This window comes from Nannobrachium achirus, assembly GCF_963921795.1.
Source record: "Nannobrachium achirus genome assembly, chromosome: 24".
Taxonomy (NCBI): domain Eukaryota; kingdom Metazoa; phylum Chordata; class Actinopteri; order Myctophiformes; family Myctophidae; genus Nannobrachium; species Nannobrachium achirus.
The window spans coordinates 7340885-7412973 of NC_137831.1; the positions used below are offsets into that span (position 1 = coordinate 7340885).

The 72089-nt window shown below is 41.1% G+C and overlaps 1 protein-coding gene and 1 long non-coding RNA gene across 2 annotated transcripts; both read right to left on the reverse strand.

Annotated features, from left to right (window-relative positions):
• Window positions 1–40922: 40922 nt before the first annotated feature.
• On the reverse strand, window positions 40923–52010 carry LOC308279932 (protein NLRC3-like; the record flags this gene model as incomplete). Its single annotated transcript, XM_080720153.1, has 5 exons — window positions 40923–41482; window positions 48484–48530; window positions 48697–48846; window positions 49699–51442; window positions 51977–52010. The coding sequence occupies 5 exons, from the start codon at window positions 52008–52010 to the stop codon at window positions 40923–40925; spliced, it is 2535 nt and encodes an 844-aa protein (XP_080576279.1).
• A 21-nt stretch (window positions 52011–52031) lies between these two features.
• Window positions 52032–55004, reverse strand: LOC308280494. Its single transcript, XR_013961746.1, has 3 exons — window positions 54926–55004; window positions 52469–52736; window positions 52032–52237 (listed from the first exon to the last, which is right to left on the reverse strand). It is a non-coding gene; the product is annotated as an uncharacterized lncRNA (long non-coding RNA).
• Between the last annotated feature and the right edge of the window lie 17085 nt (window positions 55005–72089).

Genomic DNA, 72089 nt, shown 5'->3' on the forward strand with positions numbered 1-72089 from the left:
AACAAAGCTAAACAACTTGACTTCGTGCAACCCACTCTCCTCCTTGAACATCGTTGTGAACAACCCTGAGTACTCTGATGCATCTTTGATATTCATGCCACAATCTTCCAGGTCTGATTCATAGAAGCAGAGGTGGCCTTTCTTCAGCTGTTCAAAAGCCAGTTTTCCCAGAGACAGAATAGCCTGAATATTCACTTTGTTCAAGGTAGCATTTCTCTGATCTCCATCCTTCTTGACATTCTGATGTTTGAACTGAACCACTATGAAGTGGAGGTACATCGCAGTCAGGGTCTTCGGCAGCTCACAAGTCTTTCTCAAGACCTCCCCTAGAACTGTAGCAGCGATCCAACAGAAGACTGGAAGGTAACACATGATGTGGAGGCTTTGGGATTTGTTGATATGTGACCAGATTGTTTTGGCCTGGTCCTCATCATCAATAAATCTATTTTTGAAGTATTCTTCTTTTTGTGGGTCTGTGAACCCTCGGAGCTCTGTCACCCTGTCAACAGAAGGGATCAGATTGGCGGCTGCAGGTCGTGTGGTTATCCAGATGCAGGCAGAGGGAAGCAGGGTTCCCTCGATGAGGCTTGTCAAAAGGATGTCTATTGAAGTGGTTTTTGTGACATGACTCCAGTCGGGATTCTTCTGGAAGCGTAGAGGAAACCGACATTCATCCAGCCCATCAAGTATGACCACAGTCTTGGTTTCTTTGTTGCAGATTCTTGCTGTGTTGACTTCACCAAAAAAGTATTGAAGGAGTTCCATCAAACTGAATTCCTTGTCCTTCACCAAATTCAACTTTCTGAAAGTGAATGGAAACACGTAGTCGATATCTTGGTTGGTTTTACCTTCAGCCCAGTCTTGAGTGAACTTCTGAGTTGAGACTGTTTTACCAGTGCCAGCCACTCCCTTCGTCATCACTGTTCTGATTCTCTTCTTCTGATCTTCTCCAGATAAAGGCTTAAAGATGTCTTTGTATTTGATTGGTTCTTCTGGTCTGAATGGTTTCCTAAATGCAGTTTCAATCTGACTGACCTCACTGACCTCTCCACTCTCTTCCTTTGTGATGTAGACCTCTGTGAAGATCTGATTAAGAGGTATGTTTGGAGTATGACCGATTTTTGTCCACTCTTCCAAACACAACTTCTCTTTAAGTTTAGACTTGAGTTGTTGAGTTTCTAAATGACGAAAAAAGAAAAGAAAGGGGAAGAAAGAAGCATCAGTAAGTAAGTGGTAAAGGTGGTCCTCAAATCAGAGTAGCCTGGCATGGCCAGACTAATATCACTGCGGGCAATTAGTCTGCGTATGAGATTAATTATTGACCATATTTAAACAACAGTTCTAAAACTGATAGTCCCAATCAATGATACTGATTGGCTTATTCTTGTATTAACATGCTTTTACTGTATGTGTACTGTGCATGGTGTGTCTCTCTATAGGCTCACACACCATTTTCTCTGAAGTATATTGGGCCAACAAAATGTTGTATTTAACAAAAACACTGACAAAATGGCAAATCATTTTTTACATGAAATCATCAAACATCGCAGGTGGTGGGACGTTTTGGCATGTGTGGGTTATTTGGTACACAGCAGAACAAGGTACGGGGGGCGCTTGTTTTACTTACAAGCCCTGGCCGCGGGGTGCTTCTCTAAGCACCACCGTGCATGACTGTGAGTGTAACAAAAACAAGCGTTCCCATTCCCTTGTAAACCAGGGAGTCTCTTGGCATAACTGTGAGCCTGAAGGCTCTCACCCAATGCAATAGTCACAATGCTGAGTCTCTCAGCAATGTTATCTTCATCATGTAAGATGGTAAATGTTCTATCTATTGCTCTCTTTAAATAGCAGGTAAAAACTACACTGGTGTAGATGAGGTCAGAGCTGATCTAAGCTGTAACTGACTTTTCTTACTTTCTCTCATGGTGCACATATGAGCACAAACGAGGAAATGAGAACTGTGTCAAATGTAAACTATAGCAGTGCCACAGCAATGTATAAAAGTATAACAGTTATTTTCAATCCGTCCTATATGGAAACAGATATTCTCTCAAGTTGTCCTCGTGACATATTGTATCTTGGGGAAGATTTACATATTTGACATAAATGTAAGGTACTGTAAGGTAACAATGTAAATCAGGGGTGTCGTGGATTAAAACATTATTTACATGGATGTCCAGAGTAAAAACATTTTTGAGAAACACTGCTCTAAATTGCTGGCAGTTAAACTAATCAATCAATTCACATTTGATTTGTGTTAAATATAAATGATCGTTAGTAAAACAGTTCTGCCCATGTTCTTTCCTAGTTCTTTCATTTACCATCGGCTGCACAATGCGGTTCAGCAGGTGGGACCACAGCTTGGGTGTTAGCAGGTCCTGCATAAAGAGAAGAGCAGTAATGAAGTGAACTCTGTGAGGACACACATACATGTAATGGGACTCTGTCATTATTTGGCTTTTTTATTCTAATGAAGATTGTAGGTACCTCCGCCTGTGGCACTGCCACCGACAATGATGTTAATCGAACCACCAACGTTAACACTCCCAGAGAAGACAGGAGCCATTACTGTGCTCCCACTCTCTGCTTGATTTAAGTTGGTCACAGAAGAACCTGCACAATATAATCATCAGTGTTAATACAAGCTAAGTGAAAAGATATAAATCAGAAAATATAAATCATCATTAGTTTGGCCTAACTAATGCAAATGCAGTGGTTGAAAAGTACTAAATGTCTCTACTCAAGAAAGATATTCAATACGGCAATGTAAAAAAAGTCTGGAAAAAGTCTGGAATTACAAAAGTATTGGTATCATATATATATATATATATATATATATATATATAAATATATATATATAAAGCAGATCTACAAGCTCTTAATGGGCAGCATTGCGAGCTTGTTGATCGTTTTGATTGATTGATTGATTGATTATTTTATTAGACAAAAATGGATAACATGTACAGGTATGGTCAATACACTAGAAATGCAGTACAGTACGAGTACAGTTAAACACCCTAACTAAAAGGAACATCCCAAATAAGACCTTTTACATTGTTTTTTTTTACGTTGGAAATCCTCTGTATTTAATTCATGGACAAATCGTCCCTTTCAAATGGCCAAAATGCCATTTGAAAATAGCCGATCTACAACAAACCTACATTAACCCTGCAAGACCCGAATTAATTTCTACTGGCCCAAAAAATAAAATAAAAAATAAAATAAAATCAGATGGTGTTGTAGGAGTCCTAATCACAGGAAATTGTAATGTTAAAAAATTAATAATGTTTTTGTAAGGTTTTATAGCCATAAATCATAAATCATGCTCTAATTTGCATTTTGGGGATATTTTTCACAATAATAACATATGTACATGTTCTAGACATTCTAATGATCACGAAAAACAATATTACAGGAATTTTACTTATGTTTTAGTGAGGAATAGCTTCAGTTAAAAAGTGAGATGTTGTTCGTCCAGACGCTGGAATTTCAACTTCTCTGGGAGGTGTGAATGTCATTCTCTGTGGGGGGTATTTATATGCAAATATCGTGGCCAATGGCATTGTAATACTAAACAATAGGATTTAATGGTGATGTTAATGTGAAAAAAGAACAGGAAAACTAATCATAAACTTTTTTTAAAAATGATTTAAAAAATGTTGCCAAAAAGCAACGCTGGGCCTTGCAGGGTTAACCACTTCAAGTGGTCCCTCTAGGGCTGAAGTGTTAATTCAATGTTTTGTAATAATAATCCAAATCTACAAAGTAACTACTAACTAAAGTTTGCAGTACTAGATTTGCCTTTTAAATGTAGTGGAGTAGAAGTGCTTAGTAAATGTACTTAGTTAATTAATTCACACCACTGTGCAAATGTACACTTTTTAAAAGTATCTATAGCCAACTTTAGAACAACTCATTGACTGACTAAATTATATGACATGACAGACTTTGAACAAGGAATATTCAATGGACACATTGGACCCGATTCACTAAGCAATTTACGCCTATATTTTGAACGTACCAGCATTTATGACAATTCCTACGTTAGGTTTCTGATAATGTTTTTCTCTCTGTTAATTTAGCAGGATGTCCGCACTTTCTCAAGTCTGCTCCGAGGCTCAACTAGGATTCAAAGCTTGCGTATGTCAGTTTTGCCAATTGGACTTTCATATCAACTCCATACAGTATGTATTTTATTTACAATATTGATCACATTACATGAACACAGTCTTTCAAGAGGATACAGCATAGATGAAAGCTGTTTTCAATGGGTGTCGGACAGTGGAGGATATGTTCGTCCAAAGGACAGATTCCTCTAATAGGCTAATCAATAAAGCTCTGATCGGATATTGGCGGATTCCAGCATCATCTTATTTACCTCTTCAGTAAAGGGTAAATATAATATCCATTCCTAACGTTTGCTCGTGAGGTTGAACTTTATGAATTAACTTCTTATTCTCATTACTTATTCTTTCTTTTCTTTTCTCTTTAAAAACCCATTTTTTCACCCAGTGCCAATGGGCACTACCTTCCCTCTGCCAACCTGGGGAGAGCACCGAACTGAGCTCATGCTTCCTTCACCAATTGGACCCTATATCCGACCCTGGCCAGAGGGACAAGTCGATATTTTAGCCCCGAACCGGCTCGGTTCTTGGTTAGGCTCTCGGGTAATCTCTACCCTCACGTCAGATTGTGTTTATCGAAAATACACCCCCCTTTAGTAACATCATTTACAACCAGCCGAGTGAATCAGGTCCATTGATATTAGTTCAACCTTTTCAATCCTTTGACTATTCCTAAAATGAATATACTGTAAATATTTGTCATAGTGCCTCAGACGAAATAATTTCCAGTATCGTCTCAGAAACTAATGACAATTTAGAATTGGAGCTGCTTTAAATAATGGTAATATTCTCAAAATAACATGAATTCTTTCTAATTAGTGTCATGTTGATCAAAATGTCATTGTTACCTGGACGCTCAGATGACATTTCAGAGGGCTGGTCCTGCTCCATTTTATTCACCACCTTCTAGTAGACAAATGGAAAGAGAAATCTGCCTGGGTGGAGGGGGGGGTTCTGACCCACAGGGGACTTCAAGTCAAGCCTGAGGATGGATAATAGTAACAGGCCAGAGATCAGGTGTTGTAGTTTTACACTGAGTCCAATAGATGGCGCACTTTAAACAATGGTGTTTGTTCCAATGCCGTTTTGTTCTCTTAAAGCAGGGGTCTTCAACGTTTTCAGGCCAGGGACCCCCAAAATGATAAGGAGATAGAGCAGGGACCCCCTCACTCATAGGGTGGGGATGGGGCTACATCATCTATTGTATATTTATGCATAAAATTGTGTTTCATGTGTATAAACATACCATGTTATTGTGCATTCAATACTATGCTATTCAAATTGTATATACATGCTTTTATTTTAAACTTGTACAAGTGGTGTACCACTGTCATTGATAAACATACCTTATTATCTGAGAACCAATGTCAATACTATCAATATATCACTAACAACCTGTCAATTGCACAGTAATCATGTAATCATGTATAAAAGCTATTCAAAAGAGACAGACTCATGTTTTTATATTTATATATTAAAGACAAAGATATCTTTTTTCTTCTCTTTTTTAAAATCAAAATCAAAACAAAAAAATACAGGTATTGTTTTTTTCTTTTTTTTTCTCTCTCTACAACAATTTCATCACCATGATGCAGTATCCCCACGGGCCCCATGTTGAAGACCCCTGTCTTAAAGGGTTATACCACCAAAACGCCTCGTACCGTGAGGCGTTGAGTGCTTGTAGATCTGTTATTTTCACTAGTTTTGTGCGACAGTCTTGTTGTATGGTGACGCAAGGCTTTACTTTACAAAAAATAGATACAAATTTGAAACTTGGAGATAAGAGGTTTCTGCCCGACAATTACGATCTACTGTACAGTCATGTTACACGATGCAATACTACTAGCTGCTGAGGAAATGTGTGGTATTAGGTTAAAGGACAACTTAGTTTTTTTACAACAAGAGTTCATATTTTACATTGTAATTAAATAAAATAAAAGATGGGTGTTAAAATGTTTTCATTTACTCCTTTCTATCGTTTTAGAGATTTTAATGATTTTATTTCAGTGGCTGGGTAAGAGCCATTACATTCTGGCCTGCAGTCACAGTGTATTCAGCAATCATGTCAGGAATTAATCCAAACAAATGAACACAACCAAATGCACCCCTCCTCCCTGCAACAAGCACCTAGATGTGCTTTTGATATCCACATTAATACAGCCACAAATGAATGACACAATGATATCATATGTATACATTATTAATAATTAGCAAAATATCCCCAGTTGATGTGTTACTTGCTGTGAATCAGTGGTGAGACACCACAAAGGCCACCAGTGAACTTAATCGTAATCTGTCAGCGTGTGTGTGTGTGTGTGTGTGTGTGTGTGTGTGTGTGTGTGTGTGTGTGTGTGTGTGTGTGTGTGTGTGTGTGTGTGTGTGTGTGCTGTGATGCTGTGAGTGATAGAAAGTATATACTCAATTGCTCCCTTACTGTACTCAAGTACAAATTTGAGGTACTTTACTACTTCCAATTCTTTATACTACAGCACACTACATCTCAAAGACAAGTGTTGTACTTTTTACTAATTACTTGAAAACTTTACTTCATTTGCAATACAGATTTTTGGATTTGTTTCATTAAAAACATACATATATTAAGTAATGTTGTCTGTTTGAAAATAGACAATCTATAATGTGGTTGTCTGGACAGTGGGCAGCCTACAACTCAGTGTGGAGGATGGATAAAGTAGTGGGCCAGACTAGATCACAGTGTTGTAGTTATACAATGAATCCAACAGATGGTGCACTTTAACCACGTTAAATAAAGGAAGGTTTTCAAATGGTGTTTTGTTCACTTAATGGAGGATCTGTCAAACACAGCTCTGAGACGTCATGCATGCCCTCACCAGTGGGAGGAGGTTTAACTATTACCTTGTGTTTCTATCTGACCATCACTGAAAACAATAAATCACTAGATCATTATTGTATTTTACACAGTTGTTAGAAGTGATCTTACAATGAATTTAGGGTGTTTACACAAATTTCATATGTACAAATGTGCTGTGGCAGAATAGATACCCCAAATAAAAGGAACATATAGTTATTATTTATAGATGATGGCATAACCTTAGTTATCATCACATGGTAAATATACAACAAATCATCAAATATCATATCCATATTTTGTAGAAACAACAGACTTATAACTTATATTTCTATTAAACACAACTGCACAGTATAATTTATATTCATATTAAACACAACTCCACAGTATAACATAACTTACTGTACAGTATAATTTTATAACTTATAACTCATGTTTCGCAATAACTCATGTTTCGCAGTACTCTGTAATCTACTAGCCGTTATCTTGGTAGTTCAGTTCCTATACCTATCTACAGTCAATTGTGATTACCGGTATACAAACTAAACTAGTATGACAGTAGCATAGCACAGTGGTTCTCAACCTTTTCGGGCCACAACCCCCCTAATTAATCACACTGGTACCGTATTTGAACTGGGGACCCCACAACATAATCATATTTTAACTGGGGACCCCCCCACCCTGAAGAGCATTATTATAGGACCTGTGGCATAACAGTTTGACTCGGTTCCACAGGTAGAAATAGCTGAACTACAAGCTCACGAGGTGTTGTGAGCTTGTAGATCAGATATTTTCGAATTTTTAGATTATAGTTTGTCAATTACTTTTGTTGCAGTAGTGGTAATTTTCCATTTCATTTCATTTTTCGGGGGGTCATTATTTACTAGACTAAATACTAAAATCCTTTGGCCATTTTGTCGCTTAACTGTCATCATGTGCACGATGTAATTTGCTGCAAATTAGGTGACTTACTTTAACTGACCAGGTTTAAAACAATATTTGATTTTAAAATATGAATCCTCTCTCTAACACTTCTGCCAGTGTGCCAGTGATCACCCTCCCCTGTGCCAATGTTGGCACCGTGCCTAAGGTTGCATAGCCCTGCTTTAAGGTGTCAGCAGTTATAGAGCCATAAACAAGGACATGGACAAAATGGAGAAAAAGAGGGTACATAAAATAGCAAAATAAAAAGGAGATAAATTATGCTGGCACTGAAATGGCAATCTCAAATTAACAGACATTTGGTGTGCCCGCTGGCCTACCGGTCCAGGCACAAGCCACATAGGTTCCATGTAACGTGACGATCTCCGATTCGATTCCCGATCCCGTCTATCTTTGCTGCGTGTCACTGCCCATCTCTCTCCCTGTTTCTTGTCAGTCTACTGTCCTGTCAATAATGGCAGAAAAGCAAAAAAAAGAAAAAAAAAAAAGAACATATCTTTAAAAAAAAAAAGAAAGAAAATGCTCTGCTGCTGCCAAGGTTAGTCTAGATAGAGCTACTTTTTGATAGTTAATTTGTTTGTGATAAGTCCAACACTACCAGAAAATACAAAGTGTTGCTTTTACTTTTTTATTGCTTTTGTTTATATATATACAGCTTGTCTAAAATGCACAATCCATTTTATATTCAAATTGTTCTTTGTAAAGTAAGACTGCAAGGATCAGAGGGAAGAAGGGTGCTGGCGTATCTTTGCTTCTCTGTGTGCATGCTGCAGGCACGTGTGCGCACCGCACCGCAAAGTGTGTGGGGTACATTCCTTATCCTTGTCAGCCGTGGTCGGTATGATCGATGCAGTTGGATATATTAATGAATAGGGTTAGGGTCAGTTGAATATAACAGACGGACAGCTCCAATGAGAACGAGTGATATAGTTTGATGCACGTCATTGACACTTTCTTTATGACACAACATTTAGTTGATAAAATAGCAGGTAAAGTGAGCAGAATGCACACGGCAGGCAGGCAGGCGTCTGACACTGCAATAATGATTGTAAAACTACTGTGCAGCGCTCTGTGGATTAGTCTATAGCAGGGACACACTGACACAACCTTAGGCAAATTTAGACCAGGAGTATCTTTACTCTTACCCAAGTATACTGGGGTCAAGTAATCTCTGTGAGTAAGTAATTAAGTAAAATTAAGTAAGTAGCCTAAGTCAGTCAGTCAGTCAGTCAGTCAGTCAGTCAGTGAGTATGCAGGCATAATCAATAAAATGTACAGTACATAAAACAATTCAGTGAATTAAGACTAATCACACACATAGAGTTATAGAGTTAAAGCACACAGCTAACGTCAGTGTAACTAAAGGCTTCAGTGGTGTAAAAAGCAGGGTAGTGTAGTGATGTGGTCAGGGTGCAGAAGAGAAGCTGCTTCCTGTATACTTTATGCAGTGGCGTCAGTTCAGCAAAAGCTAGGGTATGGCAAAGATGAGAGTCCTCATGGAAAATAGGCATTACATTTTGGATAACACTGTTCTATTGTGAAAATAGCAGATCTACATGCGCATAACGCCTCGCGCTACGAGGTGTTGAGAGCATGTAGGTCGGCTATTTTCACAATGTCTGAAAAAAATTATAATAATAAAAAATGTCTTTTGTCTGTTTGGTTTCTACAGTTTCTTGGGCTGGATATGGCAGCCTGGAATGGTTTTTCAAGTGCAGCTAAACTTGTTAGTAGCATAGTTAGTAAACGTTCCACAATTAACAATAATGCATTGCACCTGTGCAGCTGACCTGCGGAACCTGGTAATATACCATTTTGTCAAGCTGGGGAGAATAAGCTACAAGTGTGGAGAATATAATTATAATACCTTGTTAAAGTGACCATTTTGTTACATTTTGCATTTGTAGTTATTTTACTGTAATTTAACAACATAATAACCAGCACCGATAGACAAAGAGACATCCATGGATTTATATTTAAAAGTAGCTTTTATTTCCCCCCCTGGACCCAGGGTATATGGCAGCTGCATACCCCTGCCATACCCAATTGACGCCCCTGACTTTATGTGCAGAGAAGATGAAGTGCAGTTTGCGAGCTAACAGGAAGTGACAGTTAGGTTAGTTTCAACACTCTGTAGGAGGAGAAGCACAGTGACTGTCTGGTCGGCAGCAGAGATGATCAGCTCAGTGTTTCTCAACCAGTGTGCAGCGGACCTTTGGTCGGCCCTTTGACATGCTTTGGTGTGCCTTTTGAAATGTTACAGTGAAATCACAATTTAAGGACTTTTAAAACCTTTTGAATGCCTCAAAAAAAAAAAAAAAAAAAAAGACCATCACTGCATCAAATGTAATCAACAAACTATATTAAAACTGGTAAAACATTGGACAAATTGTATGTATAATATATAAGGCTGGGACTTTAACTGATTAATTGCGATTAATTAATTACAGAAAATTAACGCGATTAAAAAAATTAACTCATTTTAATCGCACTTAGTTTTTGCACCACAGAACCTTCAGTTTCGGGCATACCAATCATAGCGATGCACCAACCAAGAAGAGACAACAAACGCAAAGGGAGAAATAGCCGATCAAAGCGCTTTGCTAGGCCCAGTGGATGCGAAATTTAGATTTAAAAAACTCACTTGTTGATTAACTCGTACAACAAAATGTGTTTTACTTGAAAAAAATGCTTCTCAGGTCAAATATCGATGTGCGATTAAAATGCGATTAATTGCGATTAATTAATCACAGAGCCTGTAATTAATTAGATTAAAAATTTTAATCGCATCCCAGCCCTAATAATATAACATTTTGAAAATAGCCACACACACCGTATATCTAGGTCCGCCCTGGGATCTTGTGGTTATGAAAAGTGGGCCCTGGCAGAAACAAAGGTTGAGACACACTGATCTAGCTGACTATAGGTCACGGTGGTTTCACTCTCACAGAAAGGACAACACAAAAGCTGAAAGTACAATGGAGAAACCAGCTGAACCCCAGAGTTCATTTATGTGACAGTCAATGGTATGTTGTTTATTCCATAAGTGTGAATAAACCATGCACGTGATGTGGCCACTGCCAGCTGATCTGTTCACTCCGTATCAGCCGCATATACTGTAGCTTCTCATGCAACTAACAGTAGACAGAGAGACATGTGAGAGAGAAAGCGTTGGTAACTCACAGTGGTATTTGGCCGCGGACCCCCACCGGAAAATGTTTCGTGCCAGGGAGACCCCCAGAAGAGAAGATCTGTTAAAAACAAACAAAAAATAGAAATCATTCAAAGTGTTTCAAACATTTTCAAGATTCTCCCAAAAGTTCAAAAATAGCAGATGTACAAGCTCACAGTGTGGCATGAATAAGTGCCATGCTGCAGTAGAACAGTAGTACAGTAGGGGAGAGTGGGGTAATGTGAGACACTGAGACACCCTCTGGCTGTATCTAGGCAATGGAACACATTTGTGGTCATGTGACCATTATATTTTCAGGCCCCTCCAATTCTTTATTTATTTTTTGCTTGTAAAAGTAAATTTACTTGCTGTCAACTTATTCAGCTGTTGTGTCAAAGCAAATTGATTCAGGTAGAACTTAATATCACACATGGTGATGAACTTTGTTGAGGGCTTCCTTCTGTCTCGCAAGACAATGGAATATGCACCAGGGATTAGTCCATGGGTATTCAACTGGCGGCCCGCCGCGGGGGACCTTCCTTGTGGCCCCTGGAGCAATTTAAAAAAATATAAATGAAAAAATCGTTTTTTTTGGTACAAAAGGTACAAAAGAACGAGCCAAAGAACGTACTATTGGCAACGCGCCACCGGGAAAAATGGGGCGAACGGGAACGTCCAAAGCGTTAAAAGAGTTAAGTGCTGTTCGGGTCATTTTGACCCGTTTTACATTTTCATTTGGAAAAAAAAGGTAGAAGTTAAACATTTTTCCACCTGAAACTCACTGGCCTTAAAGATTCTTCTGAGATGAACATGCAAAAAAATATTTTTGCACTACACCCATGCTACACCCCCCTCATATTTTTTGAACCTTTAGTGCTGTTCGGGTCATTTTGACCCGGAAGCATAGATGCACAGAAATACACAGTATTATGCCAGAACACAGACACACAGTCACCCCCACTTCTAACCCCCCCCTTCCGAAGCCCCATTCCATTCCATGTTCTTGAACCACAAGTATTCAATTAATGCTAAATGCCTAAACTGTAATGGGCATGTTAAAAAAAATAAAAAAAGTTCATAAAAATATTGTCTGATTTTCATTTTTTCCTATAAGCATGAGCAATATTGCCCAGTATTAAATAAAGTATTTTTTTCTGAAAAGTACAAAATGCCCCTAAAGTAACAAATGAAGTTGTCAGCACAAGTAAACAGACACATTCATAAGGGTGTGAAGTGAAGTGTGGTTTATCATTTACACCATCATGCAAGTCACGCTTTAAACTGTCAGTTTGCTACAGTAGGTTCTGCTGACAGGCCTCATCTATTCATTATTATTCATTATTTTATTACTAATTATGTACACTTTTTCTAAATATTGAATCAATATTCTGTTTTGTTTTGTAAAAATGCTTTGCTAATAATATGTTTAATTCATTATTAAGCATTATTAAGCTCATTTCACTGACCATGTCTTGGTCACTGAATTTGCATATCTGGCAGAAATTGTTTGTGATCTGAACAGAATTAGGAAGTTTCACTTCCTCAAATACAATTTGACACTTGCTTCGGCCTACACCCCCGTGTGGGTGGGTGTGTGTGTGTGTGTGTGTGTGTGTGTGTGTGTGTGTGTGTGTGTGTGTGTGTGTGTGTGTGTGTGTGTGTGTGTGTGTGTGTGTGTTTGTGTTTGTGTGGAATAGACAGTTTACCACAGAATGTACAGTAATATGTGAGAATTGAGGAAGTAACAAACATACTTTTCTTCTTAAGAAGTACATGTGGTCAGCTGACACAGTTAAAACCGTAACCAATGGCAACAGGCATTTAGCAAAATATGTATGCTCCGGTTTATAAGGTAGGGCCTGGGGAACTCTAGGGGTCCTTGAGGTGGTTCCAAGGGGTCCCCAGTTAATAAAGAAAATCAACAAAACATCATATTGTTGAGAGTGGCAGGAATGTTGAGACATACAACTTCTCTCTTTGACCTCACCAACTGGTGTTTTTTATTTTTTATTTCCACAAAAGACGAAAAATAAGGAGATTTTCTCTATAATTTTAGTTTATTTTAGTTAGTTTTGTAAACACACAATACCGTTTCAGTTAGTTTTCGTTTTTTTAAAAAGCTTAGTTTTTATTTTTATTTCAGTTAACTGAAATGTTTTTCCATTCTAGTTTTCGTTTTTTAGTTAGTTTTCGTTTACTATAATAACCTTGCGACCCACCTGATCGTCGTTGAGCATCGTTAAAGCATCAAAGAAGGCAATTGTGTGTGCACTGTCAATAAGGTCGACATCAATGCCAGGTTGGCCATCACTAGTGTGATGTAGTTAGCAACTTGTTGAACAGAAATTAAGCACATTAAAGGACAACTTTAGTTTTTTACAACAATGGTTCATATTTTAGATTGTAATTAAAGAATATAAAAGATGAGTGTTAAATTGATTTCATTTGCTTCTTTCTATTGTTTTAGAGATTCTTATTTCAGTGGATGGGGCATGCGTACAAGTGGCTAAATATGTCTTTTTGGACACAATAAGCCCATTCCCAAGATAAAACGCAACCTTTCATGGTTGGATGTGACTTATGGGGGCTAGAAGTGTTACTGTAAGTAGCAATAAAGAAACTGCTGGCTTATTGTGTCTAAAAATACATCTAGCCACTTGTACGCATGCCCCCATGCGTACGCACGCCCCACATTTTAGCACAGTAAATGTGATAAAACAATAGAACGAAGCAAATGAAAACATTTTAACACTCACTTTTTCTTTTCTTTAATTACAATCTAAAATATGAACTCTTGTTGTAAAAAAACAAAGTTGTCCTTTAACATGAAAAGTATTCTACTTGAAAAGTATTCTGCTTTGCAATGTAGTTAGATGAAAATGTGGTTGTTTGTGAAAATGTGGTCGTGCCGTTGTTTCAAGTGTACAATAGCTGGGGGGGGGGGGGGGGGGGTTCTGTCAATGTGGCCCCCTGGACAATTTAGTTGAATACCCCTGGATTAGTCTGTTGTTGGGTTACAGGCCCTGCTGTGGCTGAACAGTCCCATTCTCGAGTAAACAGTCTCTGTTGCAGTTTCTGCAGATGTACTGTGTGCCTGCCTCTGTGGCTGCTGATGCCGCCTTCTGTTGCCTGCGCTCTTTCCTCTCCTCCCAGCCTCCTCTCTCTCTCGCTCCTCTGGATGCCTGCCTTGATGGCGAGCCTCCACTTGCTGCGGTCCACAGCTACAGCAAATGTAAAAATTGTCTCACTTTACCCCCGATGAATCCTCATGTGCCACAAATGTACCTGGTTCACTTTAGCCCCTTGATTGCTCTTGTTTGTCTCAGTTAAAGTGAGACACAAGACCACTTTTTGTTTAAACAATTTCACTGCCCCTTGTCTTGAATACATTCTGATCACTTCCATTGTAAGGAAACATCCCGAATTAATGGGAAATGTGTACATTTTTACTGATATATCTTTTAGCTTGCCTAGAGGGGAGCAAATATAAAAAAGTCTCACTTTACCCCACTCTCCCTACTCAAGAATAATGTACTTGAGCTGTCGTGGACAGTACTCAAATGTCCACGACAGCACCACTGCTTAAAACAACCATTCAAATCCACCTTAAACAACCTTTTAAATCCTATCTTAAAACAACCATTCAAATCCACCTTAACCCTGCAAGGCCCGAATTAATTTCTACTGGCCCAAAAAAATTAAAAAAAATCAGATGGTGTTGTAGGAGTCCTAATCACAGGAAAATGTAATGTAAAGGTGTAAGGTTTTATAGCCATAAATCATAAATCATAAATCATGCTCTAATTTGCATTTTGGGGATATTTTTCACAATAATAACATGTACATGTTCTAGACATTCTAATGATCACGAAAAACAATATTACAGGCATTTTACTTATGTTTTTGTGAGGAATAGCTTCAGTTAAAAAGTGAGATGTTGTTCGTCCAGACGCTGGAATTTCAACTTCTCTGGGAGGTGTGAATGTCAGTCTCTGTGGGGGGTATTTATATGCAAATATCGTGGCCAATGGCATTGTAATACTAAACAATAGGATTTAATGGTGATGTTAATGTAAAAAAAAAGAACAGGAAAACTAATTATAACATTTTTTTAAAAATGATTTAAAAAACGTTGCCAAAAAGCAACGCTGGGCCTTGCAGGGTTAAACAACCTTTTAAATCCTATCTTAAAACAACCATTTAAATCCACCTTAAACAACCTTTTAAATCATATCTTAAAACAACCATTTAAATCCACCTTAAACAACCTTTTAAATCCTATCTTAAAACAACCATTTAAATCCACCTAAAAACAACCATTTATGTAAATCACTATATCCATTCCTCTTTGTGCTATACTTGTGGGGACATTTGACACACACTCACGCATGCACTCTGAACTGAAACCCGCGTGGCAGGAAAAGTTCCCAGCAGCAGCACGGCTGGGCTGACTTTATTCTGCACTAGGAGTAACTATATGTTATGTTTAACCAGGTGTCTGTCTGTGTGGAGCCACTAGGAGTAACTATATGTTATGTTTAACCAGGTGTCTGTCTGTGTGGTGCCACTAGGAGTATCTATATGTTATGTTTAACCAGGTGTCTGTCTGTGTGGAGCCACTAGGAGTATCTATATGTTATGTTTAACCAGGTGTCTGTCTGTGTGGAGCCACTAGGAGTATCTATATGTTATGTTTAACCAGGTGTCTGTCTGTGTGGAGCCACTAGGAGTATCTATATGTTATGTTTAACCAGGTGTCTGTCTGTGTGGAGCCACTAGGAGTATCTATATGTTATGTTTAACCAGGTGTCTGTCTGTGTGGAGCCACTAGGAGTATCTATATGTTATGTTTAACCAGGTGTCTGTCTGTGTGGAGCCACTAGGAGTATCTATATGTTATGTTTAACCAGGTGTCTGTCTGTGTGGAGCCACTAGGAGTATCTATATGTTATGTTTAACCAGGTGTCTGTCTGTGTGGAGCCAATCAATGAGCTGGCCTGCATCAGAGTCTGTCCTGTGGCCCAGAGGAACCCACAGCAGCAACAGACAGAGCACGGGAGTGGAGTGGTGCATTCTGGGAGATGTAGTGTGTGCAATGGTGGCCATACTAATAATCGGGGGATATCTTTAGAAATAGTGTCAAATCCTGGAATAAATTCCTTACCAAAAAAATCTTCACCAATGTGTTTGTAAAGGTGTCTAGTAACACATCTCACAAAGACTGAAATTCAGTTTCCCTAGGAAAATCTTTGACAGCTAGGGTAATTCTGGGTCTCATTATACACTATACTATAAGGGAAAAAATCACTCCCGAAAAATATGCTTTAAGTGGGATGTGAGGGGTCTAACTAGGTGTTTTGAATTATTCTGAATCCATTGCAAGCATTTGTTTTGCACCAAAAACATTCCTTGGGCTAGAAATGGACCCCCATACTACTGTGAAAAGTGATGACTCATCACTAAACTATCATTTTATGGTCTGTTTTTAGCCCAATGAATGTTTTTGTTTGTGCAAAACAAATGCTTGTAATGGATTCAGAATAATTAAAAACACCTAGTTAGACGCCTCACATCCCACTTAAAGCATATTTTTGGGGAGTGATTTGTTCCCCTATAGTATAGTGTATAGTGAGTGAATGAGACCCAGAATTACCATAGCTGTCAAAGATTTTCCTAGGGAAACTGAATTTCAGTCTTTGTGAGATGTGTTACTAGACACCTTTACAAACACATTGGTGAAGAAATGTTTTGGTAAGGAATTTATTCCAGGACTTTTTAAGATATCCCCCGATTATAAAGGCTTCAGTGGAGTAGAAAGCGGGGTAGTGTAGTGATGTGGTCAGGGTACAGAAGAGAAGCTGCTTCCTGTATACTTTATGTGCAGAGAAGAGGAAGTGCAGTTTGCACGCCAACAGGAAGTGACAGTTAGGTTAGTTTCAACACTCTGTAGGAGGAGAAGCACAGTGCCTGTCTGGTCAGCAGCAGAGATGATCAGCTGACTTTAAGGTCACTTAAGGTTACAGTGTTTTCACTCTCACAGAAAGGACGACACAAAAGCTGAAAGTACGATGGAGAAACCAGCTGAACCCCAGAGTTCATTTATGTGACAGTCAATGGTATGTTGTTTATTTCATAAGCAGAGGCGTAATTTGACCAATATCTAGGGTGTTGCAAGGAATGGAGTGAGCAAAGTTTTTTCAGGTTTTAGGTTTTATCAGGTTTTGGGTGATTTTTATTTCAGTTTCGGGTGTTTATTCCCCACACGACAGATAGCTGTATAGTTACTATTTAGCATGCAGCAACAAAAACACACACACACACACACACACACACACACACACACACACACACACACACACACACACACACACACACACACACACACACACCAAAAGAGATAACGTGTGTGTGAGTGTGTGAGTGAGTGAGTGTGTGTGTGTGTGTGTGTGTGTGTGTGTGTGTGTGTGTGTGTGTGTGTGTGTGTGTGTGTGTGTGTGTGTGTGTGTGAGTGAGTGAGTGAGTGAGTGAGAGAGAGAGAGAGTCTGTGTGATTAGGCTCGTTGAATGGACATGTGCGCGCACAGACGTTGCGCACCAAAAATAGACAATCTACTGTACAAGCTTGCGTTCGATTTAGGATAATCAAGGTTGAGATGCAGTCCTACATGGATTTCTACACGGAGGGTAGGCCTAATTCATCTTGGTACTGTCCTGCAAACGTTTGTGGTGGAAAAAAAATGCATAATTGACAAGATAATATTTTTTATGAAAAAGCTAGGGAGGCCCAAATGACGCCCCTGTCCATAAGTGTGAATAAACCATGCACGTGATGTGGCCACTGTCAGCTGATCTGTTCACTCCGTATCAGCTGCATATAGCTTCTCATTCAACTAAAAGTAGACAGAGAGACGTGTGAGAGAGAAAGTGTTCATAACTCACAGTGGTATTTGGCCGTGGACCCCCGCTGGAAAATGTTTTGTGGCAGGGAGACCCCCAGAAGAGAAGATCTGTTAAAAAACAAACAAAAAATAAATCTAAATTATTCAACGTGTTTCAAACTTTTTCAAGATTCTCCCAAAAGTTCAAAAATAGCAGATGTACAAGCTCACAGTACAGTAGTACAGTATAGGGAGAGTGGGGTAATGTGAGACAGCCCCCGTATAGGCAATGGAACACATTTTGTGGTCATGCGACCATTATATGTTCAAACCCCTCCAATTTCCCCCTTGCCATGAAGGAGAGGACCTCGTGGTGCTGTGGTAAACATGCTTTATTCACAGAAATATGTTTTTTGCATGTAAAAGTAAATTTTCTTGCTGTCAACTTATTCAGCTTTTGTGTCAAAGCAAATTGATTCAGGTAGAACTAATATCACACATGGTGATGAACTGCCAACATATAAATCCATGTGATAGATGCTACTGTAGCTGAAGATACCCTGTCCATTGTTAGGAAACATCCAGAATTAAGTATGTACATTTTTATATAATTATATTTTAGCTCTCCTAGAGGGGAGCAAATGTAAAAATTGTCTCACTTTACCCCAATTGTCTCACTTTACCCCCTATGAATCCTCATGTGCCACAAATGTACCTGGTTCACTTTACCCCCTTGATTTCTCTCGTTTGTCTCAGTTTACCTGAGTGAGACCCAAGACTATTATTTTTTGTAATAATCATATTTTCACTGCCCCTTCTCTTGAATACATTCTGATCATTTCCATTGTTAGAAAACATCCCGAATTAATGGGAAATTTGTCCATTTTTACAGATATATCTTTTAGCTTGCCTAGAGGGGATCAAATATAACGTAATGTCTTACTTTACCCACCTGAAAACAACCTTTTAAATTCACCTTAAACAACCTTTTAAATCCTATCTTAAAACAACCATTTAAATCCACCTTAAAACAACCTTGTCTCTGCTGTAGTGTTGCTCCTTGGCCACAGACTGAAGACACACAGAGAGCTGAGAGAGCAACAAAAACCATCTGAAGTGAAACCCGCGTGTCAGTAAATGTTCCCAGCAGCAGCACGGCTGGGCTGACTTTATTCTGCACTAGGAGTATCTATATGTTATGTTTAACCAGGTGTCTGTCTGTGTGGAGCCACTAGGAGTATCTATATGTTATGTTTAACCAGGTGTCTGTCTGTGTGGAGCCACTAGGAGTATCTATATGTTATGTTTAACCAGGTGTCTGTCTGTGTGGAGCCACTAGGAGTATCTATATGTTATGTTTAACCAGGTGTCTGTCTGTGTGGAGCCACTAGGAGTATCTATATGTTATGTTTAACCAGGTGTCTGTCTGTGTGGAGCCACTAGGAGTATCTATATGTTATGTTTAACCAGGTGTCTGTCTGTGTGGAGCCACTAGGAGTATCTATATGTTATGTTTAACCAGGTGTCTGTCTGTGTGGAGCCACTAGGAGTATCTATATGTTATGTTTAACCAGGTGTCTGTCTGTGTGGAGCCACTAGGAGTATCTATATGTTATGTTTAACCAGGTGTCTGTCTGTGTGGAGCCACTAGGAGTATCTATATGTTATGTTTAACCAGGTGTCTGTCTGTGTGGAGCCACTAGGAGTATCTATATGTTATGTTTAACCAGGTGTCTGTCTGTGTGGAGCCACTAGGAGTATCTATATGTTATGTTTAACCAGGTGTCTGTCTGTGTGGAGCCACTAGGAGTATCTATATGTTATGTTTAACCAGGTGTCTGTCAGTGTGGAGCCACTAGGAGTATCTATATGTTATGTTTAACCAGGTGTCTGTCTGTGTGGAGCCACTAGGAGTATCTATATGTTATGTTTAACCAGGTGTCTGTCTGTGTGGAGCCACTAGGAGTATCTATATGTTATGTTTAACCAGGTGTATGTCTGTGTGGAGCCACTAGGAGTATCTATATGTTATGTTTAACCAGGTGTATGTCTGTGTGGAGCCACTAGGAGTATCTATATGTTATGTTTAACCAGGTGTCTGTCTGTGTGGAGCCACTAGGAGTATCTATATGTTATGTTTAACCAGGTGTCTGTCTGTGTGGAGCCACTAGGAGTATCTATATGTTATGTTTAACCAGGTGTATGTCTGTGTGGAGCCAATCAATGAGCTGACCTGCGTCTGTCCTGTGGCCCAGCGGAACCCACAGCAGCAACAGACAGAGCACGGGAGTGGTGCATTCTGGGAGATGTAGTGTGTGTGCAATGGTGGCCATTTTGCAACGTCACAGCCAGTCTGGTATGGGATAATGCTCTAGCACCATGCATTCTACCACCTGCTTGTGATGCTGAATGACTATAATACAATGATTTATGGATTTGATTGTTATGTTAAATGCAATGCAATTTATACAGTAAGACTGATGTATGTTTTATGACAGTACATACATTAGAACACTGGTTCTGTGGTTCCCAAACCTTTTTACTTGTGACCCAAAAGAGCAACGTTTGTCCGGGAAGTAGTGAAAACAGCAGATCTACAAGCCCACAATCCGTCGCTTCACACCATGTTGAGAGCTTGTAGATCAGCTATGTTCACTACTTCATTATTATACTGCATTTATGGAATTTCCTAGATGTGTTTGTTTGTTTGAACATTTATAAAATGATAGATTTCAAAAAGATTTTTCATATTTGAAATACCGGTATACATTTTATTTTTTGTAGGAAAAGAAAGGATTTGATTTTTACACAATTCAGGCTGAGTGTCAGGCTAACACACATAGTATAGGAGTGAGACATCACATACCGGTACTTGCTTACATATTTTTACACACCATTGTAATGTTCTGATTCTGAACATACAGTAAGTCCCAATTACTGAAAGTTAGTCTCCAGGTTTTCTTCAGAAAATGTCAGACACTGATTTAATACGACACAAGGACAGTGGATCTCAGACGTTTTATTTTCAAGGACCCCCACAACCAAATGGACCTGCAACATTGGAGCGTGGGCAGGCCGGCCCGACAGATGTGCGGACCACAGCCACGTCACTCTGACTCAGACATAATAATAAACACACCAGATACGCCCATATATAGGCAGGACTAAATCCATGTCACTCTGGCTCAGACATAACCATAAACAAACCAGATACGCCCATATATAGGCAGGACTAAGTCCATGTCACTCTGGCTCAGACATAACCATAAACAAACCAGATACGCCCATATATAGGCAGGACTAAATCCATGTGACTCTGGCTCAGACATAACCATAAACAAACCAGATACGCCCATATATAGGCAGGACTAAGAAAGCAGGTTACTTTTCTGGGTATTTTCCTCCTGTATAGAAAGTTGATGGGAGCCCAACTTGAGTTGGCCGCTGTGGGTATTTGCCATGAGCAGATCAGGGTAGATTTCTTCATGGCTAGTAGACCTAATTAGTTGAAAAACTAAATAATACAATTTTGTCCAACCTGAGTGTATTTTTTTTCCTAGATTTACTAGACTAATGTAATATGTCACGATGTGGTACCGGAGGTGTAGGACTCAGGCGCAGAACGTATCAGGCACAGGCAAGGCAGTGAAGATTGAGGATATTTATTAAACTAACAGAGGCAAACAGGAAAGGGGAAAACTATACTGGGAAAACTAAGGGGAAAAATACGAGGCACAAAATACAGAAAGACTAGATAACAAAGCTAGAATATTCAAAGACAAGGTTTTACCACAAAGTTTACGATGACGAACCCACAATGAACAGAACACATTGGGGAGTATAAAAACACAGACCTAACAAGACACAGGTGAACTCAAAGATAGAATCAACACTGGGATTGGCTGGAGCACAACAGGACACAGGAGGAGAACAATAACAAATCAAAAGGTGTGACAAGGCAGGAGACAACTACAGGGGCAGACAGGAAACAGTACTACAAAATAAAGTGCAAAAACCAAAAGGCACAATGGTGGAACATAAATACAAGATTAGAAACTGAACAGAAGCCAAAAGTTCAAAACTCAAAGTACAAAGGGCCACTTCTCAAAAGTCCTAAAAACAAACAGAGTCCAATGGTCACGAGGAGCGGGCCGTGACAAGACAGTTAGAAAGTGGGTGGCGTGAAGCTCAATAACAACAGTCTAGACAAGAGAACATGCTTGCAGGCTTGCAGCCAAAGCTTTCAGTCCACCTTGTCTAAAAAATGTCAACGGTACAATCTAGCCTAGATAGATAGATACCTTTTAGAGATGTTACCGATCAATCGGCAATGGATCGGATCGGGCCGATCAAAGCGTGATCGGCGATAATCGGTGGTTTAGATCAAAAGGTAAATTCACCAATCCGATCGGATCGGTGCATCCGATCAACCAGCCGTTCAGTATGCCCACTTGAGGCCATTTTGGGGTATTGATTTTCACAGTGCTGAAGGAATAATTAGTTACTGCTATGATAATAAATACATAGTAATGCTGGTAAATAACTATAAGGCAAATATATAAATGAATTCATGAGTGAATGAATGAATTAAAGTTAAAACATTAACATTTAGAAAATATAAATAATAACTTGATCGGATCGGTGATTGATCGGTATCGGGTGATCATACTTTTGTGATCGGTGCTCGCTGATCGGTTCCAAAAAACCTGATCGGACCATCCCTATTACCTTTATTATCCCACGGGGGATATTCAGTTACCCAGAAGGTACAGCAGTTAAAGGTTACAGGACAGTAAGAAAAAAGAAAAGGACTGTTGTGTAACAGCCGAGCGACAAAAAACAAACAAGAAAGAAGAATCAACGATACAGGAGAATCAACCATACAGAGCAATTAAGTTAAAACAATATATAGGCTGCATAAAGTGTCGAGACAGAACAAGGAAAAAGTATTACTAACGTATCATGTAAATGATTGCAATTTTAAGGGACTTTTCTAAGCATATTGCAAACTGAAAGAACTAAAGCCTAAGCAGAGTACAGTGTAAGAGGACTGAATGTGTATGCGTGGTGTGGAGCCACAGCACGCAGGAGCGGACTGTGACAAGATATGGCTTTATTGCTGAGCTTTGCTCACAAACAGATGGGTGTTCTGTTGTAGGCAATTAATGGATTTAAAAAAAAAAAATAATAATAAACAACAGGTAGGAAACCAAAGAAATAAGGGGCAGCCTATTCACTCGCGACACATAAAACATATTGGTCCACCACGACCCACATATGGGCCCCGACCCTCTGTTTGGGAAACAGTGAACCACAGGACTCATACAGTGAGAGACACGGGACCGTACCTATGTTCCCCAGGTTCTATGTTCCCCAGGTTCTATGTTCCCCAGGTTCTATGTTCCCCACTTTCTTACCACCTAAACCTACCCCTACCCCTAACCCTAACCATAACCTCACTAAACTAATGCTGTGAGGTGGGGAACATAGAACCTGGGGAACATAACTGTAACTATTAAATATTCTTATGTGCATTTCATACATTCATACTGCAATGCATTACCATATAATACTCAAACATGTTGTCCTGCTATAGGACAGTAGTTCTCAACCTTTTCAGGCCGTGACCCCCCCAAAAAATCAACTGGGGACCCCCCATCCTGACGAGCAATAAGAGGTAAGGCATTACATTTTGTATAACACGGTTCTATTGTGAAAATAGCAGATCTACATGCTCACAACGCCTCGCGTTGCGAGGCGTTGTGAGCATGTAGATCTGCTATTTTCACAATTTCAGCCTCTAACATTTATTTGACAATTTGGCCAATGTTTAATTTGTCATTTTAGAAGAATTAAAAAGCCCTTAAATTGTCACTTTAGAAATGTGCAGATACCCTGAATACACTTGTATACTTAATGTGCAACAATGTTGCACATTAAGTTAATCATCTGGGGACCCCCCCTGGCCTGGGGGTCCCGACCCACAGGTTGAGAACCACTGCATATAGGATGGTGAATTCCAGTGGTGTAAAGTAACTCATAACATTTACTTAAGTACTGTACTTGCGAGTTTGAGGTATTTGTACTTTACTTGAGTATATCCAATTTCCAATACTTTTACATTTCCTCCACTACATCTCGGATCCAAATATTGTACTTTTACTCCCCTACAATGATTTGAAAACTTTAAGGAGCTATAGTCAACTTTTTCTTGAAAATCGGATGCTAAAATAAAAATAATGTTTCGAAAATAATTTATAAAAAAATAAGCTTCATATATGTGTTTCTATTCAAAAATGACCACAACAAGCGTAAAATAATGATAAAATAATCATTTTGGCCTTTGTCAGACCGACACTTTGTTTACATTCTAGTCTATAGACTAGGACGTAAACAAAGTGTCGGCCCTACAATGAAAAGGTTGACTATAGCTCCTTTAAGTTAGGCTACTTTGTATATAAATACATAAATAATAATATTATGAAACATACATTAACCACTTTAACCCTATTTTATACCAAGGCTATTTGAAAATAGACGATCAACAAGCTCACAACGTGTCACATCATGACACGTTGTGAGCTTGTAGATCTGCTCTTTTCAAACATTTTGTACTTTTACTTTTGGTGTTTTAAGTATATTTTGATGCCAATACTTTCATACTTTTACTCAAGTACATTTTGAATTCCGGACTTTTACTTGTAAAATAATATTTCTATATTGCAGTATTGATACTTTTACATGTGACTACTTTTTCCACCACTGGTGATTTGGCACCAAAGCCTTCATTCAAACAGTCATTTTACCTTCGTCTGCAGAGGAGACCTTGAAAGAAGAGACGCTGTTTCTTCACCTCCGTGGATGTGGAGAGTCTGAGATGATTTGTTTCTTCACCTCCGTGGATGAGGAGTCTCTCTGAGATGATCTGTTTCTTCTCCTCTGTGGATGAGGAGAGTCTGAGTTGATCCGTTTCTTCTTCTCTGTGGATGAGGAGAGTCTGAGTTGATCCGTTTCTTCTTCTCTGTGGATGAGGAGAGTCTGAGTTGATCCGTTTCTTCTTCTCTGTGGATGAGGAGAGTCTGAGTTGATCCGTTTCTTCTCCTCCGTGGATGAGGAGAGTCTGAGATGATCTGTTTCTTCACCTCCGTGGATGAGGAGAGTCTGAGTTGATCTGTTTCTTCACCTCCGTGGATGAGGAGAGTCTGAGTTGATCTGAGGGAGTCGTCTGAGCTCGTCTCTTCCTCAAAGTCAAGCAGAACAACATCTGTGACGTCAATGTGGTCCAGCATGAAACCACGCATCAGGAAGGAAGATAAAATGAATGCATTTCATTTACTTACGTGTTGAGGATACATTTGGTTGTTGAAACCTCATCTTTACGTGGTTCTGTGTTGTTGTCATACGTATACACACAGTAATGCATGCATATTCCACATGTATAAAATCACTGGTTCTCAAACCTTGTTGGTTGCAGTTCCCCCTTTTACTGATTTATGAAACCAAGTACCCCTTCCCTGACTACAGCATTTGCTTATAAAATATATATCAAAAGTCCAGCTCCAATGCCAATAAGTTCAAAATAAAACCGAATAAAGGCAAATGAACTTGCTTTCTATTCAATAACAGTTGTACTAGTCAAGGTATTGATGTAATTTGGTGTATCAATTTACAGATGAGAAGGTTCAAACAAAGACTGTGAATGTTTTGTCACACCGAGTGCCGCGCTGCAAGCTTGTAGATCTGCTATTATTTTGTATTTTTAAGTTGTGAAAATGTGTGCAACTCTTTGAATCATTTTCAAAGCAAACCTTTGTAACTCAAATCTTTGCTACGGAGGGGTCCCTGGAACAACATATTTTGAGATGGGGGTCCATGGCCTGGATATTACCTATAGTTTTGCAGGTCCTTGACATGAACAAGTTTGAAAACCTCTGATGATAGAAAAACCTTAGAAGGATTTAGAAGACAAAAATATTCAAAGACTTTCAAAGACAAATGTTCACGAATTTTCAAAAATAGCAGATCTACAAGCTGTAATATTGCGTAATAAAGTCTTATGGTTGAGACCTAGAGCCCATTTCACAAATGCCTTCTAAAGGAATGTTTCTTTCGTGTCACGGACCTCCAAATTGATAAATATATATTTTGCTGCAGACCCCCGTCTGAAAATGATTTGTGGTAGAGACCCCCAGAAGAGAAGATTTGTGTTAAAATGTTTAAATTTCAAACACTTTCAAGATATAAAAAAAGCTTGTGGTGCTGCAAAATGTGACACGCTGTGAGCTTATAACTTGTACAGTAATTGTAATTGTATATATTTTTTAATATATACAAAATCTGCTATTTTAGAGTAGGCCTACTGCTGTTCTTGAAACCAGTGCCTTATTCCAGATGCACTGATAACAGACAAGTTTGTATTCAATTGTCCAAAAGTGCTGAAAAATTAATCCAACTGAACTGAAGTGAAAACTAAATCCTAAGAGTTTTCTGCTCTACATTTCAACACAAAGTTATTGCAATCTTTTTACTTGAACGCTCCTCTCCTAACATTGATCTCAACCTCTGGGTTTATGTACTTGTCCATTCTTATGTAAGATGCTCCTAGTGCTGTTCTTTCCTTACAATGCAACCAGTGCTCATAGTATACAGCTCACATTTATACACATCCATTAGGTCATTATTACTTGATTAGTAGCCTATACATAATGAACTCAATAAACAGTGAAATTACATGCATATTACATGGCATTCAAGAGGTTGATACCCATGAAATGTGTAGCTTTAAAAGGAAGATTAATGTATTTTCACACATATGAAACATTAGTCAAGTCCAATCCAACCAAACTCATCATCAGATACATTCATTCTCATTACATGATGCTGATCAATGGTGACAGTTAAACTCATCCCTGTCATACATATTGATCACCATTCTACTGCTGGTTCAGCTAAACTCATCCCTGTCATATTATTGATCATGACTAGGATTGGGTATCGTCGGCGATACTTTTAATGGTATCGATTCACTGACGTTGTTCATGTAAAAACGAACGATACCTTGTTTCGATACTTTTGAATGCACCCCTTGCCGGTAGCATCTGTAACAGTTGGGCTACTGAAAGTTTAATGACTGCTTTAGTAGGCTACACTCGTTACTGTGAAAATAGCCGAGAATAGCCTATATGTTTATTATCTATCTATAAATGCGAGAAGTCTCTGCGTGTGTGTCTGTCTGTCTGTCTGTCTGTCTGTCTGTCTGTGTGTGTGTCTGTAATCCGCGTATCTCGAGAACCGTTCGTCCCACCGGCTTCAGATTCGGCACGCGCGTTCCCCGCCGCGGCACGGAGTGCAGTGCCGGGTCTCGACCCGACCCGACGCGCGGTTTTCCCGAACCGGCGCGAAACGTTCGGAATCTCCTTATGCGGGGTTGATTGTTGACATCAGGCTGTTCCGGAGGAAATCGGCGAAAGCTCTGACTCATTGTGACATCACTTCATAAAAGGCTCTGACATCACGTACGCCACATGAGTCAACAAAAAATCTCTGTGAGTGTGTATGTATGTATGTAATCCGCGTATCTCGAGAACCGTTCGTCCCACGGGCACGCGCGTTCTCCATATATGGGCATAAAATGAATGGAGGTCCGCACACAGCTCAATGCTCCACAGTGTTTATTTAAAACATAAAGTTAGACGACGTTTCGGCCATCAGCTGGCCTTCATCAGGTGAAAATCATTAGTCATTGTCTTCCTTTTATAGGATAGAGTCACATGACATATCACATGACCATACTATTTTCAGTATACCATATAGTGAATACAAAGTTATTCACTATATGGTATACTGAAAATAGTATGGTCATGTGATATGTCATGTGACTCTATCCTATAAAAGGAAGACAATGACTAATGATTTTCACCTGATGAAGGCCAGCTGATGGCCGAAACGTCGTCTAACTTTATGTTTTAAATAAACACTGTGGAGCATCGAGCTGTGTGCGGACCTCCATTCTTTAATCTCATGTCAACCTGAGCCCAGCACCAGCACTTGGAAAGGATGTGCGCATCATCTTGTTCTCATAAAATGAATGCCCCCATATATGGGCATAAAATGGATTGCAGACAGACAGATACAGATATCTCCATATATGGACATAAATGGACAGAGGCAAACAGATGGTCAAAGATCTCCATATATGGGCATAAAATGGACGCAGACAGACAGATACAGATATCTCCATATATGGGCATAAATGGACACAGGCAAACAGATGTTCAAAACGGGTCCTATGACAACAGGTATAATGAGGTTTGCATTAAAGGGGGAACCGGCACTGTGTCTGCAACACAGTTGGAGGCACAGACAGATACTCCATATATGGGCATAAAATGGACGCAGATAGACAGATATCTCCATATATGGGCATAAAATGGACCCAGAACTATAACTGCAGTGATCTCCATATATGGACATAAAATGGACGCCGACAGACAGACAGACAGATACAGATATCTCCATATATGGGCATAAATGGACACAGGCAGACAGATGGTCAAAACGGGTCCTATGAAAACAGGTATAATGGGGTTTGCATTAAAGGGCGGGGCATTCATTCCCTATTTACATTGTTCCGAGTTGGCCAGGTCGCCGACTAGACGCTGGGCCGCCCGAGCTTCTAGTTATGATAATGATCCAACGTCTATAAAATAGCCCATAGAAAAAGGCAAATAATAATTATCTATCTATAAATGCGAGAAGTCTCTGCGTGTCTGTCTGTCTGTCTGTCTGTCTGTCTGTCTGTGTGTCTGTAATCCGCGTATCTCGAGAACCGTTCGTCCCACCGGCTTCAGATTCGGCACGCGCGTTCCCCGCCGCGGCACGGAGTGCAGTGCCGGGCCTCGACCCGACCCCACGCGCGGTTTTCCGAAACCGGCCCGAAACGTTCGGAATATCCTTATGCGGAGCTGATTGTTGACATCAGGCTGTTCCGGAGGAAATCGGCGCAAGCGCTGACTCATTGTGACATCACTCATAAAAGGCTCTGACATCACGTACGCCACATGAGTCAACAAAAAATCTCTGAATATCTCCATATATAGCATATATGGGCATAAAAGGGCATAAAGGGACACAGACAGACGGATACAGAGATCTCCATAAATGGGCATAAAATGGACGCAAATGGCATATATGGGCATAAAATTTACGCAGAATCACAAAGATCTCCATATACGGGCATAAAGGGACACAGACAGACAGATACAGAGATCTCCATATATGGGCATAAAATGGACGCAAATAGACAGATATCTCCATATATGGGCATATATGGGCATACAATGGACCCAGAACTATATCTGCAGTGATCTCCATATATGGACATAAAATGGACGCTGACAGACAGACAGACAGATAACAGATATCTCCATATATGGGCATAAATGGACACAGGCAAACAGATGGTCAAAACGGGTCCTATGACAACAGGTATAATGGGGTTTGCATTAAAGGGCGGGGCATTCATTCCCTATTTACAACGTTCCCGAGTTGGCCAGGTCGCCGACTAGACGCTGGGCCGCCCGAAGGCCCAGCTTCTAGTAATAATAATAATAAATAAAAAGTATTGAAAATGCTATCGGAAAAGGTATCGTATCGATTCCTAGGTATCGAAAAAGGTATCGTATCGATTAAAAGGTGAACGATACCCATCCCTAATCATGACCAGCTCAACCATCTCTCTCTACTCCCAACTCGGTCCCCTTTCCGCAAATATCACACCCGCAGCCCATAATCTGGATGGGATTTATGACGCAGACCTATCATTTAATAAGCAAGTTACAACAGTTGTCCAATCCTGCTACTTCCAGCTGAGCAACAATGCAAAGATAAAGTCATTTCTGTCAACCACTGATCTCCAAAAGGTAATTCAGGCCCTCATAGCATCACGTCTCGACTGCTGCAACTCCCTTTACTCCGGTCTCAGCAAGAGAACATTATTTATCCCACCTACAACTAATACAAAACTCTGCTGCCAGATTGCTCACAAACACAACAAAACGAGATCACATCACCCCTTTACTGGCTGCCCTTCACTGTAAGCTCCAGATGTGACTTCTAAATTCTGCTCATCACTTACAAAGCCCTGCACAGGCAGGCCCCGACCTACCTGTATATTCTGGATAGCCTATGCTGCCTCCTTATGAGTCAGGGTGCATCCTTAGTAGCCTAGCTGAGCTAGACATCCCAGCCATGTTAAAACAAGGTAGGGATGGTCTACGGTCGTGCACTAGCTCTTCAATTTGGGCACATCCATTAGCTCCAGAAAAGGGAGCTAGCCCCTGATTGGTTAGTTACAAAGTAAGGCGGACTTTGTCTCTCTCGCAGCATGTCTCATGTGAGCACACCTCATTCTCCATGCGGCAACAGCAGAGATAACATGGGTCTTTTTGCATACTGAGGGCTCCTGGAGGTTGCATTCCTGGAATGTCCCCTGCTGTGTTTAGCTGATAAGTGGGTATACTGTAAACAATGACAGTGACTCCCCCCTCCCCAGCTCCCCTCCACCCCTAGTTTTTGTTACCTCCTCCCATGAATTTCTTCTGAATGGGAGAACCTCCAGACTAGATAATGCAGTTAGTTAGCTAGATGCATTATCTAGGCTGGTTATACCAGGCTACATCCTTAGTATAGGTCCTCAGATAAGGCCCTCTTGAAGGTCTTAAATACAAACCTGGTTACCCGGGCACCCAGATTGTGGAATGCACTGCTGGTTCACCTTAGGCTGGCTTCATCACTGACTCTGTTTAAGTCACTTCTTAAAACACACCTCTCTACACCAAAATGTTTTTCATGAGTGTTTTGTCTTTGATGTGATAGTACGCACTTTTTTGTTGATTTTAGTGAATCAAATTGAGTGTGTTGTTTGTAACCTTGCGTGTTTTTACTATGTTGTATGTTGGTTTTAACCTCGCTCTGTGCAGCACTTTGTAACTTTGTTTTGAAGGGTGAAATAAAATTCATTATCATCCTCATCATCATTCTACTGCTGGTTCAGTTGAACTCATGCTATAACTCATGCTATAACTCATACTGTGTTGTATGTTGGTTTTAACCTCGCTCTGTGCAGCACTTTGTAACTTTGTTTTGAAAGGTGAAATAAAATTCATTATCATCATCATCATTCTACTGCTGGTTCAGTTAAACTCATGCTATAACTCATGCTATAACTCATGCTATAACTCATACTATGTTGTATGTTGGTTTTAACCTGGCTCTGTGCAGCACTTTGTAACTTTGTTTTGAAAGGTGAAATAAAATTCATTATCATCATCATCATCATTCTACTGCTGGTTCAGTTACACTCATGCCCTGTCATACTGATCTCATTGTACTGACGGTGTAAAGTACAGTAGTGCAACATTAGCCAATACGTTAGCAGATGTTATTGTTAATCTGCCTCCAATGTGAGGTATTTCTAAACAGCGATGGTGTTTTCTGGTTCTGTTCTGAACACATTGAGGCCAAATGATGCCAGAGAGATGGAAAGAGGAAGGACAATCATTTGAGCAGCACTTTGAGTGAGAGGCGGGGGCGGGGCTGCAACATGTGTTCATGTGCACATGCGTGTATTTGTGTCAGTGTAGCGCAGCTCTATTCAACATGTGGCTTGTGGACCACATGCGGCCCCTGCTGCATGTCTATATGACAAGTCATGGTCATAACATTCTCTCCAAGTTATTTTATTGTCTTGTCTTATCCAAGACTTTTTTATTTTTATTTTCTTTGTTCCAAAAGAAGAAACTTCATAATTTCATACTTGTGTCTGTTTGTTGTGTGTTTCTTACACTGTTTAGAACGGTCATGTAGTGTGTTACAAAATCATTGTCTAAACGCCAAAATAGGGCCATCATTTTTAGCTTGGACTTTTGGTATTTTGCTGAGTATCTCCTGAGCCACATTAAGTTGAGTAGCCCTGCTGTAGCCTGTGTTGCATTTGTATCCGTTGATCTGTCATAGAACAGGGAGAGTCATATCAATAGCTACATATGATTATGAATGGATAATCAGGCTATAACATGTAGGTATTTGTGACAACACTACAACTATACTATAGTGTTGCTGCACACACTAAAGTGTGTGTTCATATCCCCTCCACTACACCAGTGGCTGTTGAATCTCTCAACACCTACTGTACGTACATAATGCACATTTTCAATAATAGCATGATTTTTCCATGTCAGGAGTATTAAATGTGGCCTTTATTGACCACTACTACTGTAATGGCAATTTTCACCTTCCCAGTCAGTCTGTCACGTCACACATCACACTTTTCTCCTACTCATATCTCCGCCACCGTTGCCCCGATCCATGCCAAACTTTGCACACACACTCCTCACCCCTCATTTCTCACATGGCCCTCTTCTAGCGCCACCATGAGGCCGATTCTTGCAAGACACATTTTTGGACACTGCTCCTACAGATTTTGCCCTAAAATCACTTGATTTGACTAAATGACCGACCCCATCAAATCAATCAAAACGGGTTTGGACACATCAGGTTTCCACCCGACAACAACGATATTAACTGCTCTTAACACTTGATTAGATCACCTCAGTGATCCTAGCTTATAGACACTGTATCCACATGATACTGTGAGATATTTATTACATAGATACTGTACAGAACCACATGACACTGAGATATTTATTACATAGATACTGTACAGAACCACATGATACTGTAAGATATTTATTACATAGATACTGTACAGAACCACATGACACTGAGATATTTATTACATAGATACTGTACAGAACCACATGATACTGTGAGATATTTATTACATAGATACTGTACAGAACCACATGACACTGAGATATTTATTACATAGATACTGTACAGAACCACATGATACTGTAAGATATTTATTACATAGATACAGAACCACATGATACTGTGAGATATGTATTACATAGATACTGTACAGAACCACATGACACTGTGAGATATTTATTACATAGATACTGTACAGAACCACATGACACTTAGATATTTATTACATAGATACTGTACAGAACCACATGACACTTAGATATTTATTACATAGATACTGTACAGAACCACATGACACTGTGAGATATTTATTACATAGATACTGTACAGAACCACATGACACTTAGATATTTATTACATAGATACTGTACAGAACCACATGACACTTAGATATTTATTACATAGATACTGTACAGAACCACATGACACTGAGATATTTATTACATAGATACTGTACAGAACCACATGACACTGAGATATTTATTAGTGGTTCTCAAACACTTTTGGCTCAGGTCACCCCTTTGAATATCTATTTCATCCACGGCCCCCCTTGATTCCATTGTTACTTTACAGTAGGCAGGCCTAACTTAAAGTTATGTCAAATATTTAAATCTTTCCCCCTAAGATACAGTTAATGTCAGGAGGAAACTTCAGAGAATATCTGTTTCCGATCTTCAAGCTCACAACGTGTCAGAACATGACACGTTGTGAGCTTGTAGATCTGCTATTTCTGGTGAAAAGAGTTGGTGATACCCAGTCCAGTGCAACTCAGGTCAGTTTAAAGTGGTTCAACTGAAGTGATGTTGATGAATTCCAAATAATATCAAAGGATTCTGAGCCCCCCCCCCCCCCCTCCCCTCCCCCCTGGACCTGTGCCACGGCACCCTAGGGTGCCACATACGGCACCCACTCTGAAGAACCCTGTATTAAATGTCTTTGCTATTAAACATCTTTGTTTCATTGTTTTCTGCTGATCTTTACCTCTGTCTGAGAATATGTTTAGTGTTCAACCTGGCCTCCATAATATATAATGGAACCTCTAGTCTAGTGAAATTACCTGGTTTAATGCATGATTAACACAAGCACACACGCAAAAACGCACACTGGCAAAGTTGCAGCCAAGATCTTCTTTTTATACCCTCACATCTCCTGCATGTAACTCTGGTGACATCTAGTGGCTTTTAGCTGCAATTGAATTGAAAACTGCAAATCATTCACCTTAAGATCAGAGCTGATGTTGACTGTTTAGTTGAGTGCAAGGGTTAAAACATTACCAGCAATTACAGTGGTTCAGGAGCTGTAGAGAAACTGAAGGAAAGTGCGGTGCCCGATTCAACGCCTGGCTTCCTCTGAGTCAGTGTGGAAGAGTCCTTGAGCAAGAAAGACACTGAACCCCTAACTGCTCCTGATGAGCATGCTTTCCTCCACCAATGGTGTGTGTGTGCGTGTGCGCGTCCATATAGGCCTCTGTAGTCCTGCTGTTACAGTAACATCATGTGATCACTGCGTTGATTGTCATAATGTTTAGCCTAATGTAATTTTCCCCTCATTTTGTGTGTGAGTGAGTGAGTGGTGAGGAGTGACTGAGTGAATACCAGCTGGTGTGAATGATGGGTGAGTGGTTAATTAACAGGTGGAGCTACTGGTGATTGGCTCATGTGACCAGGCGGTGTCTATAAAGATGGCTGCCACCGGAGCTTCCAGTGTCTTTCTTCTAACCAGCTTCAAAACAACACCAGTGGCTTTATAGGGTGTTACTGTTTTGAGTGACTAGTTTTAACATGGGTTAGTTTTACAGCCAGTTGGTATGGTAGGGGTGGGTGGCTTTTGTTTTGGTTTTGAACTCTGTCTTTCTGTTTGCCACAGGTTATAATAGGGTTTTTAACTGAGTTTTACGTACAGGTCCTACCCTGAGGTTATTTTACCCATGTTTAACCTTTTGTGAATAAACCACTGTAGTTTGTTCTTATTAAACTGGTGTTGATGTCGGAGGGATGTAGGAAGGAGGGAGTCCATTCTTTTTGTTGTGGCTAGGCTCCCCTAGGCCGTGCCGTAACAATAATCCATTAAAACTGTTTAACCACTTTAGTCATTATTTTACACTTTGAAAACAACTTAAAAAATAGCAGATCTAAAAGCTCAGATCTGCTATTTTTGAAAAACCGTGAAGTTTTGTGAAAATTAAAGCCAACATATTTGCACCTATTTTGTGATCAGAGTCAGTGGCCAAATACTTAAGACATGTGAAGGAAGTAATATGGCTGCTGTCCTGCTTGCCTTACCTTGCCCAACAGTCCCGTGACTCCCGTCACAATATGATATTTCTGGCTAGCCATCGTCAGGGAAACGTTCTGTCGCTCTTTTCCCTTATTTGCAACAATGCAGAAGTCTGTAATCGAGTAGCCTCGGAAACCCAGACTTTTATTTTAGTAATCGAGAGACTAAAGACATCTAGACATGTTTTGTGGCTCTCAAACCACCATAGATCTCATTGTAACCACAGACAAATCTAAAGTCTCCGCGAGTGGGACTATTGAATGTGGTGGCCTAAGCGACCATGATATAATTTACTGCACCCGTAAAATACATAAGTCCAAAGCTGACGGCCACAAAACAGTTGAAGCTAGAAACCTCAAAACCTACTCTAGCGAAGCCTTTAATCACAAACTGGAGAAATCTGACTGGTCCCCAGTACTAGCTAGCACTCAGGTCGATGAAGCCTGGCTGGGCTTTAAATCCATTTTCAACACTACCCTAGACGAAGTGGCTCCTTTGCGTAGGGTCAGGGTTAAAGCCCGCTCACAGCCATGGTGGAATTCGGAAATCTGTGAATCAATGAAACTCAGAGACAAAAAATACTCTGAGAAACGCAAATATAATCACAAACTCAAAAAAGGCCCCAATAAACACCTTGAAGCCAAATTAGAAATAGTCAGTTTAGAGGCTAATAAACTGAGAAATCGGACAACCTCCTTAATCCTTTCTGCCAAAAAACACTACTTGGATGAGAAAGTTGAGGAAAACATCCACAAACCACGAGACCTATGGAAGCTATTTAAAACCCAGCTAGGCTGTGGTGCTAAACTTAGATCCATAGCCAGCAACATATCCATCCAAACTCCCATAACCCTCCTCACTGACAGTCTCGATGTAGCCAAAAATCTCAACATCTATTTCACCTCCATGGCCAAAAATCTGGTCAATAAACTGCCCACTCCATCTGGGCTGTTTGGTGTTAGGCACATCTTGAAATTCTACAGGAACCTTGGGGTATGCAAAGACAATTTTAAACTTACCACGGTGACAACTGATGAAGTGTTTAAAAAACTTCGCACCCTACCTCAATTCAAGGCCGCTGGCCATGATAAAATCGCCCCCAAATTTCTCATAGACTCAGCTGCCACCATTGCCCCAATCATTACCCATATTATTAATCTATCTATCAAGCAGGGTTATGTCCCCCAGGACTTCAAATTAGCTAAGGTAACCCCCCTGCACAAAAAAGGCAGTAAACTTGACCCTGGCAACTACAGGCCAATCTCAATCCTTAGTTCCATCTCTAAGGTAATGGAAAAAATTGTCTATGAACAGGTGGCTAAATATCTTGAAGAGAATAAACTGATCTACGAGTTCCAGTCTGGCTTCAGAGAGTCCCATTCCACAGATACATGCCTCATCTATTTGAATGATTACATCAAACGTGAAATTCACGATGGCAAATATTGCGGCATGGTCATGCTGGACCTCCAGAAGGCATTTGACACCGTCGATCATTCTATTCTGATCGAAAAACTCAAAGCTATTGGTCTTGATAGCACAGCAGTGAGATGGATGCACTCTTACTTGGTGGGGAGGGAACAGATGGTGGAAGTCAACGGAACCCTGTCCCCCCCCCTCCCAGTAAACTGTGGAGTACCTCAAGGGAGTATACTAGGACCACTGTTGTTCTTAATATACGTAAACGACATGTCATCTGCTTGTGACTGCAATCTGTTTCTGTTCGCGGATGACTCGGCTCTCCTAGTCTCCGGCAGAGACTTATTGCAGGTTGAAAAGGCCCTTAACTGTGAACTTAACAAGATCTGCACCTGGCTCAACGACAACAGACTCTCAATTCACCTAGGCAAAACTGAATGTATCCTCTTTGGATCTAGTCAGAATCTTAGCCTAGTTGAGAACTTCACAATTAAAGTAGGTGACACTGTGATAGAAAGAAAAAACTACATCTGCTACCTGGGTTGCATCCTGGAGGCTAACCTATCTAGTGAAAAAATGACCACCAAGGTTATCAATAAAGTCAACCAACAAATTCGCTTCTTGCAAAGGGTTGCCCCGCTGATCAATACTAAATCCCGAAAGACACTAGGAGGAGCTCTTATTGGGCCCCTCATTGATTACGGAGTCCTTGTCTGGTATCGCGACGCCCCAGCCGCCTTAAAGTTAAAGCTTCAAACAGCCCAAAACAAACTAATTAGGGTTGTGCTTGGTCTCCCTCCTCTGACCCACCTTACCGATCATCACCACGAAAGCGTGGGATGGCTCAAAGTAGCTGACAGAGTACAGCATCTTGCAATGGGCCTGGTGTACAAGATACTCTACACCTCCAAGATTCCCATGTACCTGACAAACTACTTCTTAAAGGTCAAGGATGTTCACGACCACAACACCAGAGGCAGCTCCACTAATCATCATCAACGTAGATTTAACACTAAACAAGGCTCTAACTCGTTCTCCTGCTACACCATCAACATGTGGAACGCCCTTCCTCAAGCCCTAAAGGAGAGCAAATCCCTAGCCTCCTTCAAAATTGGTATGAAAAGTCACCTTCAGACAGCTGCTACCCGTGACTTGTAAATAGACTAAGCCCCCATGCCCCCCCCCCCCCTTTTTTATTATTCTTTTTTCTGCCTTTGTATTTGATGTTATGCTTTTGAAACTGATATTATCCTAGATAAAGTACTATGTTCTATCCGTCTGTCTTTCAATGTTATATGAGATACTTAAAGTGTGGTTCCTGTGGAAATAAGCCTCGGCTTTCTAGGATCTCCTTTTAGTTGACCTTGTACCAGTGATTTGTACTGTCATGAAACTGTACTTTTTTCTATTGCAAACTTCTAATAAATTCTTCAATCAATCAATCAAAAGCAGATTGAACACCAGGGGGCGCCAGAACAACAACACTAAAAGGTCCAGATAAATAGCACTTAAAGCAGCACTATGCAACTTTTTAACAACTATATAGCATATTATGTCCCACAAAACTATAAATGTACGTGTTTAAGCAATAACAATCATCCTTCCATACTGTATATGTAGAGACTCTTGGGTAATGAAGTCCAAGACGTTTGGCTGCCATGTTGTTTGTGTCCAAAGTGGCCACTGATACCCCAAACTACATTTGCCTGGTGCCAGCCTCTATCACACACTTCATTTTACCGCCAGGGGGTGGTGTTGTGCGGTCTAGTTTATTAACCAGGCTAAAACTTCATAGTGCTGATTTAAGTGCAGTAGGCTACTTGAGTATTTTAATTAATTTAGTTACTTTTCAGCACTATTAGACCACATGTACTTAAGTAGTTGCTCCACTGAGCTCAATCTAGTGGTGTGTAGTAATTATTACTATCATTATTATTATAGCCTATAAATATTACTTTCACTTATATAAAATCATTGTGTGGTTATTATTCATTTATGAAGCATCGTGTGTAATATTAGTATTATTATATTCACTAATAAAGATACCAGTGGTGTAAAGTAACTAAGTATATTTACTTAAGTACATTTTTTAGGTATTTGTAGTTTACTTTCCAATTTCCAATATTTTTACTTCTACTCCACTACATCTCAGATCTAAATATTGTACATTTAACTCCACTACATTTATTTGAAAACTTTAGTTACTAGTTACTTTACAGATATAAATTATTAATATTAGAAAACATACATAAATCACTGTAGCCCTATTTTATACCATGGCTATTTGAAAATGCCGCATTGCGACGCGTTGTGAGCTTGTAGATCTGCCATTTTCAAACATGTATCTTTACTTTTCATACTTTAAGTAGCCTACATTTTGATGTCAACACTTTCATACTTTTACTCAAGTACATTTTGAATTTCGGACATTTTTGTAACAGAGTATTTCTACAATACAGTCGGCCTATTGACACTTTTACTCAAGTTAGAAATGTGAGTAGGCCTACTTTTTCCACCAGTGAAGGATTCCACTCAGCCAAACAAGGAGTCTTTCTCATGTGTTTATTAGAAATCATGTCACTATAATGATACACAGGTTACTATAGGACTGCACAAAGCATTACATAAGAGTTAATGAGCACAACATTGTACAACCATCTCACTGTCCATCAGACAATACATCAATGACATCTTATAGCTTCATTATATTACATTTGACCAAACACATGGCTTTGATAAAGCACCATAAATGGATAAAATCATATTATTTACATTACATCTGACCAAAGACATAGCTTTGATAAGCATAGCTTCATTACATTACATGCAGGGGTGTCACACCAAATTCTGGGCCCTGGGTACAAGGACTCACTGCATGCGGGCCCCCCCCATGAATGTTCTTCACAGGGGGAGGAGGGGGTTTAACCCATTTAGACTGCAGGAACGCATTATCACGCGTTATTTTGTGCTTTAACTATTGAAAAATAGCAGATATACAAGCTCACAGCGCGGCACCGAGTGCTGCGCTGCGAACTTGTAGATCTGCTATTTTGTTACATCGTGAACATTTGTGCAAGAGTCTTTGAATATTTCAAATCCTTCTATGTTTTTTTTAAAACGCTATGTTTCCCATAAGCTGAATTTGAGTTACAAATGGTCGCTTAATAAAAACACATTATATTCAAAGATTTGCACACATTTTCACGACTTTTCAAAAATAGCAGATCTACAAGCTTGTATACTGCTATCAATAGCTAAAGTATAAAATAATTAAGGCCCCTTCACCTTGGGCCCTGGTAACTCAGTCCCACTCCCCCCCCCCCCCCCCCCCCCCCCTTGTGACGCCCCTGATTACATGTGACCAAAGACATGGCTTTGATAAAGGACCATAAATGGATAAAATCGTAGGTTATTTACATTCCATCTGAGCAAACACATGGCAGATATGACTGCTGCATGGTTTACAGTAAATGCTGGAGAAGAGTCTCTGACTGAAGATAGACGCTCTTCTGATGGAAGAAGTGTCACTCTGACCTCACTGTGATGTCATCAATACACACCATGTGACCTCATCAATACACACCATGTGACCTCATCAATACACACCATCACACCATGTGATGTCATCAATACACACCACACTCCATGTTGTGACGCACACGCCTAATGCCAATCAAAGCCTGGGAAGCGAGGCTACTTTCACACACACCATGTCATCACTGTGATGTCATCAGTACACTGTGATGTCATCAGTACACTCATTAACAATGCGCCGCGTTGTGAGCTTGTAGATCTGCTATTCTGAAATGGTTTCAATCCTTAATTATTTTTAAATTGTTTAACGCATATTATACAATGAGGAGAGGAGAGGAGAGGAGGGGAGAGGAGAGGAGAGGAGAGGAGAGGAGAGGAGAGGAGAGGAGAGGAGAGGAGAGGAGAGGAGACACATAGTAAACGAGGAGAGGAGAGGAGAGGAGAGGAGAGGAGAGGAGAGGAGAGGAGAGGAGAGGAGAGGAGAGGAGACACAGAGTAAACAAACATTCACACACTCAACACAACATGTACACGCACAAACACTGATACCCCCCCATACATACAACACAAGATGTACACACAAAAACACACGCGCACACACATAGACACTAACACACACACACACACACAAACACACAGTGAACAAACATACACACAACATGTACACACACAAAACAATGAAAGCAATTTTAACCTTTTGGGGAACTTTAAACCATAAGCTGGAAAGTAGCCGATCTACAAACTCAAAACGTGTCACACTGTGTAGTACAGCAGCACGTGTGTGTGTGTGTGTGTGTGTGTGTGCGTGCGTGCGTGCGTGCGTGCGTGCTTGCGTATGTGCGTGTGTGCGTAAGTGTGTGCGTGTGTGTGTGCAGCAGAGCCTCCAGGTCACATGATCTTACTGAAGTTACTGAACCTCTAGATCTGACACAGAGACAATGAGGAACCATAGCTCCTGCACCAGAACCCAGCACAGAGAGGTCCAGTGAACGAGCACTGAAAGGTATGCATGTGTTTCAGTGTGTCAGAGGACACTCTGTAGAAGGACAGAGTGCCAGCGGGACAGTCTACATACACTGCTACTCTGTAGGAGCGACGGAGACGGAGGACAGAGTCAGAGGGACGGACAGAGAGTTCAGTCTGCTTCCCATTGTGAAGGACATAGTAACTGTTGTCATCATCATAACAGTCCAGACTCCATGACAATGCATTGGATCCTAACGCACAGTCAGCACCCTTTCCTTTCCTGTTGATCCCTCTGTGTGTCACTGCTATAGAAACCACTCCACTCCACTCTACCTCCCAGTAACTGCGTCCAGTCAGACTCTCTCTACACAGAACCTGGTCCCAGTAGGTAAATCTGTCCTGATGGTTTGGACGTCCCTGGACCTGCCTCACATTTGTCGCCTTCCTGTTGTTGTCAGACAGAGCGAGGCGGTCGTGTGCTGTGTTTGGATCCAGTGTGAGTTCACACACATCTGATGAGACAACAACACACAACACAACACCAGATTACAATCTAACTTCATAATAATATACAAATATAATATGATGTATTATAAGGGGTTGTTGTCACGTGGAAACCTTGTATGTCCATTTTATTATTATTATTTTTAAACTGTTTAAAATAGTGAAAATAGCCGATCTACAAGCTCACAACGCCTCACGATGCGAGGCGTTGTGAGCTTGTAGATCAGCCATTTTCACTACTTTCTGGGACGGGAAAGCACACACACAGACTCATAGTGCGCTTGTAGATTTGTTATTTCCAAGAACATTTGTGGGAAAAAAAGAAAATCTTGTAAAACACACACACATGCACGCACACACGCACGCACACACAGGGGTGTCGCACCAAATTCTGGGCCCTGGGTACAAGGATTCACTGCGGGCCCCCCATGAATGTTCTTCATTCATACGCATTATTTTGTGCTTTAACAAATTGAAAAATAGCAGATTTACCAGCTCACAACACGGCAACGAGTGCCGCGCTGCAAGCTTGTAGATCTGCTATTTTTCAATAGCTAAAGTATAAAATAATGAAGGCCCCTCCAACTTGGGCCCTAGTAACTCAGTCCACACACACACACACACACACACACACACACACACACACACACACACACACACACACACACACACACACACACACACACACACAGGTTGTGAGCTTGTAGATCGTCTATTTCCAATTCGTGCAAGATACTTGTATTTCATTTATGGAAAAAAACAGATGAAAAAAGGAGATATGAGGTTTCTGCAGACAGCAACACTATTTAGATATTTTATATTACTGTAGATTTATAAGCTCACAATGCCTTAAGGTGTGACGCGTTGCGAGCTTGTAGATCTGCTATTTTCACTATTTAAAAAAAATGCTTTTGGGGGCAGGGAAGCACACTGCGTTTGTAGATCTGTGATTTCCTGTAACATTTGTTAAAAAAAATAAAAAATAAAATAAACTTTTGAAAAATAGCAGATCTACAAGCTCACAGCACGGCACCAGGTTCCGCTCTGCGAGCTTGTAGATCTGCTATTTTCTTTTTTAATCAAAAAAATTTGAGCAAGTCTTTGAATATTTCAAATCCTTCTAAGGCTTTTTTTTTTTTTTTTTTTTTTTGAATGTATCTGTCAGTGGTGCTCAAACCTTTTCACATGAAGGACCCCCAAAATGTTATTTATTTGGCCACGGACCCCCATCTCAAAATATTTAGTTCCAGGGACGCCCCAGAAGCAAAATTTGAGTTACAAATGTTTGCTTAAAATTTTTTATTTGCACACATTTTCACAACTTTCCAAAAATAACAGATCTACAAGCTCGCAGCGCGGTACTCGGTGCCGCGCTGTGAGCTTGTAGATCTGCTATTTTTCAATAGCTAAAGTATAAAATAATGAAGGCCCGCCCTTGTGACGCCCCTGCACACACACACACACGCACACGCGCACACACACACACACACACACACACACACACACACACACACACACACACACACACACACACACACACACACACACACACAATTTTCAATGATTTTGTGTAAGATACTTGTATTTCATTCATGAGGTGTGACGTGTTGTGAGCTTGTAGATCTGCTATTTTCACTATTTAAAAAATGCTTTTGGGCGAAGGAAAGCACATTACGTTTATAGATCTGTGATTTCCTGTAACATTTGTTAAAAAAATAAAATAAAATAAAATAAACTATTGAACAATAGCAGATCTACAAGCTCACAGCATGGCACCAAGTTCCGCGCTGCGAGCTTGTAGATCTGCTATTTTCTTTTTTAATCAAAAACAATTTGAGCAAGTCCTAGAATATTTCAAATCCTTCTAAGGTTTTTTTTTTAAACCTATGTTTCTATGTCAGTGGTGCTCAAACCTTTTCACTCAAAGGACCCCCAAAATGTTATTTATTTGGCCACGGACCCCCATCTCAAAATATTTAGTTCCAGGGACCCCCCAGAAGCAAAATTTGAGTTACAAATGTTCGCTTAAAAAAATTAATTTGCACACATTTTCACAACTTTCCAAAAATAACAGATCTACAAGCTCGCAGCGAGGTACTCTGTGCCGCATTGTGAGCTTGTAGATCTGCTATTTTTTAATAGCTAAAGTATAAAATAATGAATGCCCCTTAACATGGGCCCTAGTAACTCAGTCCCACTCCCCCCCCCCCCCCTCCTTGTGACGCCCCAGCACAAATGTGCGCGCGCACGCGCACACACACACACACACACACACACACACACCTACACACACACACACACACACACACACACACACACACACAATTTTTCAATGATTTTGTGTAGATACTATTTTTTTTTTCATTTATGGAAAAACAGATGAAAAAAGGAGATACAAGGTTTCCGCAGACAACAACAATATTTAGATATTTTATATTACTGTAGATTAATACGCTCACAATGCATTAAGGTGTGACGTGCTGTGAGCTTGGAGATCTGCTATTGTCACTATTTTAAAAAAATGCTTTTGGGAGCAAGTCTTTGAATATTTCAAATCCTTCTAAGGTTTTTTTTAAACAATGTTTCTGTCAGTGGTGCTCAAACCTTTTCACATGAAGGACCCCCAAAATGTTACTTATTTGGTCACGGACCCCCATCTCAAAATATTTAGTTCCAGGGACCCCCCAGAAGCAAAATTTTAGTTACAAATGTTCGCTTAAAAATGTTAATTTGCACACATTTTCACAACTTCCCAAAAATAACAGATCTACAAGCTCGCAGCGAGGTACTCTGTGCCGCATTGTGAGCTTGTAGATCTGCTATTTTTTAATAGCTAAAGTATAAAATAATGAATGCCCCTTAACATGGGCCCTAGTAACTCAGTCCCACTCCCCCCCCCCCCTTGTGACGCCCCAGCACAAATGTGCGCGCGCACGCGCACACACACACACACACACACACACACACACACACACACACACACACACACACACAATTTTTCAATGATTTTGTGTAGATACTATTTTTTTTTTTCATTTATGGAAAAACAGATGAAAAAAGGAGATACAAGGTTTCCGCAGACAACAACAATATTTAGATATTTTATATTACTGTAGATTAATACGCTCACAATGCATTAAGGTGTGACGTGCTGTGAGCTTGGAGATCTGCTATTGTCACTATTTTAAAAAAATGCTTTTGGGAGCAAGTCTTTGAATATTTCAAATCCTTCTAAGGTTTTTTTTAAACAATGTTTCTGTCAGTGGTGCTCAAACCTTTTCACATGAAGGACCCCCAAAATGTTACTTATTTGGTCACGGACCCCCATCTCAAAATATTTAGTTCCAGGGACCCCCCAGAAGCAAAATTTTAGTTACAAATGTTCGCTTAAAAATGTTAATTTGCACACATTTTCACAACTTCCCAAAAATAACAGATCTACAAGGTCGCAGCGCGGTACTCTGTGCCGCGCTGTGAGCTTGTAGATCTGCTATTTTTCAATAGCTAAAGTATAAAAATAACAGATCTACAAGGTCGCAGCGCGGTACTCTGTGCCGCGCTGTGAGCTTTAGATCTGCTATTTTTCAATAGCTAAAGTATAAAATAATTAAGGCACCTCAAACTTGGTCGCTTAAATAGGCAAAATACATACTGTATATTCAAAGATTTGCAAACATTTTAACAACTTCTCAAAAATAGCAGATCTACAAGTTCACAGCGTGGCACCGAGTGCCGCGCTGCAAGCCTGTAGATCTACTTTTAAGTCATTGAATATTTCAAATCCTTCTAAGTTTTTTTTTTTAAACCTATGTTTCTATGTCAGTGGTGCTCAAACCTTTTCACTCAAAGGAACCCCAAAATGATATTTATTTGGCCACGGACCCCCATCTCAAAATATTTAGTTCCAGGGACCCCCCAGAAGTAAAATTTGAGTTACAAATGTTCGCTTAAATAGACAAAATACATACTGTATTTTCAAAGATTTGCAAACATTTTAACAACTTCTCAAAAATAGCAGATCTACAAGCTTGCAGCGCGGCACTTGGTGCCGCGCTGTGAGCTTGTATATCTGCTATTTTTCAATAGCTAAAGTATAAAATAATGAAGGCCCCTCCAACTTGGGCCCTATAGTAACTCAGTCCCCTCAGAAGTGCTCAAAGTTTTCATGTGTATTTGGCCACGGACCCCCATCTAAAAATATTTCGTTCCAGGGACTCCCCAGAAGCAAAATTTGAGTTATAAATGTTTGCTTAAAAAATATAAGATTTTCACACATTTTCATGACTTTTCAAAAATAGCAGATCTAGTATCTACAAGCTCGCAGCGCGGCTGTGACCTTGTACAGTATATCTGCTATTTCTCAATAGTTAAAGTATAAAATAATTAAGGCCCCTCCACCTGGGTCCCTAGTAACTCAGTCCCACTTTTCCGCCCCTTGTGACGCCCCTGTTAAGGTGTGACGCGAGCTTGTAGATCTGCTATTTTCACTATTTAAAAAAAAAAAGTATTTAAGGGTGCATTCACACACACATTCACACATGCTTAAAACTAATCCTGTAGCGTATTGTTGGAAAATGTTTGGGCTGGTGTGAAGACTTACGGCCGGGCTACACCAAGCATTTTTACGCTTGTGAGTATACATGTACGCAGGGCGTGCGCACGTATGCGCATTTAGGAAAGATCCAATATATATCAATTCAGCCGCCTACACCAGGCTCACGGATAGCGCGAAACACGGATACGCATTCCCTAAAAATGGGATCGGTTCTATTTTTTACGCACGAGTATGCGTTTTGTACACAGACTCTCTGGTCTCCTGCACATATACTCCCTCCTTGGTGTAGCTAGGGGCTTTTCACACACGCACAGACAGCAAACGTGTGCGTGCGACTCCGTGCGTGTTTTCTGGTGTAGCCCGGCCATCACTGGCTACACCAAGGAGGGGCTGTGTGCAGGAGACCATGGGAGTCTGTTTACAAAACACATACGCGCACCTACAAAATAGAACCGATCCTATTTTTAGGGAATGCGTATCCGTGGTTCGCTTTATCTGTGAGCCTGGTGTAGCCGGCTGAATTGATATACATTGGATCTTTCCAAAACACGCCCCACTAACGCACTGACGTGTAGCCCGGCCGTAAAGGCCTATTCACACTGGGCACATGTTGCGTGTGTGTTGTGTGTTGACCCATTCATTTCCAATGGAGAATAACGCGCAGCCCGTTTAGCGTGATATGGCTGAGCGCACGCATCAGACCCAAAAAAAATAACTAAAGCTCTTCTCGACCAACATTATTCAAATCTTGTGTGTGTGTGAGCTCTTCAAGCCAATGAAAGCAGTGCTGCTCTGCGTGTAGGAGTGTCTGTGTGAAATGACAGGGACAGAGTGACTGTCAATCAACAACAGCCTCGCGGACTGGAGGCTTACAGAATTGCGTTCCTATGCGCTTTTACGGCGTGTGTATTTTCTTGGTGTGAACAGAGGTTAATGCAAATCCACAAAAAAAAACGTGCCTTCGATGTGCAACAGTATTTGGTTCAATGCTGGAAATGAAGCAAAAACATGTGGCCATGAAACATTGTGGTAAACCCTGCCTGGGTTAAATCCTAATTTATCCCAACTTCCACAGTGGAAGACACTTTTCATTTTGAAAACTATTGATAATACAAACTCAAAGACATTTAGACATTTAATTCGGTAGATTCAGTGCGATTGATTGGGAGGGGTGAAATTGGGTGGAGATTCCACCCTTACTAGTGAAGTGAAAAAGCTCCTATCTGCAGATAAATGGAGGGAAACCTCCTATCTGCATTTGCATTATGAGATCAGTACACATACTAGTCCAGAAATGATGTATTACTGTATGTGATGGGTATCATTAACAAGCATAGGAGGGTTCTGCGCTTTGGCCATCGACACACAGATTACAATGCACACACACGCGCGCACACACACAAGCCTGGTCCAACTATGGGTAAATCGCCCCACGGCCTTGTGGGTTTGCCTATAGCCAAAGGCTAAGCTACACCGTGACAGAAAAGCAATGATCTGGCAGTGTGTAAAAGTTGGGCCTTAAAAGACTGAGGACCCGGCAGCCTCCTGCAGCCATGATGGGGGACTAGTCGTCATGGGCCCACCCACACCACCAGGTTTACCTCATGGTGGTGAAGATATTGCTACTGGGGAGAGGACACTCCGTATGGCACTTAAAAATGTCTAATGCATTCAGAGAGGAAGTGCTGAAAGCTTTGATATATTTATAGTATCCTATGAGGACATCACTATAGGTTTCACACTAAGCTGGTGTTTTGCAATAAACCCATTATGTTGCTCTATGTTTTAAACTCATGGTTAGTAGCATCTTAAGTCACAGTATATGTAAATGAGTGAATAAACACAGGCACGCACGCACATGCGTACGTAATGTACGTACACACAAACACACACTATGTCACACATGCATGTATGCGGTGGGACACGTTGTAGATCTGCTATTTCCACAATTTTTTATGTCACATGCTTCTGTAGGCTATGAAGAACTGTTCATCCACATCACTGTTTCCCAATCAGTGGGAAGGGACCCGTTTGTGGTTCAAGGACAAATTTCCCTATATTTTTTGTTTCCTTCATTATGTTTTTAATTATTATTTCAAAACATTTTCTAAAACCATTTCCCAAAAAGCTAAAAAAAACAGTGATTTCAATAAGAAATAAAAGAAAAATGAAATAAATTCCAAAACAAATGTTTAGTGAAAATATCCGATCTACAAGCTCACAGCGCGGAATGAAGCTGCCTCTTAAAGAATTCATGTTTAAGAATTCGAGAAAATAGCCGAGTCGCAAAGCACCACGTTGTGAGCTTGTAGATCTGCTTTTTCACTAGTTTGTGTCCCGGCCAAACATCTAGTTTCTCTATCGGCTCTTGAATTAAAAGGTTTGGGAACCACTGATCTACATACTGTAGCTGGGTGTGTGCTACTTAATGAATGAAACAGAATTAGCACTTACACTTCTTCAAACCCGGTTTCAGCATCTTCTTTCCACCATGGTCCACACTGGGAGTGAAAGAGAAATAAAGTCAGGCCTGTATATTCTTTTTGATAATAGAAACAATGACAGAAAATTATGTTATTGATCACAAAATAAAATACTATATTATCATAGAATGATTTCACTACTCTTAAACTACAAGGCAGATTTGCACTGACTGTCTCTTCATACCTGAGAGTCTGCAGTTGTCCAGCAGAGCGCAGCGTCTCTTGGTCTCCTGGGTGATTGTAGGTCAAGTCCAGCACTTTCAGATGGCGGTTGGATCTCAGAGCTGAGAGCAGGTAAGAACAGCCTTTCTCTGTGACCATGCAGCCTGACAACCTACACACACACACACACACACACACACACACACACACACACACACACACACACACACACACACACACACACACACACACACACACACACACACACACAAAATGGGATTAAAGGGATACTTCACATTCAAACATAACATACATATTGTGCAGTCCGAGGGAGAAGGGGGGGGGGGGGGGGCTCTATGTGAAACATATTCATGTCACTACATCGCTTATTTTTTACCTATAATGTTTTCAGGTACATATTTAAGAGTACGGTTTAAGTTCAAAACTGTTTGGTCTGTTTGGAGGAACAAGGAGGCAGCTATGGGAATCACACAGGTGAATGAAATAGAGATTTCATATTTATTCACAAGTTCTTGCTTATGTCATGCAGTATGTTTGCGTTTGCAGGGAGTAATTAAAATAAGCCTTTTAAGGGAATCATGGATATGTCATTTATATAAAAGGTCAAGGAACACTGACCTGAGGATCTCCAGGGTACAGTTTGGACTCCCCAACCCAACACAGAGCTTCATTATTCCTGAATCCTGCAAATCGTTATTAGACAAATCCAATTCTATAAGACTAGAGTTGGTGAGAACTGACGATAACCCCTCACAGCATCTCTCGGAGAGGTTGCAGCCACTCAGCCTAAGGAGAAAATATTGTTAAAATTAGATGTTTCTATTTTCTTTCCTGTAAAAGAATGATGACGATATATACATATATATTGTTTGTGTGTGTGTGTGTGTGTGTGTGTGTGTGTGTGTGTGTGTGTGTGTGTGTGTGTGTGTGTGTGTGTGTGTGTGTGTGTGTGTGTGCACGCGCGTGCATATATACACACACACACAGTTCTTAGTTCACCTACAGAACTCTTTTGGAGGCTTTGACCACTGGCAGAAGCTGCAGAAGAGCTTCTTCTGAAGCAGAGAATTTCTTCAGGTCAAACACGTCCAGCTCCCTTCCTGATGACAGCAATATGAAGGCCAAAGCTGACCACTGAGCAGGAGATAGTTTGTCTGTGGACAGACTTCCCGAGGTCACGTACTGTTGGACCTCTTCCTCTAGAGAATGGTCATTGAGCTCATTCAGACAGTGAAGCAGACCGATTTTTTTCTCTTGAGAGATGTTCTCCCCGAGCTTCTTCTTGATGTAGTTGACTGTTTCATCGTTGGTCTGTGAACTATTTACTGGCTGATTCAACAAAATCTTTAAAAGATTGGTTTCCACTGAGAGGCCCAGCAGGAAACGTAGGAACAAGTCCAAGTGTCCATTTGGACTCCCCAAGGCCTCATCTACAGCACTCTGGTAAAGGTTTTTCTGAGATCCAAAAAGCCAGGACAACCAGGAGGTTGGTTGTGACATTAGGTTGAGACCATCATTGTTGAACGAGAGAAAGACATAAAGGGCAGCCAGAAACTCCTGAACACTCAGATGAACAAAGCTGAACAACTTGACTTCGTGCAACCCACTCTCCTCTTTGAACATCGTTGTGAACAACCCTGAGTACTCTGATGCATCTTTGATATTCATGCCACACTCTTCCAGGTCTGATTCATAGAAGCAGAGGTGGCCTTTCTTCAGCTGTTCAAAAGCCAGTTTTCCCAGAGACAGAATAGCCTGAATATTCACTTTGTTCAAGGTAGCATTTCTCTGATTTCCATCCTTCTTGACATTCTGATGTTTGAACTGAACCACTATGAAGTGGAGGTACATCGCAGTCAGGGTCTTTGGCAGCTCACAAGTCTTTCTCAAGATCTCCCCTAGAACTGTAGCAGCGATCCAACAGAAGACTGGAAGGTAACACATGATGTGGAGGCTTTGGGATTTGTTGATATGTGACCAGATTGTTTTGGCCTGGTCCTCATCATCAATACATCTATTTTTGAAGTATTCTTCTTTTTGTGGGTCTGTGAACCCTCGGAGCTCTGTCACCCTGTCAACAGAAGGGATCAGATTGGCAGCTGCAGGTCGCGTGGTTATCCAGATGCAGGCAGAGGGAAGCAGGTTTCCTTTGATGAGGTTTGTCAGAAGGATGTCCAATGATGTCCGGTTTGTCACATGACTCCAGTCGGGATTCTGGAAGTGTAGAGGAATCCTACATTCATCCAGGCCATCAAGGATGATCACAGTTTGGGTGTCTTTGTTGCATATTCTTGCTGTGTTGACTACACCAAAAAAGTGTCGAAGCAGTTCCATCAAACTGAATTTCTCGTCCTTCACCAAATTCAACTTTCTGAAAGTGAATGGAAACACGTAGTCGATATCTTGGTTGGTTTTACCTTCTGCCCAGTCTTGAGTGAACTTCTGAGTTGAGACTGTTTTACCAGTGCCAGCCACTCCCTTTGTCATCACTGTTCTGATTCTCTTCTTCTGATCTTCTCCAGATAAAGGCTTAAAGATGTCTTTGTATTTGATTGGTTCTTCTGGTCTGAATGGTTTCCTAAATGCAGTTTCAATCTGACTGACCTCACTGACCTCTCCAATCTCTTCCTTTGTGATGTAGACCTCTGTGAAGATCTGATTTAGAGGTTTGTTTGGAGTTTGACCGGTTTTTGTCCACTCTTCAAAACACAAGTCCTCCTTAAGTTTAGTCTTGAGTTTTTGAGTTTCTAAATGACAAAAAAATAAAAAAAAATAAACAGACAATATCAGTAAGTGCATGTTATGGTAAAATGTGGTCCTAAATTAGAGTAGCCTGGCATGGCCAGACTAATATCAGTGCACAGAATTATTTTGCGTTTGAGATCAGATTAATTATAGACCATATTTAAACAACAGTTCTAAAACCGATCCTTGATTCTGATTGGCTTATTCCTGTGATAAAATGCTTATACTCTATGTGCACCGTGCATTGTGTGTCTCTCTATTGGCTCACACAATTTCCTCCCAAGTAAATGTTGTACTGAACTGACAATACTTGGCTACAATACACTGTCAATAATTGGCTAATATATTTTACATATAATATCAAACATCGCAGGTGGTGGGACGTTTTGGCATGTGTGGGTTATTTGGTACACAGCAGAACAAGGTAAGGGGAGCGCTTGTTTTACTTACAAGCCCTGGCAGTGCAGTGCTTCTAAGCACTGCATGCGTACCCTGTTGACTAACATATAAAGACCACTATTTGTATGTAGGTATACCTTTGGGTATGTTCAGTAGATGCATCTTGTTCATCTTGTGAAGAATGTTCTCTATGATCCGAGTTTCATTTCCGGCGTAGGTCTGCGCGATGAGATCAGTGGTGTCTAATCTATCAGCGTTCTCCAGGTCTGACTGTGGGATGGGCTGGAGACCTACAAGGTTGGGCTCTTGCAGGTAACATTTGAAAGTCTTGAACTCATCTTCTCCCAGACAACTCAGAGTTTTAATGATAGGCTCCTTACGTAGCTCCATGGTCCCACCTTGAAAACAAAGTTTGTCTCCTTTATTAATGGAACTGACGAGATTTTCAAATGTATCTATTAAAATGTTCCTTCAGTATCTGACAGAGGTGGGGTGTGTAGAGGTTCACTATGTATGGGTTGCTATGTATATTATGCAGAATAAGGCATTAGAAAGTGCATACTGTAAAATACAAATTGCACCAGCATGATCAATTGTAGATGCACTGTATATGCCCTCTCTTCAGCTACCTTTTTCAAACCTCTCAAGTAGATCCATCTTGTTGATCTTCTTCAGCGCGTTCACAACGATTTGAATTTCATTGCTTGGATAAGCCTGTGTTATTAGATCAGTGGTGGTTGTTCTTTCAGCCTTCTCCAGCTCGCATTTTGGAATTGGCTGGAGACCTTCACGATTGTCACCTTGTAGCAGATACCACTTGAAAGTCTTGAAGTCCTCATCTCCCAGCTCCTTCAGAGTTGTGTAGATGCGGTCCTTAAGTGTATCCATTGTTGGTTCCTGGTGCAGAGGATGTTAACATTTTAGCTACAATCTTTTAACTTTTTGCAACCTATTTAAAATGTAAGCTGTAACCTTTGAAGTTCCTCTGAACAGGTTAACTAGTGTGCAACATGCATATGAAGCAGACCTTAGTCTTGATTGTTTTTGTTTGTTTGTTTGTTTTTTAACTGGAGAACCAATAGTATGGAATTAGAACAGACTCATATTTGTATTGTGCAATTCGTAACTTGTGTGGTCATATCTGTTACTCAAATATCAACATCTGTAACTATCCCATAGGCCCATCTGAAAAAAAATAGTCAGAGGTTCTGTTGTGTCATCCATGGAGTGTGTGCATATTTTACGTTTATTGGGCCAGCGGTGCCGGAGATTATAGCCATTCACATGGATGGAAAGAATGACGAATGGACGGACAGGGGGCAAAAGATAGTCTCGGCCACGACTTCCGCCTGGCGGTGATAAAAAGGCTCTAAAGTGGAAGCAACGATATCGCCTCTACTCTGTCATGTTTAAACAATATACAGGCGTCGGACCGGACGCCGTGTGGACAATAAATTCCCACACGGACGCACGGACGGCACCGAACGGTGCACGAGCGTGTAAACGCGTGCATACCCCCCGCGAGAGCCGCGACAACCCCCCCACCCTGTGAATCCGCGATAACTACAAGCTGTACTACTACTTTGCATAACAGGTTTCTAGTGGTGAATGTGTGAGTGTCCTCAAGCCCCCTCCATTCATATGGATATTTAGCCTACTTTAACACCTAGGTTTCCAGCTGTGACTGCATGTGCATGTGTCGATGTGTGTGTCCTCATACATGGCTCCATTACTGTGGTATTTAGTGTTTGAGATTCGTTCAAGGCAAACTTTGTTTCTCTAGCCTACTGCAGCGATGTATTTTCTAAATGAATTAAAAGAAAGTAGAACATAAAATCTTAAGTAACAATGCAAATGTAATTAAGACTAGAAAACTGTTGTTTTCCCACCATTAGATCTGCTGACATCCTTTCTATCTAAATAGCCTCTAGAGGCACGTGCACGCGCGTGCATGTGACGTCAATAAATGACCATCCGCCCTGAAAAGAAAATCCCAAAGTATGTTATCAGATAATATGGTTGTACTGTTGTTTTTTGTCTTTTTTCTTTCCTGTATGTCATGTTTTTATTGTCTATTACCTGTGCTGTTTGAATACCTGAATATTTTGTAAATTGTATATTCTTCAATTAAAAAAAAAAAAAAAATCCCAAAGCACCACTGGTAATATCCAATTATACAACAGTTACCCTTAAAAAGACGTCAACTTCATTTAATTGAAATTAAGATATTAGATATTTTTTTAATGACAGGTTCGCTATAACTATGTCCTTGAACTTCACATGAAAACTGATAGCGTAGCCGCTTGGGTATAAGTTATGATGATGGGTATAAGTTATGATGATGGGTATAAGTTATAATCAGTGGTGTTAAAAGTATTCCATTGTTTTGCTTAACTAAAAGTATCAACACTGTTACTGTATGTAGAAATACTCTTGTATAAGTAAAAGTATGGAATTCAAAATTCACTTGAGTAAAAGTAAAAATATTTAAAGTGTTCTTAAAATACCAATGTATTTAAAAGTACTCGTCATTATTCAGAATGTCACATTTCAAGTTGTCAAATGTATACTTTTTTTTTTCTTTTTTTTCTCGAAAATAGCAGATCTACAAGGTCTGGCTGAATGGAGTTGTTAATGTATGTTTTGTAATAATAATCAAAATCTACTTAGTAACAATTAAGTCACTAAAGTTTTCTATTAAAAGTAGTGGAGTAAAAGTACAATATTTTGATCCAAGTTGTAGTGGAGTCAAAGTAAAAGTATTGGAAATTGGAAACATACAAGTAAAGTATAAATAACGGTCCGCCAGTTGGCCATGTATGTTAAGTCCTGCAGTCATTCGAAGCAAAGCTTCCCTTGCAGACAACAATCTACACTACTGAGACCCATAACTCCACCAACACCATGCAAGACTGGAGCCTCGTTTTGATGGAATGAAATTCATTTGCATTCCATCTATGTTCATCTGCTATACAATATGTTATAGCCATTATATCTTAGCAGTTCCAGTATTTCATACTTTGCTATATTAACGGCTATAGTATAGGACGGTCGATTGACATCCAGATTAAGTTGAGACAATTTACCTTGACAGAGGAGAAGTTGAAAGGCAGTGTTCACCAGGGTGTCTGGATTCATCTGAGGGTGGTGTCACCAGCATCCTCAAAGTCAAACCAACGCTGTGACGTCAATGTGGGTTAAACATTACCTAAGTGTCAGGCAGAGACAGAAGTCATAAATGTGTTTATGGTGTCAGGTTAAGACTTATTGTTGAGACAGTCGTCTTTATATGCTTTAATTTGTTTTGTTGTATAAAACATAACATGTGTTCAACATGTACAGCAAACACTGCAACAGTAATAGATGTGCATTACAAACCATTGTAAACAATGGAGCGATGGTCCCAAAATATGAGTTCTGTTCAATTTCTTTTTTACCAAATTGCCAAATGGGCAGATGTCAACATCAACATCCCTAAAAGGATTAAATAGAAGGGTACGTCCACAATATTCATGGTAGTTAGGTTGCAGTGTTACTCTGTACAAATACTTGCTACAGTATCTGTGCAGACTAGTGCTTGCTCTACTGTATCGTGATGTTTGCATAATAATCAGGAACAATCTAACAACAAATAGTTAATATGAAGGCGGAGCAAGCACTGCACAGATAGCAAGTCTTTGTACACATTAAGGTAAGGTAATTAAGGTAATTTGATAATGTGTGATTCCCTCATGTTCTCTATGCCACGTTTCATCATTGGAGTTATGCTGCAGATTGTCAGATGTTGATTTATATCCTTATATGACTTACAGTAAGCTTCTTTATCAGTATCAAAGTCTTAACATCATCAGAATGTTATCAAGGCAGAGTTACCTTTAGTCAACACAATGACGCAGAGAATGAGTTTGGCTGTAGATTATTAACTATTATGATCCACAGAGCAAACTGCAGAAAGACTCTCACGTGTTTACAACCTGTTGAAGGAAATGTTCAACGTTCATAATTTAACCCCTTAAAGCACAGTTTGATCCCGGGAGATCCCCCAGAGAATATAGAGTAGAAGTGTCCTTTTTTTTGTTTTTTTTTTACTTTTTATTGCAATGATTTCAATTTTTTACATTTCTTATTTCACATTTTGTGTCCATTTTTGCAATTATTTTCATTTTCTTTTCTTTTTTTTTTAAACAAATACTTATACTACAAGTGAAAAACAGAAATACAAAAAACACAGAAATGTGCAGGTGGGGGGGTCCTCTATGTTGTGCACTGTTAGTTGCCCCAAACAGTGCGCAATCTCAGGATCAGACCACCTTCTTCGACTAAAACTGAATCATTGAACGCAAATGGAAGACCACCAGACATCCCGATTCACTCATCAATCTAAAACACCTCATGAAAACCTACCAGCAAGCTGTCTGTAAGGCCAAATCCAAATATTACTCTGACATCATCGCAAAAAGTAGCAATAATCCCAGGACCCTCTTTTCTGTAATTAATGCTGTCACTAAGCCCCCCTCCACCCTTCAACTAGAACCATCACCTGACAAATGTGAAGAACTTCTATCATTCTTCATTAATAAAGTGCTTAATATACGCCTCCAGATCCCATCCACTACTGCTGACACCTCAAATTCACCCACTATGCCAGGTCCGCTACACCAGTTTAACCCCATAACCCTGTCAGAACTCAACTCTACCATATCCCATATGAAATCATCTTCGTGCAATCTGGACAAAATCCCAACCTCCTTCTTAAAAGAGGTAATTCTAACAGTCGGCCCATCCATCCTCACCATAATTAACAATTCCATTATCTCTGGCTCTGTCCCACTCTCTTTTAAACACGCCCTAATTCACCCCTTTTTAAAGAAACCCAGTCTTGACCCTCTTCTCCTCTCCAACTATAGGCCCATCTCCAAACTTTCTTTTATGTCCAAAATTTTAGAAAAAGTCATTTCCTCTCAGCTCCTCTCACACCTATCAGACCACAACATTTTAGAAAAGTTTCAATCTGGTTTTAGAGCACTCCACAGTACCGAGACAGCCTTGGTTAAGGTCACTAGTGACCTGCTAATGACCCTCGATAATGGAGACGCCGCAATACTGGTCCTCCTGGACCTGAGTGCTGCGTTCGATACGGTCGACCACGCCACTTTATTGAGACGACTAGAATCTTGGGTGGGTCTAAATGGCACTGCACTCCAACTCATGCGATCCTATCTAACTGATAGAACTGTCTCTGTTGAAATTGGTACTGCCACATCCTCCTCTGTCCCCCTCACTCACGGTGTCCCACAAGGCTCAATTCTCGGTCCCCTACTGTTTTCTATATACATGCTCCCATTAGGTCACATAATCCGTAAACATAACATCCACTTCCACTGCTATGCAGATGATACCCAACTGTACATGCCACTCAACACCTCAAACCCCAATTGTCTATCCTCTCTCAAAGCCTGCCTGTCTGAACTAGAAAACTGGATGTCTGCAAATTTCCTTCAACTTAACACAAACAAATCAGAGATCCTCCTGTTCGGCCCACTTACCACCAGATCCCAACTACTAAACAGTCTTGACACTATGTCAGAAAATGTCACACCTGTGGCAAAGAATCTGGGTGTACTCCTTGACTCCGACCTCTGTCTCGAGGCCCAGGTAAAAAGTGTGGTGCGTACCTGTTTTTTCCATATACGGAACATCTACAGAATTAGAACAATACTTTCCACCCCCAACCTCCACTTAGTCGTTAATGCACTGATATCATCTCGCCTAGACTACTGTAATGCCCTCTACGCCAATATCAAGAAAGGATCCATACACCGCCTGCAACTGGTGCAGAACGCCGCCGCCAGACTCATTACAGGCACTAGGAGATCAGAGCACATTACCCCGGTCCTGGCCACATTGCACTGGCTGCCGGTAACTTTTAGAATTGATTTTAAGATTTTATTGTTGACTTTTAAAGCTCTTAATGGCCTAGCACCACAATACTTAAGAGACCTGTTGGAACCCTACGTGCCTGCCCGGCAACTGAGGTCCTCTGATTTGGCACTTTTGGTGGTTCCTACATCAAACAGAGTGACCAAAGGTGACAGGGCCTTTGCTGTCAGGGCCCCCACACTCTGGAACAGCCTCCCTGTGGATCTTAGATTTGCTGGTTCTGTAACCATTTTTAAATCTAAACTAAAAACTCATTTTTATAGAAAGGCCTTTTTAACCTCCTAACTGCATCTATTCTCACTGATTGTTGTTTTTATTTTTTATCCTATTGTTAATTGATGATGATTCACTGTATGATGTTATTTTTTATGTTGTTAAGCACTTTGTAACATTGTTTTAAAAGGTGCTATATAAATAAAGTTTTATTATTATTATTATTATTATTTGCAAAACCTAGCCGAGCCTCCAATATGGTGTCGGTGCTATAGGTCTCAGCAATCATTCCCTTTAATCAAACAGCCAAAACAAATCATTTTCCTTTTATTCCATCTTCTATTGAAGTCAAGCTCCTTAATATTTCTAATTCTGAAAGTTAGTAGAAGAGTCCTTGAGCAAGACACTGAAGCCCTAGTTGCTCATGATGTGCAGGTTGGTGCCTTGCATGGTTTCCTCCGCCATCGGTGTATGAATGTGTGAATGTAATGCACGATCATTGTAAAGTGCCCTGGAATGGATATACAGACGATATACAGTAAATGCACCATTAAATATTTCCCAAACCCCGGGTTGGGAACCAATTTGTATGGGTCGTGAGTAAATATCCCCTTATTTCGATGAACGTTCACCCCCAGAATAGGGACGCTGGGGTTCATGTGGTTTCGTGTGTAAATGTCGGTTTAGAGCAGGAGTTTTCAAAGTGGGTGACGGGGCACCCTGGGGTGCCGCGACGGCAGTCCAGGGGTGCCGCGAGATCATTTGATAATATTTGGAATTTATCTGGACACTTAAAAAAAATATTTAGTATCTCAGTTCTAAGCAAAATGGCTATTATCTCAACGCTTTCCTCGCAACATAATCACTAAAATATCGTCACTGTCGGGCAGAAACCTCGTATCTCCAAGTTTCAAATGTGTACGTATTTTGGTAAAGCAAAGCCCTGCTTCATCATACAAGACTGTCGCACAAAACTAGTGAAAACAGCCGATCTACAAGCACACTGCTTGTTGAACTGCTGTTTTCACTGCTGTTTTCACATTTTATAGATGATAAATACAAAACGAACGGTTTTGGACATACAAGGTTTCCACCCGACAACGACGATATGCTATAAATATAAGGTGCTGGGAGTGAAAATTATAATGTAGGGGTGCCTCAGATTAAAACAATATTTATGGGGTGCCCTGAGACAAAAAAGTTTGGGAACCCCTGGTTTAGAGACTGTTTACCTGAAGATCCTGTCTGCCGTGTTTCTGTCTCTACACTTATAGTAGGTCTTCATCTTACATTAAAAGTTCAATTGCTCCTATCCTGCATGTGTTCCAGTTGTCACAATCCTGGCCTCTGCCCCTGCCCTGTGTGCCCTAGTTGCCCCTTTCCATTTGACCCTGTTTTACCCCTAATGCCACTCTGCCTTTGCCCGTGTGTTTTCCCACTCTCTTCCCCAGTTGTTTCACCCAGGTTTTGTGGTTAGGTTTAGGCATATCATTTCTGTGAGGTTAGGGTTACGGTTAGGTTCGTGGTTAGGCATAGTGTCTGGCTATGTTTACAGTTTTTCACGATTGTTAACACACAAAAATCTAAAATCCGGCACAATTTTCACAACCTCAACTTCATGTACCTATAGCTTGACCCGATTTGGCACTACTTCACACACTGATACACACTGATATCAAGGCAGTATATATGCGACCTTTAGTCAGCACAATGAGAGATTAGTTTGACTGTTGATTAACTATTATGATCCACAGTGAACTGCAGAAAGACTCATGTTTACAGCCTGTTAGAGGAAATACATTATGTTATGTTCAACATTATTGTGTTCAAGAGTCAGACTTTATCCTTTTGGCTTAAACCCTCTTATACTTTGTTGACCCCCTCTTTGTTTTACTTACAAAAAATTTAAGTAAAGAAGAATATTATAAAATACAATCATTCACAAACTAAACTGTCTTTGGTTCCCTAAATAAAGGAGTTAGTAGAGCAAACCACTTTAATTACAGTTTTTACACTATAGCCAGAAACAGACGATCTACAAGCTCATAGCTCGTATTTCCCCCCCTGCAGCGAAATATGGATTTGGGTCTCCTTGCTTTGCCTTTTACTGGACTGCTGGTGGCCACCCTACCATCTATCCTGACTATGTACAGGTCTACTGTACCACCCTACCATCTATCCTGACTATGTACAGGTCTACTGTACCACCCTACCATCTATCCTGACTATGTACAGGTCTACTGTACCACCCTACCCATCTATCCTGATTATGTACAGGTCTACTGTACCACCCTACCATCTATCCTGACTATGTACAGATCTACTGTACCACCCTACCATCTATCCTGACTATGTACAGGTCTACTGTACCACCCTACCATCTATCCTGACTATGTACAGGTCTACTGTACCACCCTACCATCTATCCTGACTATGTACAGGTCTACTGTACCACCTTACCATCTATCCTGACTATGTACAGGTCTACTGTACCACCCTACCATCTATCCTGACTATGTACAGGTCTACTGTACCACCCTACCATCTATCCTGACTATGTACAGGTCTACTGTACCACCCTACCATCTATCCTGACTATGTACAGATCTACTGTACCACCCTACCATCTATCCTGACTATGTACAGATCTACTGTACCACCCTACCATCTATCCTGACTATGTACAGGTCTACTGTACCACCCTACCATCTATCCTGACTATGTACAGGTCTACTGTACCACCCTACCATCTATCCTGACTATGTACAGGTCTACTGTACCACCCTACCATCTATCCTGACTATGTACAGGTCTACTGTACCACCCTACCATCTATCCTGACTATGTACAGGTCTACTGTACCACCCAACCATCTATCCTGACTATGTACAGGTCTACTGTACCACCCTACCATCTATCCTGACTATGTACAGGTCTACTGTACCACCCTACCATCTATCCTGACTATCTACAGGTCTACTGTACCACCCTACCATCTATCCTGACTATGTACAGATGTACTGTACCACCCTACCATCTATCCTGACTATGTACAGGTCTACTGTACCACCCTACCATCTATCCTGACTATGTACAGGTCTACTGTACCACCCTACCATCTATCCTGACTATGTACAGGTCTACTGTACCACCCTACCATCTATCCTGACTATGTACAGGTCTACTGTACCACCCTACCATCTATCCTGACTATGTACAGGTCTACTGTACCACCCTACCATCTATCCTGACTATGTACAGGTCTACTGTACCACCCTACCATCTATCCTGACTATGTACAGGTCTACTGTACCACCCTACCATCTATCCTGACTATGTACAGGTCTACTGTACCACCCTACCATCTATCCTGACTATGTACAGGTCTACTGTACCACCCTACCATCTATCCTGACTATGTACAGGTCTACTGTACCACCCATCTATCCTGACTATGTACAGGTCTACTGTACCACCCTACCATCTATCCTGACTATGTACAGGTCTACTGTACCACCCTACCATCTATCCTGACTATGTACAGGTCTACTGTACCACCCTACCATCTATCCTGACTATGTACAGGTCTACTGTACCACCCTACCATCTATCCTGACTATGTACAGGTCTACTGTACCACCCTACCATCTATCCTGACTATGTACAGGTCTACTGTACCACCATCTATCCTGACTATGTACAGGTCTACTGTACCACCCTACCATCTATCCTGACTATGTACAGGTCTACTGTACCACCCTACCATCTATCCTGACTATGTACAGGTCTACTGTACCACCCTACCATCTATCCTGACTATGTACAGGTCTACTGTACCACCCTACCATCTATCCTGACTATGTACAGGTCTACTGTACCACCCTACCATCTATCCTGACTATGTACAGGTCTACTGTACCACCCTACCATCTATCCTGACTATGTACAGGTCTACTGTACCACCCTACCATCTATCCTGACTATGTACAGGTCTACTGTACCACCCTACCATCTATCCTGACTATGTAAAGGTCTACTGTACCACCCTACCATCTATCCTGACTATGTACAGGTCTACTGTACCACCCTACCATCTATCCTGACTATGTACAGGTCTACTGTACCACCCTACCATCTATCCTGACTATGTACAGATCTACTGTACCACCCTACCATCTATCCTGACTATGTACAGGTCTACTGTACCACCCTACCATCTATCCTGACTATGTACAGGTCTACTGTACCACCCTACCCATCTGTCCTGCTGTACAGGCCTACCACCCACCTGTACCGTGGTTGGATTGGTTAGTGTTGGAGGTGAGGTTTTATAGACCACTGTGTGGTTGTAACCTCGCCTCACCAGGCTTTCTCTTCATTTCCAAAACTAGAAGCTGGGCCGCCCTTCGGGCGGCCCAGCGTCTAGTCGGCGACCTGGCCAACTCGGGAACGATGTAAATAGGGAATGAAGGCCCCGCCCTTTAATGCAAACCCCATTATACCTGTTGTCATAGGACCCGTTTTGACCATCTGTTTGCCTGTGTCCATTTATGCCCATATATGGAGATATCTGTTATCTGTCTGTCTGTCAGCGTCCATTTTATGTCCATATATGGAGATCACTGCAGATATAGTTCTGGATCCATTTTATGCCCATATATGCCCATATATGGAGATATCTGTCTATTTGCGTCTATTTCACGCCCATATATGGAGATCTCTGAATCTGTCTGTCTGTGTCCCTTTATGCCCGTATATGGAGATCTTTGTGATTCTGCGTAAATTTTATGCCCATATATGCCATTTGCGTCCATTTTATGCCCATTTATGGGTTCCTCCGGAACAGCCTGATGTCAACAATCAGCTCCGCATAAGGAGATTCCGAACGTTTTGCGCCGTGAGTCAGCAGAAGTGATGTCAGATTGCCCATATGCCCTGCCCATATGCCCATATATGTAGCCCATATGGAGATCTGCCCATATGCCCACATATGGAGATCTCTGTATGAGTCAGCCCTTGTGCCGATACGTCCATTTATGCCCATATATCTGTGTCCCCTTTATGCCCATATGAGTCAGCAGTGCCCATATGCCCATATATGTAGCCCATATGGAGATCTGCCCATATGCCCATATATGGAGATACATAACCATGGCATTTTGTGTTGACTCATGTTGCGTACGCGATGTCAGAGCCATTTATGAAATGATGTCACAATGAGTCAGCGCTTGCGCCGATTTCCTCCGGAACAGCCTGATGTCAACAATCAGCTCCGCATAAGGAGATTCCGAACGTTTCGCGCCGTTTCGGAAAAAACGCGCGTCGGGTCGGGTCGAGGCCGGGCACTGCACTCCGCGCCGCGGCGGAGAACGCGCGTGCCGAATCTGAAGCCGGTGGGACGAACGGTTCTCGAGATACGCGGATTACATACACGCAGACAGACAGACACGCAGAGACTTCTCGCATTTATAGATAGACTAGAAGCTCGGCCGCCCTTCGGGCGGCCGAGCGTCTAGTCGGCGACCTGGCCAACTCGGGAACAATGTAAATAGGGAATGAATGCCCCGCCCTTTAATGCAAACCCCATTATACCTGTTGTCATAGGATCCATTTTGACCATCTGTTTGCGTGTGTCCATTTATGCCCATATATGGAGAGATATGTCTGTCTACGTCCATTTTCTGCCCATATATGGAGATCTCTGTAGGACCTGGTTTGACCATCTGTTTGCCTGTGCCCATTTATGCCCATATATGGAGTTTGCGACCTGGCCAACTCGGGAACGATGTAAATAGGGAATGAATGCCCCACCCTTTAATGCAAATCCCATTATATGGAGATCTCTGTATCTGTCTGTGTCCCTTTTATGCCCATATACTCTATCTGTGTCCATCTTTTATGCCCATATGCCCATATATGGAGATCTCTGTATCTGCCCATATGCCCATATATGGAGATCTCAGTCTGTGTCCCTTTTATGCCCATATATCTGCGTCCATTTTATGCCCATATGCCCATATATGGAGATCTCTGTATCTGCCCATATGCCCATTCTCTGTATCAGTCTGTGTCCCTTTTATGCCCATATACGGAGATATCTGTCATGGAGATCTCAGTCTGTGTCCCTTTTATGCCTATATATCTGTCTGTGTCCCTTTTATGCCCATATACGGATGCAAACCCCATTATATGGAGATCTCTGTATCTGTCTGTGTCCCTTTTATGCCCATATACTCTATCTGTGTCCATCTTTTATGCCCATATGCCCATATATGGAGATCTCTGTATCTGCCCATATGCCCATATATGGAGATCTCAGTCTCTGTCCCTTTTATGCCCATATATCTGCGTCCATTTTATGCCCATATGCCCATATATGGAGATCTCTGTATCAGCAAGAGCCGCTGATACGAACGACCTACGGCCTGGTCGCGACCTAGGCCACGACCTGGAAGTCGTAGGTCCCGGTTCTGGAGGTCGTAGTTCGCGGTACATACTTGTGAGGTCGTGGCCGGTCTAGTTTCGCGACCCCCGGCCGTTGTTGCGTTACCTCGGTCGTCCCCGGCCGTTGTTGCGCGGCCGGGGATCCGCGGTCAACGCGGGGATGTCCGCGGTCGTATTTAAAAGTTCGTGGGTCGTGAATCCTTGACGGCCAGCGGTGTTTCACGACCCCAGAAGCTCGTGGTCGTATTTAAAAGGTCGTAGTTCATTATTCCTGACGGCTGGCTGTGTTTTAAGACCTCAGTTCGTAAATAAGAGGTCCTAGTTCGTGGCCGGCTTTGTTTCACGACTGCAGGTCGTCTATAAAGACCTCAGTTTCTGGATAAATAAACGTGTCTGTATGCTCAAACATAAAAAGCAATTGACGCTGTGTAGGCGGTTGAGTGTGGGCTTTCCGAACGGAGCCGTTTGTCTTAACTGGTTATAATTCATGTGAGCAACGAAACCCGCTTTTAAAACTAATGTATTGAAGTAAAAGTACACGTTTAAAGGCCAAGAAGTATTTGAGAACAACTTTTTTTTTTTTTTATGTGCTAGCGCGTCTTACTGTGTTCCGTGGTGGCCGGTCGTGTGGCGGCTCTACCGCGAGGTTGTGCCACGCGACCTCTGCTGCTAGGCCGCTCTGTGGGTGGTGATTCTTCGGCGCGAGGCCTTGCGGGCCCAGAGGCTGAAGCTGAACGCTCCGGGAAGGAGTCCTCTTTTTCGTGCATAACTGCATCTCCCGGTTCCGTGTCTCGGTCTGATCCATCCTGAGAGTGAGCGTCGATCTCTGGTTCTTCTTGTGCTACTTGTAAATCCATATCTGGATCTGTATCTGACGTGTCGGACATCATGGCAGACAGGATTCACGTCGTGCCCTTCCTTCCAAGGTCATTCACGCCATTAATGCATTTAGGATCACGGTGTAATGTCATGACTCCGCCCAGGAAATAATTTACGCCGCCCAAACCCAAAGTTGCCCCCCCCCCCCCCCCCCCAGCACGGCATTAATGATACTTTTACTTCACATAAGTAATCAATACTGCACTGTAGCTGCACCTACAAGTTCATCTCCAGAATTTAAAAAGTACTTGAGTAAAATTATTAAGAATTGGTATCAAATTGTACCTTAAAGTGTCACAAGTAAAAGTACTAAAGGTTTGAAAATAGCAGACGTACAAGCTCACAACTAAGAATATCGATAGGCTATTAAAATTATTTTGTTTAATCAATAAGTATTTAATGGTGATGGTGGCGGAGATTTGGGGAGACTATGTGTTCTTACTTTGTCAGCACCAGGGACAGCTCCCACTGTAAAACAGGCCTGCATTCCAGGACCACGGAGAGCTGCCGTCCTCCAAATCTTTGTGTGTTTTTTTTTATATTAACCACTTGAACCCTGGAGACCATATTCTGAGATTATATTTTAGGCTATTTTCGGCAAGGAGGTCTGGTGTATAGAGGGGGAGAAGAGCAGACTAAGTACAGAGTGAAATGTCAAGTTTATTAAGTATTGACGGTTTAAGTGGTTTAATATCTGAAATTGACAGGAATCCAAAATATACTGAGGATAGTGCTATCAAACGATGGAACTACATGGAATCTACGGAAAGGTTGTGGGGGTCCCTGCTTCATCTCTCTCTCTCAGCTAAGGGGTCCTTGGCCTGAAAACGTTGAAGACCCCTGCTCTAGTGGTTTTATCAAGAAAATTCGATACATTATATTACACTGGGAATTGTATATTTATTTATTTCATTAAATATAGGTCCCGAAACACGCACGCACGCACGCACGCAAGCACGCACGCAAACACACACACACACACACACACACACACACACACACACACACACACACACACACACACACACACACACACACACACACACACACACACACACATTTAACCTCTTTATTGGCCTGAAAACGTTGAAGACCCCTGCTCTAGTGGTTTTATCAAGAAAATTCGATACATTAGGCCTATATTACACTGGGAATTGTATATTTATTTATTTAATTAAATATACGACCTGAGGTCTTTATAGACGACTTGAGGTCGTGAAACAAAGCCAGCCACGAACTCCGACCTCTTATTTACGACCTGAGGTCTTTATAGACGACCTGCAGTCGTGAAACAAAGCCGGCCACGAACTAGGACCTCTTATTTACGAACTGAGGTCTTAAAACACAGCCAGCCGTCAGGAATAATGAACTACGACCTTTTAAATACGACCACGAGCTTCTGGGGTCGTGAAACACCGCTGGCCGTCAAGGATTCACGACCCACGAACTTTTAAATACGACCGCGGACATCCCCGCGTTGACCGCGGATCCCCGGCCGCGCAACAACGGCCGGGGACGACCGAGGTAACGCAACAACGGCCGGGGGTCGCGAAACTAGACCGGCCACGACCTCACAAGTATGTACCGCGAACTACGACCTCCAGAACCGGGACCTACGACCTCCAGGTCGTGGCCTAGGTCGCGACCAGGCCGTAGGTCGTTCGTATCAGCGGCTGTCTCTCCTCTGTATCTGCCCATATGCCCATTCTCTGTATCAGTCTGTGTCCCTTTTATGCCCATATACAGAGATATCTGTCATGGAGATCTCAGTCTGTGTCCCTTTTATGCCCATATATCTGTCTGTGTCCCTTTTATGCCCATATACAGAGATATATCTGTCTGTGTCCCATTTGAGGACCTGGGGCGGTGGGAGGGAGAGGGTGAGCAATCTCTTTGTAGAATATTTTATTTTATTTGTGTGCATGATGTGCGTGTGTCTGGAGAGTTTGAAAACATGACCAATATGATAAAATAAAAAAACTCCCATAACTTTCTGGGTGAAAGTACAACAATGTGCAAACACAGCGGCAAGATTGGTGAGCTGCTGTGATAGGAGAAGGATATCAAATAGAACACCACCCCCCTTATAAAGACTATTAATCGTTGTATAATATATCTCTGCACTGTCTGCATGTAACCTTGATTGACCACACACACACACACACACACACACACACACACACACACACACACACACACACACACACACACACACACACACACACGCATGCACACACTCCCACTGATATCAATGCGGAATGCAACATTCAGTCAACAGAGAGATTAGTTTGACTGTTGATTAACCATTATGAGCCACAGTGAACTGCAGAAAGACTCTCTCACATTTTACAAGCTGTTAGAGGAAATGCATTAATTTATGGTCAACATTATGTGTTCAAGCTTCAGACTTTATTCAGTTTAACACCTTAAACCAGGTGCCCTAAAGGTAAACAGTGAGACCCTATCTTGCCATTTGATCCCCTCTATTGAGTGCAGCCAACCTCTGGTGTTAAAGTCATGGATTCTGTCTTGTTAACAATTCTACTGCCAGATGTTATTATTTATTTATTGGGGCTGGTGCCAGCAAAAAGCAGCTTACCTTTGCGATGTTATAGAAAATGATCTATTGATAATAAACGAATTATTTCTACAGTGGACGCTCATATGTTTACTTGAGCCAAGCTGGCGGCAGAGGGCAGCCTTATGCAAAGATTAATGTGAATTGGGCAGCTCCGCTTGCCATACATTCAGAGCATAGAAATGCATTTTCTAGATGAGATCCGCAGAAAACAGCCAGGAAGTGATTTGGGACTCCATTATTGTTTATGGGCGGTGGATTTTTGAGAGCAGCGTTACGGGAGATGTTTTTACTGTACACGGCAGCGCAACACCTCATCAGCTTACAGTCATCAGACAAGGTAAAAAGAACAAGCCGTGGAGCATTGGCATGAGCTGGGTTGAAAATTGGGGCAAACTGGAACGTCCGAAGCAGTAAAAGAGTTAAGAGGCCATGCTTTTGCTCCGTAGAGAAGGATGGAGAGGACCGAGGTCTTATAGATCCTTAAAATGTCACATGCTGGTGCAGTGAGGACCCAACAGCAGGGCAGCCAGGCAGGTAGTGATCAAAAACCCTTGGTTGGGTGTTTTAATAAACAATAGATGACCAGAACAGAAACCACAAATACAAACGCAGTCACGGCCCGCCCACCCAGCAAATTTCTCTGCAACTTCCTGGTGCTGACGTCAGCTTTGATGGGGAAACTAACACAGAAATAGCTGGACTTAAAGCCAACAAATCATTATTTCGAACGGTAAAGTAAATTATAATGCTTTGTACCTTTTACTATCTTGTGTTCTTGATCATTCTAGCCGTATTTTATACTTAACTATTCGGGAATTGCATTAAATTTGCGATTTCTGTGTTCACTCTATGGGCTTTTAGCAGGGTTTACTCTTCAAAATGTGACTTCAGCACCAGGAAGTTACTGAGTTGGCGGGGCGTGAATAGGGCTCATGACTGACTGGGGAACAAGACTAATATACACATGAGGACTGATTACACATGAGATACAGCTGGGTAGACAACATAGAACCATGACAACTAGACCAGGGTACATACATAGTAATAAAAAACCTAGACAAACAGTGACAAAAGTCTGTGACCGTGACGGTAATTAGAGTGACACAGACTGAAACACGCACAAACAGGACATCATCTGGCTGTGCATCAGTAGTATCCCCTCCAACAGTTGACCAGCCGGTGCATCAAAATGATTCCCCCCAACAGTCGACCAGCCAGCCAGCAGGGGTGAGCTCATCCTACAGCCTACAACCTGGTTGAAACCAGGGTGTTAGATCCAACAACCAGGTTGCTAAAGCAGCGACCTGGTTGGTAAATAAAACAACCGGTCGCTAATCTAACCCCGGGCGCTAATCTAACGACCTGGCAGTCGTTAGAGTCGTTAGATCTCGTTAGGTCCGACTAAAGGCAGCACTTCAAGGGCCAGTTCACCTCTGGGACAACCGGATTTTAGTATTTCAGCATGAATGATGATGCATTTTGCATAGGGGTGTAACGATACATTTTAAGAGCGATTCGATACATATCACGATATATGGTTGACGATGCGATACATGGACGATATTGGTTCATTCATGGCGATACGATACGATTTAATTATTTAAAATCGATATAGTAACTATTTAGCAAAGAAATTAAATCTGTGTGAAAGGTGTGGATAGTGCAGGTTTTTAAGGGAAACATGTATTATTATGGATATAAATAAGTAAACACAGTGATTATCTGCCAAATACATGGTCATTGTATATTGACAAACCTGCACCTTGACATGAACCCAGAGATTACACACATTTATCGATAGACCAGTGTAGCTATGGAAAGGAAAAGTAATTAAACCCCTCCTTTCTTTTTTTTTTCTTCTTAAAAATGCTCAATACAATGCACATGTAGGTAGTATCGATACAATCGATTCTTTGCACTGCCGATTCGATACGATACAAAATAAAACGATTCGATTCGATTTTAGCTGTTTTCATTTCGATCTACTTCGATTTTTTAAGTTAAAAACGATATTTCGATACAGTTACTATATTGTTACACCCCTAATTTTGCATCATATGATGCAGCATGATGACTCATATGATGCAAAATGCATCATCATTCATGCTGAAATACAAAATTATCTCAAAACACAGATTGAACACAAAAAAATAACTCAGGATTGTGTTGATCTTGTCCCAAACACCAATAAAATAAGATCTGGTTGTCCCAGAGGTGAACTGGCCCTTTCAGTTCATTCATTCATTCATTGCGTTTCTCTCCGTCTCCTGAGCAGAGTGCAACAGCAGTAGCGCACACCAGTGCACACACTAGAAAGTACACACGCACACACACACACACACACACACACACACACACACACACACACACACACACAGTAGGCTACGGGTCCTCTCAGACCCACTCGCACTCGGATAATACACGTAATGATAGCCTACTATAAAAACTGATCAAATATTGGCCATAGTGTCTGCACTGTTATGTGTTTGTTGGATTGATTGAATACTTTATCAAAGGTTTGCATATAAGCACAGCACAGCTACAGTTTAGACAAGGTCTACTAATATAGCCTGATACTTCAGTCCGCACATCACCACCCCCTGAAGTGAAACGTACGTAGTGTGAGATGTCTGGCGCTCGCAGTCAGGCAACTACTAATAGGTCTGATTACACTGCAGCCAAATCCAGCCTGAATCAGATCTGGAATCTGGTTGGTTTAAATGGTCATATGAAACCAATCAAATTCCAATCTGGATGTGACACAAATCTGATTTAGGCTTGATTTGGCTGCAGTGTGAATCAGGCCTTTAATAGGATTTAATTTGAAACCCAGGAAACCTATATGGCCAGGGCCGGCGCGTATATGTAGGCGAACTTTACCCCCATTGATTCCGGATTGGGACCCGTTTCGAAACAGGTGGTCCCCATCTGGAACGAATGGGGGTACATTTATCGTTATCACATTTTTGTCTTAGGAATTCGACAAAAAAAACTAAAAATATTATTGAACTCTATTCTCCATGGCGTGACTAATAAATAGAAAAAAAGTCATTTTGGGGGTGAACTACTCCTTTAAGTCCACGGTTGACAATGACAGCAGAGCTGGAGAGAATACACTACCAGGACCGAGGAGGCTCGACAGAGCTTGAATAGAGCGCTGTTTCTGCCTCCTCCGGCGCTGTCTATGGCTTGTGCACTTTCTTTTTGTACACTGCATGGTGCATGTAAATGAATACCAGAAGACTCGCCCTAAAACACAGTGGCCCTGGGCGTCTATCCGGTGGAGCGGTAGAACGGTCTCTGCCTGGTATGCCTAAACGTAATCTTGTTAAACTATGCCTAAGCGGTTGAACCTATTATTCCTGACCTAACAAAACCTAAGCATATTCCTAATCTTAACGTCAGTAAAGCTATGCTTAACCCTAACGTTATAGACCTATCTAACCTTATCTTCAGTAAAACAAAGAATACTAGAGCCTATAGGCAGGGGTGGCTCCAGGGGGGAGCTAGATGGGGCTTTAGCCCAGGGACGTGCTGGGCCCTTTATTCAGCCTGGGAAAAAGAGTTGTAGAGGCCCTCATTGCGCGCTATAGAGAGAGATCTCTCTATAGCGCTGCTGCTACTCAAAGATTTGCCATTTCAGATCATGTCAAGTGACAAGCCAGTGGGCCAATTACTGTACATGAGTTATATTTCGTCGTTGTCGGGTGGAAACCTTGTATGTCCAAAACCGTTTCTTTTGTATTTATCATTTTAAAAATGATTTAAACTAGTGAAAACAGCAGATCTACAAGCACACAACGCCTCGCACCGCGTTTATGCAACGGCCTTATATGATGAAGCAGGGCTTTGCCTTGCGAAAAAATGTATACATTTGAAACTTGACATTTTATTTTTATTTTTTTCCTAATGGCCGGCCTAGACCGGCCGGGAATGAACCGGCCGTTCGGGAGTTGTCCCGCTTTTCCTAATGGCCAGCATGTCCCTGCTTTAGCCCCCCCTTGAAGGCTTAGCACCCCTTAGCCCCCCCACCCCAAAAATCCAATTGTGATAAAAAATATTTAAGGAACAAATAAATCAAATAAATATGAATATGTGAAAGACAACCGACTAACTTGTATTTAAACCATACTTTAAAATCATACTTTTTACGCTGGAAAGAATCTTCAGCCTAACAAAAACCCTATCCAATC